The sequence below is a fragment of the Rutidosis leptorrhynchoides genome, chromosome 6 (genome assembly GCF_046630445.1).
Source record: "Rutidosis leptorrhynchoides isolate AG116_Rl617_1_P2 chromosome 6, CSIRO_AGI_Rlap_v1, whole genome shotgun sequence".
In the NCBI taxonomy this organism is placed as follows: Eukaryota; Viridiplantae; Streptophyta; class Magnoliopsida; order Asterales; family Asteraceae; genus Rutidosis; species Rutidosis leptorrhynchoides.
This window is the reverse complement of record NC_092338.1, coordinates 289,296,310-289,368,398: the sequence shown is the minus strand read 5'-3', so window position 1 is coordinate 289,368,398 and position 72,089 is coordinate 289,296,310.

Below are 72,089 nucleotides of genomic sequence, written 5' to 3'. Positions count from 1 at the left end.
TTACCTCGTTGCATTAGAACACACCCGAGCCCATTCAAAGAAGCATCACAATAAACCGTCATATCATATACACCTTCCGGTAACACTAAGACCGGAGCTTGACACAATTTCTCTTTCAACAATTGAAAAGCGATTTCTTGCTCGTTCTCCCAATTGAACCTCGTATTCTTCCTTGTCAACTTAGTTAATGGAGAAGTAATATTAGAAAATTCTTGGATAAACTGACGATAATAACCGCCAATCTGAGAAAGCTTCGAATTTCCGTAGGCGTAGTCGGTTGTCCCCAACTCTTCACCGTCTCTATCTTCCCCGGAGCTACTTAAATACCACTCTCGTTCACAATATGGCCAAGCAATTGAACCTCCCTTAGCCAAAATTTACATTTCGAGAACTTAGCATACAACTTCTCCTTCCGCAACATCTTCAACCCACTACGTAAATGATGTTCATGTTCCTTCATACTCCTCGAATAGATAAGTATGTCGTCGATGAACACAATTACCGACTTGTACAGCATAGGTTGGCACACTCAGTTCATAAGGTCCATGAATTCCGTCGGTGCATTCGTAAGACCAAAAGGCATAACTACAAACTCAAAATGCCCGTAACATGTTCGAAAAGCCGTTTTCTCAATATCTTCCTCACGGACCCGCATTTGGTGATAGCCGGACCGTAGGTCAATTTTAGAGAAATACGTCGCACCTTGGAGTTGATCAAACAAATCGTCAATCCTAGGCAATGGATAACAATTCTTAATCGTCACTTTATTCAACTCCCGATAATCAATGCACATACGCATACTACCATCTTTCTTTTTCACGAACAAGACCGGAGCACCCCATGGAGAAGCACTCGGTCGAATAAAACCCTTCTCAAGTAACTCTTGGGTTTGATTTAACAATTCTTGCATTTTCGTCGGTGCTAAATGATAAGGAGTTTTAGCAATGGGAGTAGCCCCCGGAACCAACTCAATGCGAAATTCAACTTGTCTTTCCGCCGGAACACCCGGTAACTCATCCGGAAAAACGTCTTCAAATTCACTTATCACCGGAATCTCACGAATGGGTGGTGGCTCATCACGAGTATCAACAACATGGGCAAGAAAAGCCATGCCACCACTATCAAGGAAACGACGTGCCCGTGCAAAAGTGCATATCGGCACAAGTCTTCTACGCTTATCACCATGAATAATTAACTCTCCCCCACTTGGAGTCTTCACACGAATAGATTTTTCATGGCATGCAATATCGGCTCTATTATCATCGAGCCAATCCATACCAACCACGATGTCAAAATAACCCAAAGTCATCGGGATGAAATCAATTTTAAAGTTTTCGGCACCAAACACAACATTACAATTTTTACACACATCAACCACTAGCACCGTCTTGCCATCCGCTATTTCGACTTCTACCGGACGACTCAACTTAGCTAACGGTTTATTAAGTTTAGGCACAAATTTTGGAGACACAAACGACAAATTTGCATCGCTATCAAATAGAATCCTCGCTGGATTAGAGTTAACCATGAAAGTACCTGAGACGACTTCATTAGATTACTTAGCTTCATCATTGGTCATCAAATAATTACGCCCCCTTGCCGACCCCGTCGCCTTCTCTATCCTCTTAACTTGATCATTTCGGAGGTTGGGGCACTCCGACTTTCGGTGCCCTTCTTTTTGACAATTATAACATGTGATCACATTATCACGCGGTTTTGGGCATTCACGAGAGTAATGACCTCTTTGTCCACAATTGAAACATGTGATCTAGTGACCACTAGAAGCACCTTTCTTCACACTACCAACACTTTCGGATGCCCCCTTACTCTTCTTGTTCGAAAAACTAGAAGCTTCAAACTTTCTTTTACTTGGCGCATAGCTAACCGGACTTGGAGCTTGCGCTTCGAACCCTTTTGCCACCGCCAAAAGCTTAGCAAAAGTCTCAACATGACCAATACTAATTTTACCCTTCAAATCATCTCTAAGGGTCGCATGAAAGTCTTCCATTAACAATTGATCATTCCCCACATACTCGGGGCAAAAACGCGCCTTGGCAAGAAAGTTGGTTTTGAGAGTGTTTAGGTCCAAAGACCCTTGACGCATGTTCCTTAACTCATTGCGCAATTTGGAAAGATCCGCTTACATACGATATTTGAGGAAAAACTCCTTCTTGAACTCCGCCCAAGACAACCCCACAAAAGCCGCATCACCCACCATATCAATTTTACCATCGAGCCAATCTTTAGCATGGCCCCTCAACAAACTAGTAGCATGTAGTGACCCGAACTTTTCCATGTTTATATATATTAATTGAGATTGATATTTACATGATTAAATGTTTCCAACATGTTAAGCAATCAAACTTGTTAAGACTTGATTAATTGAAATAGGTTTCATATAGACAATTGACCACCCAAGTTGACCGGTGATTCACGAACGTTAAAACTTGTAAAAACTATACGATGACATATATATGGTTATATATATAGTTAACATGATTTTATTATAAGTATGTATCTCATTAGGTATTTTAACAATGATTTATATACATAAAAATGAGACTATTAATTTAAGAAACTCAAAAACGATATATATAACAATTATCGTTATAACAACGTCTTACTAGGTACATATGAATCATATTAAGATATTGATACACTTGGTTAATTATGTTAAATGATAAGTAAATATATTATTAAGTGTATTAACAATGAAATACATATGTAAAAATAAGACTACTAACTTAATGATTTCGAAACGAGACATATATGTAACGATTATCGTTGTAACGACATTTAACTGTATATATATCATACTAAGATATATTATATATCATAATATCATGATAATATAACAATTTAACATCTCATTTGTTATAATAAACAATGGGTTAACAACATTCAACAAGATCGTTAACCTAAAGGTTTCAAAACAACATTTACATGTAACGACTAACGATGACTTAACGACTCAGTTAAAATGTATATACATGTAGTGTTTTAATATGTATTCATACACTTTTGAAAGACTTCAAGACACTTATAAAAATACTTCTACTTAACAAAAATGCTTACAATTACATCCTCGTTCAGTTTCATCAACAATTCTACTCGTATGCACCCGTATTCGTACTCGTACAATACACAGCTTTTAGATGTATGTACTATTGGTATATACACTCCAATGATCAGCTCTTAGCAGCCCATGTGAGTCACCTAACACATGTGGGAACCATCATTTGGCAACTAGAATGAAATATCTCATAAAATTACAAAAATATGAGTAATCATTCATCACTTATTTACATGAAAACAAAATTACATATCCTTTATATCTAATCCATACACCAACGACCAAAAACACCTACAAACACTTTAATTCTTCAATTTTCTTCATCTAATTGATCTCTCTCAAGTTCTTTCTTCAAGTTCTAAGTGTTCTTCATATATTCTACAAGTTCTAGTTACATAAAATCAAGAATACTTTCAAGTTTGCTAGCTCACTTCCAATCTTGTAAGGTGATCATCCAAACTCAAGAAATATTTGTTTCTTACAGTAGGTTATCATTCTAATACAAGGTAATCATCATATTCAAACTTTGGTTCAATTTCTATAACTATAACAATCTTATTTCAAGTGATGATCTTACTTGAACTTGTTTTCGTGTCATGATTCTGCTTCAAGAACTTCGAGCCATCCAAGGATCCGTTGAAGCTAGATCCATTTTTCTATTTTCCAGTAGGTTTATCCAAGGAACTTAAGGTAGTAATGATGTTCATAACATCATTCGATTCATACATATAAAGCTATCTTATTCGAAGGTTTAAACTTGTAATCACTAGAACATAGTTTAGTTAATTCTAAACTTGTTCGCACACAAAAGTTAATCCTTCTAACTTGACTTTTAAAATCAACTAAACACATGTTCTATATCTATATGATATGATAACTTAATGATTTAAAACCTGAAAACACGAAAAACACCGTAAAACCGGATTTACGCCGTCGTAGTAACACCGCGGGCTGTTTTGGGTTAGTTAATTAAAAACTATGATAAACTTTGATTTAAAAGTTTTTATTCTGAGAAAATGATTTTTATTATGAACATGAAACTATATCCAAAAATTATGGTTAAACTCAAAGTGGAAGTATGTTTTCTAAAACGGTCATCTAGACGTCGTTCTTTCGACTGAAATGACTACCATTACAAAAACGACTTGTAACTTATTTTTCCGACTATAAACCTATAATTTTTCTATTTAGATTCATAAAATAGAGTTCAATATGAAATCATAGCAATTTGATTCACTCAAAACGGATTTAAAATGAAGAAGTTATGGGTAAAACAAGATTGGATATTTTTTCTCATTTTAGCTACGTGAAAATTGGTAACAAATCTATTCCAACCATAACTTAATCAACTTGTATTGTATATTATGTAATCTTGAAATACCATAGACACGTATACAATGTTTTGACCTATCATGTCGACACATCTATATATATTTCGGAACAACCATAGACACTCTATATGTGAATGTTGGAGTTAGCTATACAGGGTTGAGGTTGATTCCAAAATATATATAGTTTGAGTTGTGATCAATACTGAGATACGTATACACTGGGTCGTGGATTGATTCAAGATAATATTTATCGATTTATTTCTGTACATCTAACTGTGGACAACTAGTTGTAGGTTACTAACGAGGACAGCTGACTTAATAAACTTAAAACATCAAAATATATTAAAAGTGTTGTAAATATATTTTGAACATACTTTGATATATATGTATATATTGTTATAGGTTCGTGAATCAACCAGTGGCCAAGTCTTACTTCCCGACGAAGTAAAAATCTGTGAAAGTGAGTTATAGTCCCACTTTTAAAATCTAATATTTTTGGGATGAGAATACATGCAAGTTTTATAAATGATTTACAAAATAGACACAAGTACGTGAAACTACATTCTATGGTTGAATTATCGAAATCGAATATGCCCCTTTTTATTAAGTCTGGTAATCTAAGAATTAGGGAACAGACACCTTAATTGACGCGAATCCTAAAGATAGATCTATCGGGCCTAACAAACCCCATCCAAAGTACCGGATGCTTTAGTACTTCGAAATTTATATCATATCCGAAGGGTGTCCCGGAATGATGGGGATATTCTTATATATGTATCTTGTTAATGTCGGTTACCAGGTGTTCACCATATGAATGATTTTTATCTCTATGTATGGGATGTGTATTGAAATATGAAATCTTGTGGTCTATTGTTACGATTTGATATATATAGGTTAAACCTATAACTCACCAACATTTTTGTTGACGTTTAAAGCATGTTTATTCTCAGGTGAATACTAAGAGCTTCCGCTGTTGCATACTAAAATAAGGACAAGATTTGGAGTCCATGTTTGTATGATATTGTGTAAAAACTGCATTCAAGAAACTGATTTCGATGTAACATATTTGTATTGTAAACCATTATGTAATGGTCGTGTGTAAACAGGATATTTTAGATTATCATTATTTGATAATCTACGTAAAGCTTTTTAAACCTTTATTTATGAAATAAAGGTTATGGTTTGTTTTAAAAATGAATGCAGTCTTTGAAAAACGTCTCATATAGAGGTCAAAACCTCGCAACGAAATCAATTAATATGGAACGTTTTTAATCAATAAGAACGGGACATTTCAGTTGGTATCCGAGCGTTGGTCTTAGAGAACCAGAATTTTGCATTAGTGTGTCTTATCAAGTTTGTTAGGATGCATTAGTGAGTCTGGACTTCGACCGTGTTTACTTGAAAAATGATTGCTTAACAAATTTTGTTGGAAACTATATATTTTTAACATGTGAATATTATGTGATATATTAATCTCTTAACGCGTTTGATATTATGTGATAGATGTCTACCACTAGAACAAGTCCCATTGACTCACCTAATAATAATGAAGAGTCAAATGTAAATTGGAATGATTCGTGGACTGATTCACAAGTTCCCGAAGAGGAACCGGAAGAAGAGTCGGAACCGGAAGAAGAATCGGAACCGGAAGGAAGCAAAATATTGGGAGGATTACCAATTCTTCGATGAATCGGATTCCGACGAGAATTCCGATGATGTTATAGAAATTACCCCAACTGAATTTAAAAAGGCAAAAGAAAATAATAAGGGAAAGGGCATAAAAATAGAGAAATCTAATTCCAACCCCGATGAACTTTATATGTATCGTCAACCCCTGAAGTCCTTAAGTTGTAACAATGACCCGGGAACCTCTAAACCACCAGGTTTTTCTAAACCAATGTGGAAAACAACGGCTCGTATTAGGGGAACATCATATATCCCTAGAAACTTGGCAAAACGAACCAAAACCGAAAAAGAAGAAACAAGCGAGTCGGAATAAGATAGTTGTATTCGTATGGTGTAATATATGTAATATAGTGTGCTTATGCTTTATGATATATGTAAAAATTTCTTGTATTAATAAGTATTTTTTTTATGAATCTAACTCTTGTCTATTTTACAGTATAAAAACACAAAATGGATAGACAACCCAATATTTTAGAAGACTTACCCGGAGACATGATTGACGAAATCTTGTCTAGAGTCGGTCAGAATTCTTCGGCACAACTATTTAAGGCGAGATCAGTTTGTAAGACATTCGAAGAACGTTCCAAGAATGCCTTGGTTTATAAAAGGCTTTCGTTCGAAAGATGGGGGATATCACATTGGGAAATCCATAAGTTACGATGTGTTTACTTTGACGCATATATTGCGGGGAACCCAAATGCTATTTTACGCAATGGGTTAAGAAATTATTTTGACTCAATATATCCGAATATTGGACTTCGTGATTTAGAAAAAGTGGCTAACATGCAACATAAAGAAGCATGTTATGCTTACGGATTAGTAATGTTCGCTTCTCACCAAAGTGAGAACAAGAACATCGGGCTACAACTATTAAACAAAACGTTCCCACAAGTGACGGAGTCGGTAATTGGGGTAAGAAATGAGGTTTTTAGATTGTTACGGGACTGTTGGACATTACGTAACCCTCGTCCCTTTGACGATGTTACAACACGCTGTCTTATCAACGGCCATAACGGTTATGTTCCACAAGACCAAGGATGGGAAGTAATCCTAGTAAAACCAGAATGCATGACTTGTTTCTGGACGTATGAATTACGTGTCTTTATTGCCTTTGCTGAACGACTTGTGTACTAGCTAGAATTATCTTCACAACCATCTTGTATCAAATTTATTGTGTGCTATATTTCATGCTATATGTAAAATAAGCGGTATTGTAAGTTTGTAAAATATTGTGTAAAAGTTTGAACGCGAAATATTATTATAATCAGTTTTTCATATAGAATTGTAGTAGTTGAATTGTATATTAGCTACTAAGTATGAACTTAACGGGTAGGTACTACCCGAATTTAAACTTATAAAACGCTAATATGAAGAAAAAGCTTTTATAAATGAGTTCATATTATGCTACGAAATACTATTAACTACTCTTAATATTCTGTATGATTAACTTGTTCCATTTGACTATTTTGAAGGAAATGGCACCGACTACTCGACACACCGTGAATATGAATGAAGAGGAATTCCGTACTTTTCTAGCTTCAAACATAGCCGCAGTACAGGCTGCGCTACATACCAACAATAACCTTGGATCTAGCAGTACAGGAAATCGTGTAGGATGCACCTACAAAGAATTCACTACCTGCAAACCTTTGGAATTTGATGGAACCGAAGGACCGATAGGATTGAAACGGTGGACCGAGAAGGTCGAATCGGTGTTTGCCATAAGTAAGTGTACTGAAGAGGACAAAGTGAAGTACGCTACGCATACCTTCACAGGTTCTGCGTTAACATGGTGCAATACCTATCTAGAGCAAGTGGGACAAGACGATGCGTACGCACTACCGTGGTCAGCATTCAAGCACTTGATGAACGAGAAGTACCGTCCCAGAACCGAGGTCAATAAGCTCAAGACAGAACTTAGAGGGTTACGAACCCAAGGATTTGATATTACCACATACGAAAGACGATTCACAGAATTGTTCCTATTGTGTCCGGGAGCATTCGAAGATGAGGAAGAGAAGATCGACGCGTTTGTGAAAGGATTACCGGAAAGAATCCAAGAAGATATAAGTTCACACGAGCCCACCTCCATACAACAGGCATGTAGAATGGCTAACAAACTAGTGAACCAGATTGAAGAAAGAATTAAAGAACAAACTGCTGAAGAGGATAATGTGAAGCAAGTCAAAAGAAAGTGGGAGGAAAACGGTGATAAGAATCACCAATACAACAACAACAGCAATTACAACAATAATCGCAACAATTATCCCAACAATCGCAACATCAATCGCAACTACAACAAACGGCCCAACAACAACAACAACAACAACAACAACAACTACTACTACAATAATCATCCCAACAACAATAATAACCGCAACAACAACAACAATCAGAAGCAGCTATGCCAAAGGTGTGAAAAGTATCACTCGGGGTTCTGCACCAAATTTTGCAACAAGTGTAAAAGAAATGGTCATAGCGAGGTGAAGTGTGAGGTCTACGGACCAGGGGTTAACAGAACGAAAGGAACAAATGGTGTCGGAACGAGTAATGGCGGAGCAAGTAGTGTCGGAGCAAGTTATGCCAATGTAGTTTGTTATAAATGTGGAAAACTGGGCCACATTATTAGAAATTGCCCGAACCAGGAGAACACGAATGGACAAGGCCGCAGAAGAGTTTTCAATGTTAATGCGGCAGAGGCACAGGAAGACCCGGAGCTTGTTACGGGTACGTTTTTTATTGACAATAAATCTGCTTACGTTTTATTTGATTCGGGTGCGGATAGAAGCTATATGAGTAGAGATTTTTGTGCTAAATTAAGTTGTCCATTGACGCCTTTGGATAGTAAATTTTTACTCGAATTAGCAAATGGTAAATTAATTTCAGCAGATAATATATGTCAAAATCGAGAAATTAAACTGGTTAGTGAAACATTTAAGATTGATTTGATACCAGTAGAGTTAGGGAGTTTTGATATGATAATCGGTATGGACTGATTGAAAGAAGTGAAAGCAGAGATCGTTTGTTACAAAAATGCAATTCACATTATACGAGAAAAAGGAAAACCCTTAATGGTGTACGGAGAAAAGGGCAACACGAAGCTACATCTTATTAGTAATTTGAAGGCACAAAAACTAATAAGAAAAGGTTGCTATGCTGTTCTAGCACACGTCGAGAAAGTACAAACTGAAGAAAAGAGCATCAACGATGTTCCCATTGCAAAAGAATTTCCCGATGTATTTCTGAAAGAATTACCGGGATTACCCCCACATCGATCCGTTGAATTTCAAATAGATCTTGTACCAGGAGCTGCACCAATAGCTCGTGCTCCTTACAGACTCGCACCCAGCGAGATGAAAGAACTGCAAAGCCAACTGCAAGAACTATTAGAACATGGTTTCATTCGACCAAGCACATCACCATGGGGAGCTCCTGTTTTGTTTGTCAAGAAGAAGGATGGTACATTTGGGTTGTGTATTGACTACAGAGAGTTGAACAAACTTACCATCAAAAACCGTTATCCACTGTCGAGAATTGACGACTTATTTGATCAACTACAAGGCTCGTCAGTTTATTCGAAGATTGATTTACGTTCTGGATATCATCAAATGCGAGTAAAGGAGAATGATATTCCAAAAACTGCTTTTACGACGCGTTATGGTCATTACGAGTTTATGGTTATGCCGTTTGGATTGACTAACGCACTAGCTGTGTTCATGGACCTTATGAACCGAGTGTGTGGGCCATATCTTGACAAGTTTGTCATTGTTTTCATAGATGACATACTTATTTACTCAAAGAATGATCAAGAGCACGAAGAACATTTGAGAAAAGTGCTAGAAGTATTGAGGAAAGAAAAACTGTACGCTAAGTTTTCAAAGTGTGCATTTTAGTTGGAAGAAGTTCAATTCCTCGGTCACATAGTGAACAAAGAAGGTATCCAGGTGGACCCGGCAAAGATCGAAACCGTTGAAAAGTGGGAAACCCCAAAAACTCCGAAGCATATACGTCAATTTTTAGGATTGGCTGGTTACTACAGAAGATTCATCCAAGATTTCTCTAAAATAGCAAAACCCTCGACTGCATTAACGCATAAAGGGAAGAAATTTGAATGGAAGGATGAACAAGAGAAGGCGTTTCAATTATTGAAGAAAAAGCTAACTACGGCACCTATATTGTCATTGCCTGAAGGGAATGATGATTTTGTGATTTATTGTGACGCATCAAAGCAAGGTCTCGGTTGTGTATTAATGCAACGAACAAAGGTGATTGCTTATGCGTCTAGACAATTGAAGATTCACGAGCAAAATTATACGACGCATGATTTGGAATTAGGCGCGGTTGTTTTTGCATTAAAGACTTGGAGGCACTACTTATATGGGGTCAAAAGTATTATATATACCGACCACAAAAGTCTTCAACACATATTTAATCAGAAACAACTGAATATGAGGCAGCGTAGGTGGATTGAATTGTTGAATGATTACGACTTTGAGATTCGTTACCACCCGGGGAAGGCAAATGTGGTAGCCGACGTGTTGAGCAGAAAGGACAGAGAACCTATTCGAGTAAAATCTATGAATATAATGATTCACACTAACCTTACTACTCAAATAAAGGAGGCGCAACAAGGAGTTTTAAAAGAGGGAAATTTAAAGGATGAAATACCCAAAGGATCGGAGAAGCATCTTAATATTTGGGAAGACGGAACCCGGTATAGGGCTGAAAGAATTTGGGTACCAAAATTTGGAGATATGAGAGAAATGGTACTTAGAAAAGCTCATAAAACCAGATACTCAATACATCCTGGAACGGGGAAGATGTACAAGGATCTTAAGAAACATTTTTGGTGGCCAGGTATGAAAGCCGATATTGCTAAATATGTAGGAGAATGTTTGACGTGTTCTAAGGTCAAAGCTGAACATCAGAAACCATCAGGTCTACTACAACAACCTGAAATCCCGGAATGGAAATGGGAAAACATTACCATGGATTTCATTACTAAATTGCCAAGGACTGCAAGTGGTTATGATACTATTTGGGTAATAGTTGATCGTCTCACCAAATCAGCACACTTCCTGCCAATAAGAGAAGATGACAAGATGGAGAAGTTAGCACGACTGTATTTGAAGGAAGTCGTCTCCAGACATGGAATACCAATCTCTATTATCTCTGATAGGGATAGCAGATTTATTTCAAGATTCTGGCAGACATTACAGCAAGCATTAGGAACTCGTCTAGACATGAGTACTACCTATCATCCACAAACTGATGGGATTTCAGAAACAGTTGTGATCGACATCTACCGTTAGCAGAATTTTCCTACAACAACAGCTACCATTCAAGCATTGAGATGGCGCCATTTGAACCACTTTATCATAGAAAGTGCAGGTCTTCGATTTGTTGGAGTGAAGTGGGGGATAGACAGATTACGGGTCCGGAGATTATACAAGAAACTACCGAGAAGATCATCCAAATTCAACAACGGTTGAAAACCGCCCAAAGTCGACAAAAGAGCTACGCTGACATTAAAAGAAAAGATATAGAATTTGAAATTAGAGAGATGGTCATGCTTAAAGTTGCACCTTGGAAAGGCGTTGTTCGATTTGGTAAACGAGGGAAATTAAATCCAAGGTATATTGGACCATTCAAGATTATTGATCGTGTCGGACCAGTAGCTTACCGACTTGAGTTACCTCAACAACTCGCGGCTGTACATAACACTTTCCACGTCTCGAATTTGAAGAAATGTTTTGCTAAAGAATATCTCACTATTCCGTTAGATGAAATCCAAATCAACAAAAAACTTCAATTCATCGAAGAACCCGTCGAAATAATGGATCGTGAGGTTAAAAGACTTAAGCAAAACAAGATACCAATTGTTAAGGTTCGATGGAATGCTCGTAGAGGACCCAAGTTCACCTGGGAGCGTGAAGATCAGATGAAGAAGAAATACCCGCATCTATTTTCAGAAGATTCGTCAACACCTTCAACAGCTTAAAATTTCGGGACAAAATTTATTTAACGGGTAGGTACTGTAGTGACCCGAACTTTTCCATGTTTATATATATTAATTGAGATTGATATTTACATGATTAAATGTTTCCAACATGTTAAGCAATCAAACTTGTTAAGACTTGATTAATTGAAATAGGTTTCATATAGACAATTGACCACCCAAGTTGACCGGTGATTCACGAACGTTAAAACTTGTAAAAACTATACGATGACATATATATGGTTATATATATAGTTAACATGATTTTATTATAAGTATGTATATCATTAGGTATTTTAACAATGAGTTATATACATAAAAATGAGACTGTTAATTTAAGAAACTCGAAAACGATATATATAACAATTATCGTTATAACAACGTCTTACTAGGTACATATGAATCATATTAAGATATTGATACACTTGGTTAATTATGTTAAATGATAAGTAAATATATTATTAAGTGTATTAACAATGAAATACATATGTAAAAATAAGACTACTAACTTAATGATTTCGAAACGAGACATATATGTAACGATTATCGTTGTAACGACATTTAACTGTATATATATCATACTAAGATATATTATATATCATAATATCATGATAATATAACAATTTAACATCTCATTTGTTATAATAAACAATGGGTTAACAACATTCAACAAGATCGTTAACCTAAAGGTTTCAAAACAACATTTACATGTAACGACTAACGATGACTTAACGACTCAGTTAAAATGTATATACATGTAGTGTTTTAATATGTATTCATACACTTTTGAAAGACTTCAAGACACTTATCAAAATACTTCTACTTAACAAAAATGCTTACAATTACATCCTCGTTCAGTTTCATCAACAATTCTACTCGTATGCACCCGTATTCGTACTCGTACAATACACAGCTTTTAGATGTATGTACTATTGGTATATACACTCCAATGATCAGCTCTTAGCAGCCCATGTGAGTCACCTAACACATGTGGGAACCATCATTTGGCAACTAGAATGAAATATCTCATAAAATTACAAAAATATGAGTAATCATTCATCACTTATCACTTATTTACATGAAAACAAAATTACATATCCTTTATATCTAATCCATACACCAACGACCAAAAACACCTACAAACACTTTAATTCTTCAATTTTCTTCATCTAATTGATCTCTCTCAAGTTCTTTCTTCAAGTTCTAAGTGTTCTTCATATATTCTACAAGTTCTAGTTACATAAAATCAAGAATACTTTCAAGTTTGCTAGCTCACTTCCAATCTTGTAAGGTGATCATCCAAACTCAAGAAATATTTGTTTCTTACAGTAGGTTATCATTCTAATACAAGGTAATCATCATATTCAAACTTTGGTTCAATTTCTATAACTATAACAATCTTATTTCAAGTGATGATCTTACTTGAACTTGTTTTCGTGTCATGATTCTGCTTCAAGAACTTCGAGCCATCCAAGGATCCGTTGAAGCTAGATCCATTTTTCTATTTTCCAGTAGGTTTATCCAAGGAACTTAAGGTAGTAATGATGTTCATAACATCATTCGATTCATACATATAAAGCTATCTTATTCGAAGGTTTAAACTTGTAATCACTAGAACATAGTTTAGTTAATTCTAAACTTGTTCGCACACAAAAGTTAATCCTTCTAACTTGACTTTTAAAATCAACTAAACACATGTTCTATATCTATATGATATGATAACTTAATTATTTAAAACCTGAAAACACGAAAAACACCGTAAAACCGGATTTACGCCGTCGTAGTAACACCGCGGGCTGTTTTGGGTTAGTTAATTAAAAACTATGATAAACTTTGATTTAAAAGTTTTTATTCTGAGAAAATGATTTTTATTATGAACATGAAACTATATCCAAAAATTATGGTTAAACTCAAAGTGGAAGTATGTTTTCTAAAACGGTCATCTAGACGTCGTTCTTTCGACTGAAATGACTACCATTACAAAAACGACTTGTAACTTATTTTTCTGGCTATAAACATATAATTTTTCTATTTAGATTCATAAAATAGAGTTCAATATGAAACCATAGCAATTTGATTCACTCAAAACGGATTTAAAATGAAGAAGTTATGGGTAAAACAAGATTGGATAATTTTTCTCATTTTAGCTACGTGAAAATTGGTAACAAATCTATTCCAACCATAACTTAATCAACTTGTATTGTATATTATGTAATCTTGAGATACCACAGACACGTATACAATGTTTTGACCTATCATGTCGACACATCTATATATATTTCGGAACAACCATAGACACTCTATATGTGAATGTTGGAGTTAGCTATACAGGGTTGAGGTTGATTCCAAAATAAATATAGTTTGAGTTGTGATCAATACTGAGATACGTATACACTGGGTCGTGGATTGATTCAAGATAATATTTATCGATTTATTTCTGTACATCTAACTGTGGACAACTAGTTGTAGGTTATAACGAGGACAGCTGACTTAATAAACTTAAAACATCAAAATATATTAAAAGTGTTGTAAATATATTTTGAACATACTTTGATATATATGTATATATTGTTATAGGTTCGTGAATCAACCAGTGGCCAAGTCTTACTTCCCAACGAAGTAAAAATCTGTGAAAGTGAGTTATAGTCCCACTTTTAAAATCTAATATTTTTGGGATGAGAATACATGCAAGTTTTATAAATGATTTACAAAATAGACACAAGTACGTGAAACTACATTCTATGGTTGAATTATCAAAATCGAATATGCCCCTTTTTATTAAGTCTGGTAATCTAAGAATTAGGGAACAGACACCCTAATTGACGCAAATCCTAAAGATAGATCTATCGGGCCTAACAAACCCCATCCAAAGTACCGGATGCTTTAGTACTTCGAAATTTATATCATATCCGAAGGGTGTCCCAGAATGATGGGGATATTCTTATATATGCATCTTGTTAATGTCGGTTACCAGGTGTTCACCATATGAATGATTTTTATCTCTATGTATGGGATGTGTATTGAAATATGAAATCTTGTGGTCTATTGTTACGATTTGATATATATAGGTTAAACCTATAACTCACCAACATTTTTGTTGACGTTTAAAGCATGTTTATTCTCAGGTGAATACTAAGAGCTTCCGCTGTTGCATACTAAAATAAGGACAAGATTTGGAGTCCATGTTTGTATGATATTGTGTAAAAACTGCATTCAAGAAACTGATTTTGATGTAACATATTTGTATTGTAAACCATTATGTAATGGTCGTGTGTAAACAGGATATTTTAGATTATCATTATTTGATAATCTACGTAAAGCTTTTTAAACCTTTATTTATGAAATAAAGGTTATGGTTTGTTTTAAAAATGAATGCAGTCTTTGAAAAACGTCTCATATAGAGGTCAAAACCTCGCAACAAAATCAATTAATATGGAACGTTTTTAATCAATAAGAACGGGACATTTCATAGCAAGCCTTGTCTTCTTCTCGGGTGGGCACTCAGTCGTGCGAAAACAACCCTCAACATTGGAGATCCAAGCCGCACTTTTCATGGGGTCGGGATCCCCGTGAAAGTGAGGAGGCTTAGTTGCCAAAAAGTTCTTATAGCTAAACTCCAACTCGCCCCCATTTTGAGGTCTAGGAAACCACCTTTCAACTTCTTCTTTGACGGCATTGGTCATAAATTCTTGAATCATATCGACAAATTGTTCCGAAACTGACTCTTCGAATATTTGTTTAACCCTTCGTGAGAAAACCGAAACATAGTTTTCTAAAGCGGTCTCAATCTTGGTAGTCATCTCATCTTAATCCACATGAGAGGGACCACCATTGCCATTTGTATCCGTTCCGTTTCTTGTCTTCATTCTAAAGATTAAAAATGGATTAGACATCACCAACAATTTAATACACATATATACCTATGCATATGACCGCACACACACCACACCTAGCTCGATACTTGTCGTACATCCTTGCTTGACCTGACTTGCAACCGTAATAGTGGTCGCGACTCACTATTACGCTCACATGCCGTGCCATGCTCAAACGTATCACAACCATCTTGCTCGATGTTCAAAACAATAACACATGATTAGTATGTCATAACATAGGCATAGTTAGTCCACCTATGCACCAAAGAACTAATCAAAACCCGTACTGACCCGTAGTCCTACAAGTCCCGCACATAATTCAACGACACAAAAGTCTAACTCAAGGTGCCTATCTCAAGTCACCTAAATCCCTTAGACCATGCTCTGATACCACTTGTAACGACCCAACCCTCGTTATTCCAAAAAACACGACCCAAAAAAAAAAATTTGAACCTGCACATCTGGACGGCGTCCAGATTCCTGGACGGCGTCCAGTATTGAAGCCTTGGACGGCGTCCAACATTTTAGGACGGCGTCCAATTTAACTAACGAGGACTGATCAGTTTTCTTTTACACGTGCACGAAAAAACCCGCTCCCGACCCATTCCAACGAAGTAAATTATCCCAACATATCGATATAAGTAAAACTAAAAGATTTCCACAATAAAAACTAGTTTTACATCATGGGGCCCACATATGCCCAAAATACCATTAAGTACGAAATACGAGTTTCGACCACAAAAAGTTTAATTGCCAAACGTCACTAGAGCATGGTGTTTGGGGTTAAACTACCCAAATCTTGGTCGAACTTCCAAAAAGCCATAACCCCCGAGAGCCACTAATCCAAGCGAATACCTTTGCCCTTATCCAAGCCGGATCCTAAAAAGGTAAACAACGAGAGGGTAAGCTAACGCTTAGTGAATGTAATAATTATACACGTACATATATAACCTACTTACTTGCAATCACATACACAATTACCTCATACATGCTAGCAATTTAAATGACATACCAACGCAAGGTATAACACTAAATCTTCAAGACCACAAGCTAGCACAAACAATAGCATATATAACCCGAACAATATATTACGCCACATAACAACACATACCCATGGTTAACCAATAGTAGGGGGAATGGTACTTTGAATTTCCCATCGGTGTTCCCAACAACCGTTAGTGTACAACGGAGCATGACACTAACCCCTTAGTAGTATCGGACACGCGAACTTTAACTCACCCGTCACGTGAAATGTGGTATCGAACACGCGAACCTTAAACCCACACACATGATTATATGGTATCGAACATGCGAACTTTAACCCATACATCATGCCCACACACACACACACACATATGGTATGGCATCGAACTCGCGAACTTTAATCCATACCACATGCTAATACGATGCGGTATCGAACACGCGAACTTTAAACCCACATCGTACCCTGCACAAGTAAGTACATTATATACACACATGTATAATCATTCCACTCACCTTGTCAACTTGGCGAGATTCCCCACAATAACTGGTAGCCTTCAAAGCGAGTCACCTAACACAATTTATTTCCAATTAATTCACATAATAAGTTGGACTACCCACCAACTAACCTCACTAGTGCATTTATGACCCATTTGCACTAGAATCGCACATTAAAGGTCGAGACCCACAACTAATCACTAAAAGCTAGTGACTAAGGTTCTAAGACTTCCATCAAAACATAACTAGGGTGTTTTCATACTCAATTTATCTCGCTAGGTCAAACCCACCCATTTGACCCATTTCAAGTCAACCATAAACCCTAGAACCAATTTTACTAGCAACACAAGTGAGCTAGTGAATAACTAACCATTTTAGACTCAATAATACCAATTATTACTTTGAAACCCTAGGTTAGTCATTCTTGAGTCCTCTTGACTCAATCTTACCCAAAACCCCCAAAATCACCAACAAAAGGTTTTATGTTCATCACTAACCCAAGTTCTAACCCTTAAACGAATTAAATTAAGGAAATGAAGATTAGGACTTACCACTACTATCACCACGTAGCAGGCGACTAGATAAACAACTTTATCACTCGAGGTAAGACCCGAAACTAGCTTCTTCTTCCTTTGCTTGAGCTTTCTTACACTAGAAAATCTCTCTCTCTAAACATGAAGTGGTAGGGTTGAGGTTGTTGAAAGTGGAGTAATGGCACACCCCAAAACTGATCTAGAGGCCATAAACACGTTCCAATGTGAAAATACCAAAATACCCCTTCTAAAATATCTAAAAACCCACAGCTGGCCCGCCAGTTATTCTGGACGGCGTCCCACAATCTGGACGGCGTCCAGCCCTTCAAAGTTGGACGGCATCCCAAGCTTTTGGACGGCGTCCCAACTTGCTGGAAAAACAGGATGTTACATACAGATTCAGAAATAATTAGGTGACTACCTTCAAACGCTACAGATCGTTCATGACTTCTGAATCTCAGATGATCGTTATTCTTATTATGATTGTCTAATGCCAAGAATTCATAAGTCACATCTATCAGTACATCACACAACAGATAAACATAAACATTCAAATCAGTTCTTACTAAACAAATATATCAATTCTCAGTACAGTAATTTCTTCATTTCCTTCATATTATTCAAAACAAGCTCATTTTCGTATTTTTCAACTTTTTAGGGTTTTCTGATAAGGCATTTTACACTTTTTAGGTATTTTCTGTTGATAACAAATACTCCTCCTAAAATACTAAAACATAAAATCTTTTTGTCTTTTAGCATTTTAACAAAAGAAACAGAAAATAACTACAGACTAGCGTGCAAACATGAAAGAAATCATGCAAGGAAATGCAGACAGGAAGCAAAAATATGCAATACAGATAATAAGAAACTAAAATCTATATGTCATGCATCCTACATGCAAAGTCTAAAAGTTTGATTAACCCTCAAACATATCATCCGAAATCACTGTGTTTCGATCAACAATGTCATTCATCTCTAATAGTTGCAAGAACCTAGGTTTATCAAAAGCCTCAGTGAAATGATCAGCCCTCTGGTCCTTAGTACCTATTCTCTTAACCTCAATAATCTTTTTCTCATGGCAATCCCTAAGAAAATGATATTTAACACCTATGTGTTTGGTCTTTGAATGTTGCACAGGATTCTTAGGAACTGCAATAGCAGCAGTATTATCAATATAAAGAGGAGAGAAAGAGATTCTTAGTCCGTAATCGCGAAGTTGTTGTTGTATCCAGACAACTTGTGAATAGCAACTTGCATCAGCGATATATTCTGCTTCACACGTGGAAAGTGCAACTGCAGTCTGTTTCTTGCACTGCCAGGTCACCAGCCTTTCACCTAAAAATTGACATCCTCCTGATGTAGATTTTTTATTGATTTTTCAACCTGCATAGTCTAAATCACTGTAAGTTACAAGATCAAACTTGTCTTCGTTCGAATACCAGATGCAGAGATTTGGAGAATGTAAAGATAACGTAGAATTCTTTTGGCAGCTGTAAGATGAACTGTATTCGGATTAACTTGATAACGAGCACACACACATATTGTGAACATAATATCTGGCCTAGATGCAGTAAGGTACATAAGCGATCCGATGATTGCTCGATAGTATGTAGGATCAACAGGCTCCCCTTCACAGTCTAACGATATACCATGATTCACAGCTAGCGGGGTTGACACAGGACGCTCTTGAGTCATGCAAAAATGCTCGAGTATATCATTTACATACTTTGCTTGATGAAGAAAAATACCATTACTAGTCTGTTCGACTTGTAAACCAAGAAAGTAATGTAAGAGACCCAATTTGCTCATTTCGAATTCGTCCTTCATCACCTGTTCGAACTCATCGATGAGTTCCTGCTTAGTAGCACCGAAAATAATGTCGTCTACATAGATCTGGACCAAAATAATATCATCATCTTTAACCTTCGTGAACAGAGTACAATCTACCGTGCCCATTTGATAACCTTTTTCGAGCAGATAGCTTGACACACGTCCATACCAAGCTCTTGGAGATTGATGTAAACCATATAGGGCTCTTCGTAATCGGTAAACTTTGTCAGGATGAAGATGATCTTCAAAACCCAGAGGTTAACTGACATAAACTCGTTCATTTAGCTTTCCATAAAGAAATACACTTTTAACATCCATCTAAAACACTTTGAACTTCATAAATGAAGCAAAAGTCAGAAAAATGCGAATGGCCTCCAATCTGGAAACAGGAGAAAAAACTTCATCATAATCGAATTCAGGATCTTGATGATAACCTTTAGCAACTAATCTTGCTTTGTTATGGATAACATTGCCGTCTTCGTCAAACTTGCACTTCCAAACCCATTTGAGATCAATTACCTTAGCTCCATGCAGTTTGGTAACTAGCTTCCAAATATTTAAACGATGGAATTGCTGAATCTCTTCTTGCATAGCCATCACCCAATCAACATGCTTCAACGCTTCTTTAGTCGTCTTTGGCTCAATTCTAGAAATATGACATGAGTACTCAAAGTATGCAGCAGCAGCTGTCATATGAGTATCAACTTGACCATCAAACTGAACTTGCCTTCTTATTCTAACACATGCATTTGGATCTCCAATAATATTCTCTCTAGGATGAGCTGGTTGTGCGGGAACAGGTATCTCATGGTGTAGATTCGTGGTATCTCCAATATCTTCTTGATTTTCAGAATTCTCACTTGAAATATCAGATCCGCAGGTATCGTACACTGGATCAATGTCTTAATCTGAATCTTGAACTGGTTCAATGACAGTGGGTAATGGAGTTGGAGTTGGTGTGGGTGTAAAAACTTCTAGTTCATTCTGTAGATCGAACAGCATTTGTAACTCAACTTCATTCTCTGTCTGATTTGGATCAAGATTGAATGAATTAGTCAGCTCATCATAGTTGTAAATCCAAGTATGACTCTTAGAAGCACTCTTCGTATGATTCCTCTGGACCTCAACTTCAGACCATTCTTCAACACATCTTGTCTCATTATTGAAAACTTGCTTGTTAGGAGAACTATACCCAAGAAACACTCCAGTAACCACTTTTGAATCAAACTTACTTCCTGGTCTTCTTTTCAAGATGGTATACGGTGCACCAAATGGTTCTAGATGCTTTAAAGATGGTTTTCTCCCATGCAATAGCTCATAGCAAGTTTTACCCAGTCGTTTAACAGTCATAACTCGATTCATAGTGTAACATGCATTTGCAACAGCTTCACTCCAAAATGAACAGGTAATGATGAATCTACTAGCATTGTTCTAGCTGTCTCAGTCAATACCCTATTCTTTCTTTTAGGGTATTGATACCTTTTTCAATACAGAAACCTGCAAGATACTGATTCTTGAATTCTGTACCATTATCGCAAAGAATCTTTCTTACCTTTAAATTGAAACCTGTCTCTAATCGATTGATTAGCACTTTCAAATTTTCAAACGTATCGGACTTCTCTTTCAAAAACATTACCCAAGAAAATCTTGAATAATCATCAGTTACAACCAGACAATACTTACTTCCATCAATGCTTTCAAAACGAATTGGACTGAAAAGATCCATATGTAACAACTCAAGTAGAGCAGAGATTGGATTATACTTTACCAACTTATGAGCTTTCTTGCTCTACTTACACTTCTTACATGGAACACATGTTCCTGGAATCTGAAAAGATCGAAGATCAACACCTTCTACAAGATTGTTGTGAACCAGATGGTTCATCTTCCGAAAACTTAAATGACACATGCATTTGTGCCACGTAATAGAATCTTGTTCAGTCGCTTTAGAAACAAAAGCTTGATGATGTTCAGCAGTTGAAGTAGCAACATTCATATCTAGCATATATAAATCAGCTTGTCTAGGAGCCTTCATCAAAATCATTTCAGGAGGAATCACAAATTCTGGCTTCAAAATGTAGCTGAATTCATCATCAAATGCTACCTTGAAAGATTTTTCACAGATTTGTGAAACCGACAACAAATTGTTTTCAAGCTCTTGACAAAAGTTCACTTTGTCGAAACTAACTTTTTCATTCTTCAACAAACCCTGAGCTGAAATGTGACCTCCTTTATCTCCGGCAAAAGCTACATAACCTCCCTTAATTAGGTGTACATCCGAAAGAAGAGATAGCTATCCAGTCATATGTTTCGAAGCGCCGCTATCCACTATCCAGGTGTTGTTTGCAGGTACCCTGGTTCCCTGCATATCACATTAAGAGAATTAATTGATAATGGGAACCCACGCCCGGACAGCAGTAGGTTGTCCATTAACACCCATAGCTTGAACTTCCATCCATTTTCCGTTTGAGTCCGGTGAAATATCATCATTAGAAACCGTAAACTTAGACAGTTTAGAAGTAGCAATATTGCTCTTCTGGTTTTTCACATTTTGCTCGTTTTCAGAGCGATTTTCTCGTGGTCTGGTACGAGAAAAGTATTTTCGATGACTAGCTTTTTGCGAAGGCGATCGTGCCTTTGTTTCAAAAGATCTACTATGATCACTTGATTTGGCAACTCTTGCCTCAGTATCCTGTTTAGGAACCTTAATCTTCATAGGAGAAATTGACCTATTGAAGTTCTTTCTCTTATATTCTCCATAGACAACCTTTGTCGTATGATTTTTAACACGAACTTTATCATTAACAGGTGAACCTGTTTTATGAGCATAAGATGATTTGCGATCATCATATGTGAGGTCAATCTTCTGTCTTGGTGATCTATATCTTTTAGGATAAGTAGCAGCAATGTGCCCAAAAATAGCACAACTAAAACATTGACGAAACTCCCTATGTCCTCAAAATTCATACAAGTTATTAGAATTTGAAGATGACGGATCTTGTGTTCTTACAAATACAGGAGAATCATTTGTTTTATTTCTTGGAACAGGTGTAGGTGTAGCAGGAGGAACTGGTCTATTAGCAAATCTAGGATTTCTTAAAATTTTGACAGGACCTTTCGGTGTTCTAACACTACTTGTCTTAGAGTTATCTCCTAACTCAGTTTTCCTATCTTCCTCATGATCTAGAGCACCTTCAGCAGTATCATCAGAAGTTGTATTCTTAGTTGAACTACATTTTTTATTCTTTTCAACATAATCTTCATAGCTAGGAGGGATACAATCTTCTGGTTGACCGTCAACTACGTTTGCATTAACAAATGTGTTCTGAAAAGGAGGAGATGCAGAATTATATCCTATACCCTTGCCCTTGGTTTCATTAAGTTCCACCATTAATGCATTCCACTGTGACGCACTTGCCCAACATTTCATTTTGATTGAAATTGCATCTAAATCAGCTTTAACGCATTCATTTTCTTTCTTTAATTCATTAATCGTGTCAACACATTTAATTAAAGCTTGATTTATATCAAAGTTATAACATTTAAGATCGTGAAGTTGTTTTTTTATAAACTTTGATCTGCTCTTTCAATTCATTTTCAACCTTAGTGGTCACATGGTCAGCATACCATTTTTCTTTCATCTCCGCATATGCCTTTGTTAAATTATCTATTGTTACCTTAGATTCAACACATTTAACACATTCAATAACAGTAGATGGATCAGAAGATACCTGTTGAGCGTTATTTGATGAGGAAGTCTCAGTCATAAATGCAAAGAAATCTATCTTCTTCCCATCATCGAGCTCATCTTCTGATTCTGACGAGTCTGTAAGAAACTCTGATGTATCAGTATCTTTACCCAAATGAATCTGCTCAAGTCTATCCCAGATATCCTTAGCTCTTGTCAAACCGGAAACCTTTTCAATATCACTTTCTGATAGGCACATCTTCAGTATATATACTGCTTGCTTGTTCAATGCTTCAAAATCAGATTGATCTACTCCAGTATGATCAGCATTATCTTCAACCTCTGATTCTGACTTCTCGTCCGAATCATCAACATCTGAACTTACACTCTCAAGATCTGAACCTTCACGCATAAGAACTAACAATTCCAATTCAGCAGTAAATATTTTACCCCATTTGTCTAGTTCCTTGTTAGCATCAATCAATGTCTCTTTGTAATGCCCCGTACTAAATCAACATGTACGGACCATCATCAACAGGATCATTACAGGGTCAAACACTATATGCGTTTTCAAAACAAGTTTGCATTCATGATAAAAGGTGACATCATAACTAACGTCAAATGTTTTACATCAAAAGTATGTTTCAATGAACAGAGCAATAGGTAATAGTACGTGACCCTAAGGTCGTTACAAATCATAGTTCAAAAGTAGTAATGTTTGAATGCAAGTAAACGTTCATGCAGTGACATCTCTAAAGCAGCGGGTGTCTACAGCAAGACTAGTACACAGCGGAAGCAAGCAAACCTTAAGCACCTGAGAAAAATATGCTTAAAAACGTCAACACGAATGTTGGTGAGCTATAGTTTAAGTATAACAGTAATGTAAGGTAGGCCACGAAATTTCAGTGCTACAAAGAGCGTTTCAAAATAGTAATCCAAATCAGTATGTTTAAGTATATGCTCAACCGTGGGCACTCGGTAACTAACTTAACGTTTAATAATATATCACCCCCTGAAAGTAGACTTGGAAAGTGCGTATGTTTACGAAGTATTAAACACTCGTTAAATGAGTACCCTAACAGGTTGATCTCTTATTTCCATGATCTGAAATGTTACCATAACACACTATGAAAAAAATCATGTGTGGAAATCTCGATAAACATTTGTATTTTATATATTGTATTTTTGATTTTTGATTACTGGATTATAGTACTTAAGATCTTAGTATTGTTTCTAGGTTAGCTTGTTATTATATCTAAAAAACCATAAATGATACTGTAGTTGAAAACTCGGGCCGAAAAGGAACCAAATCAAAAGTTCATTATCGAAGTTTTTATGCGTAATCCCGCGAATTAAGTTGCGGGTTATAAACTAGTCTATTGTAAAAGAAGTCTCCCAATTACACCACCTGCTTTGTTTTGAATACGTGCCCTTCAACCACTCATATTTATCTTAGTTCTACTTACACTTTCTTTACAAAACACATATCATAATAAAAATTAAATCATTTCTTTTTCATCTTTTACAGGCCAGTATCCATCTCCTTTTGTGTGTTCCCATCTTCTTCGAATTCCAGGATGGGTTTCAAGGTATGGTTACTTGTTCCTCTTATCTACTACTCCCTCCGTCTCATTTGAAGCATCCACATTTCCATTTTAGGATGTTTCATTACAAGTGTCCACTTTATATTTCAACCAATGAGAAGAGGTTATTATTGTAACGCCCCGTCCTAATCCATCCGGACGAAGTCCATATCGATTATAAACGATTCATAACAGTTGGTTACATCGCGAGGTACTTGACCTCTATATGATACATCTTACAAACATTGCATTCGATTTTAAAAGACAATCTTTCTTTACAACGAAAGTTGACGACATGCATACCATTTCATAATATATCCAACTATAATTGACTTAATAGTAATCTTGATGAACTCGACGACTCGAATGCAACGTCTTTTGAAATATGCCATGAATGACTCCAAGTAATGTCCTTAAAATGAGCAAATGCACAGCGGAAGATTTATTGCATACCTGAGAATAAACATGCTTTCAAGTGTCAACCAAAAGGTTGGTGAGTTCATTAGTTCAATATAAATAATCATTTCATAATTTTAATAGACCACAAGATTTCATATTTCCATTTATCATAAACATACGTCCCATGCATAGAGACAAAAATATCATTCATATGGATTGAACACCTGGTAACCGACATTCACAATATACATATAAGAATATTCCCATCATTCCGGGATCCTCCTTCGGACAAGATATAAATTTCGAATTACTAAAGCATCCGGTACTTTGGATGGGGCTTGTTGGGCCCGATAGATCTATCTTTAGAGTTCACGTCAATTAGGGTGTATGTTCCCTAATTCTTAGATTACCAGACTATAAAGGGCATATTCGATTTCGATCATTCAACCATATAATGTAGTTTCGATTACTTGTGTCTATTTCGTAAAACAATTATAAAAATTGCGCATGTATTCTCAGCTCAAAGATATATATAAAAAGGGAATAATGAAACTCACGCATATAAATATTGTAAAACAGTTAATAAAGCATTTGCATGTATTCTCAACCCAAAAATGTAAAGAGTAAAAGGGGCAAATGAAACTCACGCATATAAATATTGTAAAACAGTTAATAAAGCATTTGAATGTATTCTCAGCCCAAAAATGTAAAGAGTAAAAGGGGCAAATGAAACTCACCTAATGTATTTTGTAGTAAAAATACATAGAACGACATTGAACAAGTATAGGGTTGGCCTCGGATTCACGAACCTATATCATTTGTGTATATATATTAATACACATAATCGTAATCGAATAAATATATATAACTTTCTTAGTTATATCGTTTTTATGTTAATAATTTATATCTTCAAAGCTAGGAGGGAAACAATCTTCTGGTCGACCGTCAACTACGTTTGCATTAACAAATGTGTTCTGAAAAGGAGGAGATGCAGAATTATATCCTATACCCTTGCCCTTGGTGTCATTAAGTTCCACCATTAATGCATTCCACTGTGACGCACTTGCCCAACATTTCATTTTGATTGAAATTGCCTCTAAATCAGCTTTAACGCATTCATTTTCTTTCTTTAATTCATTAATCGTGTCAACACATTTAATTAAAGCTTGATTTATATCAAAGTTATAACATTTAAGATCGTGAAGTTGTTTTTTATAAACTTTGATCTGCTCTTTCAATTCATTTTCAACCTTAGTGGTCACATGGTCAGCATGCCATTTTTCTTTCATCTCCGCATATGCCTTTGTTAAATTATCTATTGTTACCTTAGATTCAACACATTTAACACATTCAATAACAGTAGATGGATCAGAAGATACCTGTTGAGCGTTATTTGATGAGGAAGTCTCAGCCATAAATGCAAAGAAATCTATCTTCTTCCCATCATCGAGCTCATCTTCTAATTCTGACGAGTCTGTAAGAAACTCTGATGTATCAGCATCTTTACCCAAATGAATCTGCTCAAGTCTGTCCCAGATATCCTTAGCTCTTGTCAAACCGGAAACCTTTTCAATATCACTTTCTGATAGGCACATCTTCAGTATATATACTGCTTGCTTGTTCAATGCTTCAAAATCAGATTGATCTACTCCAGTATGATCAGCTTTATCTTCAACCTCTGATTCTGACTTCTCGTTCGAATCATCAACATCTGAAATTACACTCTCAAGATCTGAACCTTCACGCATAAGAACTAACAATTCCAATTCAGCAGTAAATATTTTACCCCATTTGTCTAGTTCCTTGTTAGCATCAACCAATGTCTCTTTGTGATGCCCCGTACTAAATCAACATGTACGGACCATCATCAACAGGATCATTACAGGGTCAAACACTATATGCGTTTTCAAAACAAGTTTGCATTCATGATAAAAGGTGACATCATAACTAATGTCAAATGTTTTACATCAAAAGTATGCTTCAATGAACAGAGCAATAGGTAATAGTACGTGACCCTAAGGTCGTTACAAATCATAGTTCAAAAGTAGTAATGTTTGAATGCAAGTAAACGTTCATGCAGTGACATCTCTAAAGCAGTGGGTGTCTACAGCAAGACTAGTACACAGCGGAAGCAAGCAAACCTTAAGCACCTGAGAAAAATATGCTTAAAAACGTCAACACGAATGTTGGTGAGCTATAGTTTAAGTATAACAGTAATGTAAGGTAGGCCACGAGATTTCAGTGCTACAAAGAGCGTTTCAAAATAGTAATCCAAATCAGTATGTTTAAGTATATGCTCAACCGTGGGCACTCGGTAACTAACTTAACGTTTAATAATATATCAAACCCTGAAAGTAGACTTGGAAAGTGCGTATGTTTACGAAGTATTAAACACTCGTTAAATGCTAGCGCGACTAGCCCGAGTGGGGATGTCAAACCCTATGGATCCATATTTAAGATTCGCATTCACCGGTTTAAAAACCAATGATTAAACGTTACCGAGCTAAAGGGAATGTTTATGCCGTTGTATAACCCACAAATATATAAGTTTAAGTACTCGTGCCTAGTATGTAAAACATAAAACGCGCATGTATTCTCAGTTCCCAAAATAGTTAAAGTAAAAAGGGAATGCTATAACTCACAATGATAAGTAGCGGTAAAGTATGACTCGGGAAATAAGCAAGTATGTAGGTTGTCCAAACGGGTCCTCAACCTAAGTCAAATATCACTAAGTTAGTAAATTGTCCCCATAGGTTTATAAGTATGTAAATAATGTGACGTCCCGTACTAAATCATCATGTACGGACCATCAATAACAGGATCATTACAAGGTTAAGTACTATATGCGATTTCAAAAAGAGTTTGCATTCATTAATAAAAGGTGACGTCATAACTAACGTCAAATGTTTTACATCTCAAAACTAAGTAGAAGCAAATCATAAGTGTACATGACCCCAAAGGTCGTTACATTACATAGTTTAAAAGTATAAATGTTTGAATGCAAAGATAAGTCGTTCATGCGTTGACAACTCTAAGCAGCGGGTGTCTACAGCACAACTAGTATGATAGCGGAAGCGACCTCAAGAACCTGAGAAATACATGCTTAAAAATGTCAACACAAAGGTTGGTGAGCTATAGTTTAAGTATAACAGTAATGTAAGTTGGCCACGAGATTTCAGTGCTACAACGAGCGTTTCAAAATAGTAATCCAAATCAGTATGTTTAAGTATATGCTCAACCGTGGGCACTCGGTAACTAACTTAACGTTTAATAATATATCACCCCCTGAAAGTACACTTGGCAAGTGCGTATGTTTACGAAGTATTAAACACTCGTTAAATGCTAGCGCTACTAGCCCGAGTGGGGATGTCAAACCCTATGGATCCATATCTAAGATTCGCGTTCACGGTTCAAAAACCAATGATTAAACGTTACCGAGCTAAAGGGAATGTTTATGCCGTTGTATAACCCACACATATATAAAGTTTAAGTACTCGTGCCTAGTATGTAAAACATAAATTCCGCATGTATTCTCAGTTCCCAAAATAAGTTAAAGTAAAAAGGGAATGCTATAACTCACAATGATATGTAGTAGCGGTTAAGTTGAGTCGGGAAAGGTGTGCAAGTAAACGGTCCGAAATCCTCAACCTAAGTTAAATAGTACTAAGTCAGTAAGTTGTCTAAAAAGGTTCATATGTATGTAATTAAGGTCATAAGGTTCATCATCAATCATCATCAAACAAAAGGTAACAAGTAAGGTTCGTTCATGAACGAAGTTTAAAATAAAGGCTGACTTGGATCAGTCGCCACGGCCTCTACACAAACCGAACAGAGGTGAGACCAGTGGCCATGGCTCCGTATATGAGTCATTTAAGTGTGGTAAAAATTTCAGAATCTAACTCGTCTTCATTTGACCGTGGCAACGGTATAAGTGCGAGTAGGTCTGAAATTTCTGCACAACGTTAAAAGGACCTAGTGACGATCGGAGAGCCATAAATCCTAAACCGTAACTCGGATGAAGATGAGTCTTATATGAAAAATTATCTACTCGAAAAGTTCTATCTAAAAATCAAGGTTTGAACAGACCAGGTCTACTGGTATGTTACAGAAACATCAGATCAGTAGCTTTTGGACAGAAACAGTAAGTTTAAAAGGGTTCCGGTGGTCTTGGTGCTTGATGTTCATCATGGTTCTCATCCTTGATGCGTATAGCTTCAAGTGTACAACTCATGGATGTGTTTACATCATCTTAACCAAGTCTTGACCATAATAACACTAGTTCAAGTATAAGACATGAAGCACAACTCACTTAAGAGTTGCATGTAGTTTGATGAACCAAAGTTACATCAAAGTCTTAGGTTTGACAATTACATGAACTATAAAAGTAACATTGAACTATAAACTTGAAAATAAACTAACTAATCAAGATCATAAGTAGTAGAACATAGTTCTTAGTTTGATCTTGAAGATCCAAGACTCAAAAGTCTTGATCTAAAGTTGCTAAGTTAAATCATAAGTACTAACACATGAGTCTTTACTTTAATGAAACCAAAAGTTACAAAACTTAGATTATCATCAAGTATAGTGTATGTAGGCTTTAAAGCTCTTGTTTATGACAAATTAAGTAGACCATAAGCTATAGAACTTAGATCCATTACAAGTATGTGAAGTTATAACTAGTAAGTTAAACTTCTATGTTCTTAAAAACTTATAAAGTTAACTTTAAGTTTCGAGAAGTATAAGATCAAAGTTAACTAGTAACATTTGACCAACAAACCAACAACATGAATATTAAGTGCATAATATGAAGTAGTAACTAAATAAACAAGAAAAATGTTCATGGTTGTTCATACTTTAAAGATTCAAACCAAGGTTTGATCTTTAGAAAGTAAACTTTAAAGTTTACTTCATGAACTTCAAGTATGAGTTAAATCAACACATGAACTTGCAATCTTTTAAGAGAGTATATGTAGAACATAACTAGTAAGTTTATGTTCTTGTTGAGTTCTTGAAATTACAAGATAAAAGAAGAAAGAAACTAGTAAGTTTAATTCTTGAAAGCATGTAAGTAAACAACAACAACAAAGTAAGTAAGTAATAATAACAAACAAGTATTCAAGTAAAAAAAGATGATGATGATTAATGGGAGTCTATGTTTCGGTTTTGATTAAAGAAAAGAAGGAAGAAAAGTTGTTCAAGCACTTACAAGAAGAGAGAAATGTGAGAGAAAATGAAATGCAAGTTTGAGAGTGTTTGAAGTTGTGAGAGAATGAGAGAAATCAAGTGATGAAAAATGAAACACAAACACCCCTAAAGGGTCCTCTAAACCCACGGTTTGCAGCCCAAAATAGAGGAGTGAAATGTTTGTTGGTCCATGCATGGTAAATCTCATAAAAGGTGGTTAAAAGAGGTGGTTACATGGGGATAACAAGTTAACTAGATTCTAATTCTTTCAACTAACTAGTTAACTCCGTAAATGATACTTACACTTTGAAGGACATGGGCTAAGTAGTTCATTAATAATGTAGGGTGGGCTTGTAAGCCCAAAGTCAAGTGTCCATTAACTTAAAACAAGCCCAAGTTCCAATAATAACACGTAAACCTAATTAAAGCCCAAGTAATTAACTAATAACCTTAGTTAATTAAAATGATTAATAAATCTTAATCATGAATGCAAATAATATCTAGAAATATTATTCGTGAAGTTTCATGTGTCACAAAGACATTTCGGGCACTTAAAAGTCAAGTACGGGCAATCAAGGCAACATGTAAACGTAATAACATGCATTCGTTTAATCACACGCATTAATAATAATAATTATTAATAAATACACGTTGGAAAATCCAGGGTCGTTACATTACCCACCTGTTAAAGAAAATTTCGTCCCGAAATTTTAAGGAGTGACCAACAATGGTACCGTATTCGAATAAGAAGGAGCGTATCATAGTTCTGTGAGACCCGTGGGCTCAGAAGTAAATTATCTACCTTGAAAGGTACTTCGGCGTATGAAAGTGAGAATAGGTATATGCCGTTACTTAAGCCTCTTGTCCTAAGAGGTCAACAAATTGATTTTATTTCTGATTAATAGGAGTATGTCATCTGAATGTATATCCACAAGAAGGAAAGATGGTGTGTTTAGCCTTACATGCATCTTCAGTAAGATGGATGCGTGAAATGCATCATGAATGTTCCTAAGCTCATCTAAAACATTGAGCGTGTATGTCGTAATATAAGCTGACAGGTAGAATGGAAAACATAGTGATTACAACCATGCGATTTGATGTATGGATAACGTTAGCTACGGATTTTACTAACCCCTGGGTTTCGAAAGGAGGCCATAGGCATAGGAACTCAATATTTAAAAACGTTTCATTTGAGTAAGTGAATCGAAATTTTAGCTGAATGTGACCAACCGAACTTGCAGGCCATAATTATTCATAGTGTCTTCACGACGGTCTGAACGAACAAGGAGGGACACTACCTAGTTTACCATACTACAGGTGAACCTATCCTTGGATGAAATGAAAACACGGTTCCGCAATGTAACTTCATCCTTTCAGTTACATGTTGAAGTTAGGATTAACGTTAACCTGAGTAACATACAGTTGCAACCAATAAAGGAAGAAATACATAGAGTATCCACATGAGTGTCGTAAATGTTTTAAGCAGTCCCCTCCCATGGGGTAACAAGATTCATAGGCTCTCAAAGTTTCTTATGTTACATTACCAAAAGAAAGTCGCACGAAAGGCGTGGTCTTAAACGAGAGTGAACTCTTCGAGTGGTTTATTTTGAATTTATCCGAGTACTTAAGGGGATGCGCGAATGAGGAGATACGTGAACCCTTGGTCCTAACGAATGGCTTACTCCGAGTGAAAAGAATCTCCAAAAATGATTCTTGTGTCTCAACATACTAATTCATAGAGATGAAGTTTACGAGGGTGTTGTGATTAGCCGTGAAGTATTGAGAACGGTAATCCACCTAGTACCTTTCCTACGATAGGGTGACCAATGAGTGTACCTCAGAAAACTGATTTATCGGCTCGCGTTTTTATCATGTCTAACTTTAAAAGAACATTTTTGTGGGTGCAAAGATTTTCTAACAAATTTTATAAAACCGCCATCCAAAGTGACTCGAGAAAATTTTTTTTTTTTTTAACAAAGGTCTTAATAGTAGGTTTCATTCCTAACGGAGGGCGAGAGAAAGTGTGATCCTTACATGGTGTAGTCTAATACGAAAGCCTTTAACAAAGTCCACCGAGGGAGTTTTGAAAAGCAAAACCTTTAAACATTTGTTGTGACCACATAAACGGACGAAGTTCCTAGTAAATTTAGAAGTAGGTACAACGTGTACCATTTTGCTCAAAACTATTTGACTTAAGTTGAATAGCTGAGTAAAGGAGCGGTTTTTAAATAATTTGAAGATATAACTTAGTATCAAAATAGGTAAGTATAAATTTATACATATATGATTTTATAAATCATTTAAGTGACCGAAAAGTTTTTTTTTTTTTAGTACCTTCATTGTCTGTAAATCTTGTGAGGACTGTACAAATAAACAACGTGTAAATTTTTTTGATAAGCATAGTTTTTCGTATTTCAAAGGTTACGAATTGAAAAGATTTGATTGAAAAGCTTGGAATCCTTGGGTGACCAGTTACTAGGTAATGAAAACTAATGATATAAATGCAGTTTTGGTAATTATCAGGATACAAGTCTTTGGGCCAAAAATATTTACGTGCGAAGCCGTTGCTAAAAAGTGAGGTACGAAGGATAGAGCACGAGGATGAGAAGTTAATCGCTTCTTGAATTTGCAAAATGCCAAACATGTCGTGACTAATAATGAAGTCAGAGTACCGATGGTCTTAATGTTACTAAATGAGAGTTTCTTGGAATGAGTTAGGACTTAGAGTTATGTAAGGAAGAGCATTGTTCTAACTGGTGTGGTGAAATAAATCCATGGGGTGACACAATATTTTTGAATGGTTTATGTGGATGTCCGAAGGCCTTGCATGACGTGGTAGTCAGTGAATTTGTCACATATACATGAATCTCTCGATTTCGACGGTTATAAAGGCTTTATGATGACTTAGATACGAATAACACGAAAAGTTTTATAAAATAAGCAACGAAAATTTTATAGAAATTCTTTATGGTGACAAGGTAAGAGAAGAAACGAAGTTCTTAGTAAATTAGGGTTATGTACAACACGTACCATTCAAAGTATGATATCTTTTGAATAAAGGATTTGATTTGTAACAGTGAAAGTGAAGTTTCGTATGTACTTGTTAAAAATAGGTAATCATTTACTTTATTTTTTTTTATATATAATGGGTATGATTTTGAAAATTTGTATGAATGACAAACAAAATAAGTTTATTTTTCTTATAAAGCTTTGAGAGGATAGCACAGTAAAATAATGTGTGTAAAATTTGGTAAACAAAATTTTCATATTTCGGGGGATACAAGTTGGAAAAGATTGATGAGAACCGAGTGAAAGACTTTTGAAAATTTGGAGTGATATTTGAGGTAATAAAAACCATTGAATTTATGTATGATTGACGACTATTAGTAGGGCATAAGTCCTTTGACTAAAAATGATTAAGTGTGAAGTTGTTGCTTATAAGTGAGATACAAATGGGAGAGTATGAGGATGAGAGTTAACCACTCATTGATTTTAGGAAAATTTCGAACGGGTATGACGGATATCGAGGTAAGAAGGATGATGTTGTGGTTATCACCGAATAAAGATTTCTCGTAATAAGCTAGGACTTAGAGTTGCGTAAGAATGAGTATCAAAATGAGATTCTTGGGAGGTCTTCAATATAGGCTTTGAATTGCTGAAGTGACGGAATACAATCTTCCTTAAGTATTGTTGTGCAAGCTTGTCCATTGTATCGGTTTCTTTCATGGCTAGAAAGTAAGCAGTTTTGGTGAGACGGTCAATAATAACCCAGATGATGTCCTAACCATCTTACCGTCTTTGGTATTTTAGCGATGAATTCCTTCCCATTTACATTGTGGGATTTCGAGTTGTTGTCATGTAACTAATAAGGTTCAGTTCTCGGGCTGCATCTCTTCCCATAATAGTTTCACCATTCTTGCGAGGTATACGGATAAATTTTCCCTCATTATAAACAAATTCCACTTTCATCCTTGAAAGTCAGTTCGTGCTAACTATTTCCTCAAAGCTTCCTAGCTCGATGAGTATTAGGTTAATCTTAAAGTTCATCCCAAATCAAATCTTACTGTACTACTGTGAAAAACAAATTCTATCAATCTTCTCAAATAACATATGCCTGTACGTAGGTAACTATTCCTTTTCAACTATTACATTAAAACTCCCAAGTTTGGTTAATATGAGGTCATCTCCAAATGATCCACCTGTTAATCTTAAAGTACTACCTTAAATTATTCCCCTATCTTCCTCAGTTTACCATTTGCTTGCCCTATAGAATACTTAGCTCTCATGGTTGTTAATGGCTTATTAGTCGTAACACTAAGGTTCTTAGATACAAGGTTTCTATCGCTCCAATATTAAACAGCCTTGAGACAATAAATCGTTGTGATGAAACGTACCCTAACCAAAATCAGGATCCATGCGAGTTTCTATAACTGAGATAACGATTGCTCTACCACAAGTTAGTACAAAGTTTTTCCTATTTGGGAACTTTTTCCTTAAATGACCAGGGTGTCGATCTCTAATACAAATTTTTCGGGTTATCAATTCTGAAATCAAGGCCCCTCTTCTACAGTATCTGAGTTACGTGGTTATTCCTTCCCTACCTTTAACAGGCTACAATGTGTACGCCCAAGTAATTCCTAACAAAATTTTCCCTGGATCACCCCATATTCCTCATGTAGTAACATTGGAACTTCTGCATGATTTACTTCAATATAATCACGCTGGCCTGACGTCATTACATTATAATAAATCGTACGTTCATTCCAATATCAATCCATATGGTCAATGTAACGTGATCTCTTCCAATTATACACAAATTTCATCTAACAGTGCTTTATCTGTGCCAACAAAATAGAATTGACATAACTAATCTCGCAGTTTCTCGATGTCGGTGCGTAGGTTCCGTAGACCATGTATTAATGCTTAAGTGTCCCGAAGTTTCTTCAAAGGTTCGGATTCAGGTAACGTTGTTAGGTTCCTTCTAAATATTCAATCCGGGTTTCGCGTCGGGTTGTACGTGTAGCAAGTAGTAATACGATGTGTTTGAGCATCAGTAGAAGGTACTATGACCTTGTGAAAGGAGATGTCCTCCCGACTTATCCAATGTCTAGGGGTGGTAGGGACTTAAGTGCAGAAGTGTCGTTAGATCGTTGAGCAGTCGTGAAGAATGAAAGAGTTAAGTGACGGTCATGAGAGCGTACAGTGTATGTGTCAACTGAACAATCTTCTAGATTGCGTGAAGTAATGTTTCGATCTCTGGAACGGTGGAACAGTAGTAACAGGTGGATTGCACTACTAGTTCTTAGGGTTAGACGAGTGGGAAAGTAGTTCAGGAAAACATCTGAACCGGGAAGGATAAGTTCTCCAAGTCGGTATAACGGATAGTAGATAGGTAGCAAGAGCGTAATCAGGCATAACAACTACAGCGGCCTAGATCGTTTACAGCGGCACGTGGCATGGCAATAGTAACAGTATTATACCGAGGTAACATGCTAAAGGCAGATAGTAGCATGTAGTAATATAACATAGTAGCATGCAATCGAAAGCGAATAATAGCATGCAGTAGTGAAATCACATAGTAGCATACAGCATATAGCAGTAAAAGTAAGCAGCAGCATGCAGTAAGTTCAGCAGAAACAAGAAAACTAGCAAGTTGTAGATTAGTCCCATTAGTAAATCCTACTCGGGTCGGTCTTAGACTCACTAATGCAACCTAATTCCCTACAACCAATGCTCTGATACCAAATGTGACGCCCCGTACTAAATCATCATGTACGGACCATCAACAACAGGATCATTACAAGGTTAAGTACTATATGCGATTTCAAAAAGAGTTTGCATTCATTAATAAAAGGTGACGTCATAACTAACGTCAAATGTTTTACATCTCAAAAGCATGCTTCGCTAAGTAGAAGCAAATCATAAGTGTACGTGACTCCAAAGGTCGTTACGTTACATAGTTCAAAAGTATAAATGTTTGAATGCAAAGATAAGTAGTTCATGCGTTGACAACTCTAAGCAGCGGGTGTCTACAGCACAACTAGTATGATAGCGGAAGCGACCTCAAGCACCTGAGAAATACATGCTTAAAAATATCAACACAAAGGTTGGTGAGCTATAGTTTAAGTATAACAGTAATGTAAGTAGGCCACGAGATTTCAGTGCTACAACGAGCGTTTCAAAACAGTAATCCAAATCAGTATGTTTAAGTATATGCTCAACCGTGGGCACTCGGTAACTAACTTAACATTTAATAATATATCACCCCCTGAAAGTACACTTGGCAAGTGCGTATGTTTACGAAATATTAAACACTCGTTAAATGCTAGCGCTACTAGCCCGAGTGGGGATGTCAAACCCTATGGATCCATATCTAAGATTCGTGTTCACGGTTCAAAAACCAATGATTAAACGTTACCGAGCTAAAGGGAATGTTTATGCCGTTGTATAACCCACACATATATAAAGTTTAAGTACTCGTGCCTAGTATGTAAAACATAAATTCCGCATGTATTCTCAGTTCCCAAAATAAGTTAAAGTAAAAAGGGAATGCTATAACTCACAATGATATGTAGTAGCGGTTAAGTTGAGTCGGGAAAGGTGTGCAAGTAAACGGTCCGAAATCCTCAACCTAAGTCAAATAGTTCTAAGTCAGTAAGTTGTCTAAAAAGGTTCATATGTATGAAATTAAGGTCATAAGGGTCATCATCAATCATCATCAAACAAAAGGTAACAAGTAAGGTTCGTTCATGAACGAAGTTTAAAACAAAGGCTGACTTGGATCAGTCGCCACAGCCTCTACACAAACCGAACAGAGGTGAGACCAGTGGCCATGGCTCCATATATGAGTAATTTAAGTGTGGTAAAAATTTCAGAAGCTAACTCGTCTTTGTTTGACCGTGGCAACGGTATAAGTGTGAGTAGGTCTGAAATTTCTGCACAACGTTAAAAGGACCTAGTGACGATCGGAGGGCCATAAATCCTAAACCGTAACTTGGATGAATACGAGTATTATATGAAAAATTATCTACTCGAAAAGTTCTATCTAAAAATCAAGGTTAGAACAGCTTAGGTCTACTGGTCTGTTACAGAAACATCAGATCAGTAGCTTTTGGACAGAAACAGTAAGTTTAAAAGGGTTCCGGTGGTCTTGGTGCTTGATGTTCATCATGGTTCTCATCCTTGATGCGTATAGCTTCAAGTGTACAACTCATGGATGTGTTTACATCATCTTAACCAAGTCTTGACCATCATAACACTAGTGCAAGTCTAAGACATGAAGCACAACTCACTTAAGAGTTGCATGTAGTTTGATGAACCAAAGTTACATCAAAGTCTTAGGTTTGACACTTACATGAACTATAAAAGTAACATTGAACTATAAACTTGAAAATAAACTAACTAATCAAGATCATAAGTAGTAGAACATAGTTCTTAGTTTGATCTTGAAGATCCAAGACTCAAAAGTCTTGATCTAAAGTTGTTAAGTTAAATCATAAGTACTAACACATGAGTCTTTACTTTAATGAAACCAAAAGTTACAAAACTTAGATTATCATCAAGTATAGTGTATGTAGGCTTTAAAGCTCTTGTTTATGACAAATTAAGTAGACCATAAGCTATAGAACCTAGATCCATTACAAGTATGTGAATTTATAACTAGTAAGTTAAACTTCTATGTTCTTGAAAACTTATAAAGTTAACTTTAAGTTTCGAGAAGTATAAGATCAAAGTTAACTAGTAACATTTGACCAACAAACCAAAAACATGAATATTAAGTGCATAATATGAAGTAGTAACTAAATAAACAAGAAAAATGTTCATGGTTGTTCATACTTTAAAGATTCAAACCAAGGTTTGATATTTAGAAAGTAAACTTTAAAGTTTACTTCATGAACTTCAAGTATGAGTTAAATCAACACATGAACTTGCAATCTTTTAAGAGAGTATATGTAGAACATAACTAGTAAGTTTATGTTCTTGTTGTGTTCTTGAAATTACAAGATAAAAGAAGAAAGAAACTAGTAAGTTTAATTCTTGAAAGCATGTAAGTAAACAACAACAACAAAGTAAGTAAGTAATAATAACAAACAAGTATTCAAGTAACAAAAGATGATGATGATTAATGGGAGTCTATGTTTCGGTTTTGATTAAAGAAAAGAAGGAAGAAAAGTTGTTCAAGCACTTACAAGAAGAGAGAAATGTGAGAGAAAATGAAATGCAAGTTTGAGAGTGTTTGAAGTTGTGAGAGAATGAGAGAAATCAAGTGATGAAAAATGAAACACAAACACCCCTAAAGGGTCCTCTAAACCCATGGTTTGCAGCCCAAAATAGGGGAGTGAAATGTTTGTTGGTCCATGCATGGTAAAGCTCATAAAAGGTGGTTAAAAGAGGTGGTTACATGGGGATAACAAGTTAACTAGATTCTAATTCTTTCAACTAACTAGTTAACTCCCTAAATGATACTTACACTTTGAAGGACATGGGCTAAGTAGTTCATTAATAATGTAGGGTGGGCTTGTAAGCCCAAAGTCAAGTGTCCATTAACTTAAAACAAGCCCAAGTTCCAATAATAACAAGTAAACCCAATTAAAGCCCAAGTAATTAACTAATAACCTTAGTTAGTTAAAATAATTAATAAATCTTAATCATGAATGCAAATAATATCTAGAAATATTATTCGTGAAGTTTCATGTGTCACAAAGACGTTTCGGGCACTTAAAAGTGAAGTACCGGCAATCAAGGCAACATGTAAACGTAATAACATGCATTCGTTTAATCACACGTATTAATAATAATAATTATTAATAAATACACGTTGGAAAATCCAGGGTCGTTACAAATAAGGTCTTAAAGTTCATCATCATTCATCATCAAACGAAAGGTATAAAGTAAGTTTTGTTTAAGGAAAAAGTTTAAAACAAGGGCTGACTTCGGTCAGTCACCACGGCCTAAATACCTACTGAAATAAGGTGAGACCAGTTTCCATGGCTCCATTTATGATTCCTTTAAGTGTGGTAAAATTTACAGAAGCAAACTCGTCTTCGTTTGACCGTGGTGACGGTCTAAGTGCGAGTAGGTCAGAATTTTCAGCACAACGTTAAATGGACATAGTGACGATCGGAGGGCCATAAATCCTAAACCGTAACTCGGATTAAGACGAGTCCTATATGAAAAGTTATCTACTCGAACAGAGCTATCTGAAAATCGTAGTTACAGCAGCCCAGGTCTTACTGATCAGACCCAGAAACAGCAAAACAGTAGGTTCCAGTGGGTTTTGGTGCTTGATGTTCATCACGGTTCTCATTCTTGATGCATATAGCTTCAAGTGTACAACTCGTTGATGGGTTTACATCATCTTTACCACGTTTTGACCATCATAACCCAAGTTCAAGTCTAAGACATGTAGCACAACATAATCAAGTGTTGCAAGTGTTTTGATGAACCAAAGTAACATCAAAGTCTTAGAGTTTAACACATACATGAAATATAAAAGAAATGTAGAACTATAAACTTGAAAGTAACTAACTAATCAAGATCTTAATTTGTAGAACATAGTTCTTAGTTTGATCTTGAAGATCCATGACTCAAAAGTCTTGATCTAAAGTTATTAAGTTAAATCTAACACAAGTGTATGAAGTTATAACTAAAAGTTATACTTCCATGTTCTTGAACTTTTAAAGTTAACTTTAAGTTTCAAGAAGTATGAGATCAAGATTAACTTGTAATACTTGACCATGAAACCAACAAACATGAAATTTAAGTGCATAATATAAAGAGATAAACTAAGTAAACAAGTAACTAGTTCATGGGTTGTTCATACTTTAAAGATTCAAACCAAAGTTTGATCTTTAGAAAGTAAACTTTAAGTTTACTTCATGAGCTTCAAGTATGATTTTAATCAACACATAAACTTTCAATCTTTCAAGAAATTAAATGTAGAACATAACTAGTAAGTTAGGTTCTTGTGTGTTCTTGTTATGAACAAGATAAAATGAAGAATTAAACTAACAAGTTTGATTCTTGAAAGCTAGTTAGTAAGTAACAAACAACAACTAACATACACAAGTAATTAAACAACATTAAAGAACAAAAGATGATGATGATTGTGTAGCCAAGGGCAACGGTTTTGGAGAAAGGAAAAAGGAAGAACACAAGTTGTTACTTACAACTTTGAGAGAGAAATGAGAGAAAGAAAGTTGCAAGTTTGAAGTGTGTGTGTAAATGTGAGAGAATGCAAGTAGAAGTAACACAAAAAAAAAATGAAATAAAACTCCCTTGTAGAAGAGCTAGGCCGACGGTTTGATGGGGGAAAAGAGGAAGAGATTTGCCCACTAGTTCATGCATGGTAAAGCCTTAAAAGGTGGTTATTAGATGGTTATTCATGGGGAAGATGTCTAACTAGATTCCAAGTGTCTTAAACTAGCTAGTTATGTTTGAAAGTATTACTTACAAGTGTAATGGGCTAAATTAATTCACTAATGATGTAGGGTGGGCTCTTTAAGTTCATTAACACTAATAAAGCCTAAGTTCCATTAATTAACAAATAAATCCAACAAGAGCCCAAGTAATTAACTAATGACCTTAGTTAATTAAAATGATTAATAAAACTTAATCATGAATGTAAATAATACTTGAAAATATTATTCGTGCAAGTTTCGTGTGTCACAAAGACAATTCGGGCAATTAAAGTCAAGTACGGGCAATCATGGCAACATGTAAATGTAATAACATACATTCGTTTAATCACACGTATTAATAATAATAATTATTAATAAATAAAAGTTGGAATTTCCAGGGTCGTTACATTACCCACCTGTTAATGAAAATTTCGTCCCGAAATTTTAAGGAGTGACCAACAATGGTACCGTATTCGAATAAGAAGGAGCGTATCATAGTTCCGTGAGACCCGTGGGCTCAGAAGTAAGTTATTTACCCTGAAAGGTATTTCGGTGTATGAAAGTAAGAATGGGTACGTGCCATTAATTAAGTCTCGTGTCTTAAAAGATCAGCAAATCGATTTCATTTCTGCTTAACATGAGTATGTCATCTGAATGTATATCCACAAAAGGAAAGATGGTGTGTCTAGCTTTACAGGCATCTTCAGTAAGATGGATGCATGAAATGCATCAAGAATGTTTCTAAACTCAACTAAAACATTGAGCGTGTATGTCGTAATATAAGCTGACAGGTAGAACGGAAAACATAGTGATTACAACCATGCGATTTGATGTCTGTATAGCATTAGCCACAGATTTTACCAACCCCTTGATTGCAGAAGAAGGCTAGAGGCTTAAAGAACTCGATATTTAAGAACGTTTCCTTTGAATAAATGAATTTGTATTTTAGCTGAAAGTGACCAACCGGACTTGCAAGCCATAATTATTCACAGTCTCTTCAGGACGGTCTGAATGAATAATGAGGGATATCACCTAGTTTACCATATTGCAGGTGAACCTATCCTTGGATGAAATGAAAAGCACAGTTCCGTAATGTAACTTCATCCTTTCAGTTACATGTTGAAGTTAGGGTTAACGTTAACTAGAGCAACATACAGTTGCAACCAATGAAGGAAGAAGTATATAGAGTATCCACATCAGTGTCGTAAATGTTTTAAGCAGTCCCCTCCCAAAGGGATAACAAGATTCATAGGTTCTCAGAGTATCTTATATTACATTTCCGAAAGAAAGTCGCACGAAAGGTGTGGTCTTTGAACAAGAGTGAACTCTTCGAACGGTTCGTTCTGAATTTATCCGTGTACTTAGGGGATGTGCGGATGAGAAGATACGTGAACCCTTAGTCCTAAAGAATGGTTTACTCCGAGTGAAAAGAATCTCCAAAAATGATTCTTGGGTCTCAACATACAGATTCCTAGAGATGAGGTTTACGAGGGTGTTGTGATTTGCCGTGAAGTATTGAGAACAGAAACCCTCCTAGTGCCTTTCCTACAATAGGATGACCATTGGGTGTACCTCAGAAAACTGGTTTATCGGCCCGCGTTTTTGTCATGTCTAACTTTAAAAAGAACATTTTATAGGTGCAAAGATTTTCTAACAAATTTTATAAACTGCCATCCAAAGTGGCTCAAGAGTTTTTCACAAAAGATCTTAATAGTAAGTTTCATCTCTTAACAGAGGGTGAGAAAAAGTGTGTTCCATACATGGTGTAGTCTAATACGAAAACCTTTAATGAAATCAGCTAAGGGTGTTTTGAAATATAAAACCTTTAAACGTTTGTTGTGACTACGTAAACGGAATGAAGTTCCCAGTAAATTTAGAAGTAGGTACAACTTGTATCATTTTGCACAAAACTATTTGACTTAAGTTGAATAACTCGGTAAAGAAGCGGTCTTTTAAATAATTTGAAGATATAACTTGGTATCAAAATAAGTAAGTATAAATTTATACATATATGATTTTATAAATCGTATAAGTGACAGAAAAGTTTTTAGTACTTTCATTGCCTTTAAATCTTATGAGGACCGCACAAATAACTAACGTGTAAAAATTTTGGTAAACATAGTTTTTCATATTTCTAAGGTTACGAGTTGGAAAAGATTGAGCGAAAAAGCTTGAATCATCGGGTGACCAGTTTCTAGGTAATGAAAATTAATGACATGAATGTAGTTTTGGTAATTATCAGGACACAAGTCTTTGGGTCAAAATATTTACGTGCAAAGCCGTTGCTAAAAGTGAGGTACGAACGATAGAGCACGAGGATGAGAAGTTAATTGCTTCTTGAATTTGCAAAATGCCAAACAGGTCATGACTAATAATGAGGTCAGAATACCGATGGTGTTAATGTTACTAAATGAGAGTTTCTTGGAATGAGTTAGGACCTAGAGTTATGTAAGAAAGAGCATTGTTCCAACAGGTGTGGTGAAATAAATCCATGGGGTAAAACAATAGTTTGAATGGTGTAAGTGTTAGTGGACGCCTGAAAGCCTTGCATGACGTGGTAGTCAGTGCCCTTCTCACATACCTATGAATCTCTTGATTTAGACGGTTATAAAGTCTCCATGATGACTTGGATACGGATAAGCAACGAAAAGTTTTATGTAATACGCAACGAAAGTTTCATAGAAATTGTTTATGGTGACGACGTAAGAGAAGGAACGAAGTTCTTAGTAAATTAGGGTTATGTACAACACGTACCGTTCAAAGTATAATATCTTTTGAATAAAAGATTTGATTTATGAAAGTGAAAGTAAAGTTTCATATGTATTTGTCAAAAATAAGTAATTATTTACTTTATTTTATATAACGGATACGATTTCAAACATTAGCATGAATGGTAGATAAAATAATTTACTTTTATAAAACTTTGAGAGGATCGTTCCGTAAAATAGTGGGTGAAAAATTTTTGGCAACCAAATTTTTCATATATCGATGGTTACAAATTGGAAAATGATGGATGAGGATTGATTAAAAGATTTTTTTTTTTTTTAAGTTTCAGGTGATATTTGAACAAAAATGTTACGAGGTAATGAAAACTGTTAGATTTAAATGTGGTTGATGACTATCAGTAGGGCATAAGTCCTTTGACCAAAAATGCATAAGTGTGAAGTTGTTGCTTATAAGTGAGATACGAATGGGAGGGCATGAGGATGAGAGTTAACCACTCATTGATTTTTGGAAAATTTAGAACTGGTATGACTAATATCGAAGTAAGAAGGATGATGTTGTGGTTATCATCGAATAAGAAGTTCCTCGTAATAAGTTAGGATTTAGAGTTGCGTAAGAATGAGTGTCAAATGAGATTCTTGGGTAATCTTTAATATAGAATTTGAATTACCGAATTGAGGAATATTCATTTGAGTCCATAAATTAAGTTGAGATTCAAGGGACCAATGAGAGCGCGACACGTGTCGCGAAAATCACATGTGATTGGAAAAAAAATTCAAAAATTTTTTTTTGAAAAAATTTAAATTTTTTTTTGAAAAAAAATTTTTTAAATTTTTTTTCGAAATTTAAAAAAAAAAAAAAAAATTTAAATTTTTTTTTTGTACAATCAAATGTGATTTACCTGCACAATCACATGTGATTGAATTGTACAATCACATGTGATTGGATTTGCCATGCATAATCACATGTGATTGGGTTTACAATCACATGTGATTGACATGCATAATCACATATGATTTCTTAAAAAAAAAATTTCGAAAAAAAAAATTTGAAAAAAAAAATTTTCGAAAAAATATTTTAAAAAAAAATATTTCGAATTTTTTTTTTCCAATCACATGTGATTTTCGCGCCACATGTCGCGTTCTCATTGGTCCCTTTGTTTTCAAGCAAATTTATGGATGCAAGTGATTACAACTCTTACCGAATTAACGGAATAAAATTTCCTTTAAGTATTGTTGTGCAAGTTTGCCCATTGTATCGGTTTATCTCATGGCTAGAAAGTGAGCAGTTTTGGTGAGAGGGTCAATAATAACCCAGATGATGTCCTAACCGCCTTACCGTCTCTGGTAGTTTAGTGATGAATTTCTTCCCATTTCCATTGTGGGATTTCGGGTTGTCATGTAACTAATAAAGTTCAGTTTTCGGGCTACATCTCTTCCCATAATAGTTTCATCATTCTTGCGAGGTATACGAATAAATTTTCCTCATTATAAATAAATTCCATTTTCATCCTTGAAAGTCAGTTCGTTCCAACTATTTAATCAAGTTTCCTAACTTGATGAGTATTAAGTTAATCTTAAAGTTCATCCCCACTATTGCATCCAATTTCCCAAATTGATGGGTGTTAGGGTAATCTTAAGGTTCATTCCAACCAATCTTATTATACTGTTGTGAAAATTTTATCAATCTTCTCAAATAACATATGCCTGTACGTAGGTAACTAATCCTTTTCAACTACTACATTAAAACTCCCAAGTTTGGTTAATATGAGGTCATCTCCAAATGACCCACCTGTTAATATTAAAGTACTACTTTAAATTATTCCTCTATCTCTGCCAGCTTACCATTTGCTGGTCCTATAGAATACTTAACTCTCATGGTTGTTAATGGCTTACTAGTCGTAACACTAAGGTTCTTAGATATAAGGTTTCTATCGCTCCAATATTAAACAACCTTGAGTCAATAAAACGTTGTGATGAAATGTGTGACAACCCGAAAATTTTCAACCAAATTTAAACTTTAATCATTATATGTTTCAGACACGATAAGCAATATTTGTTAAGTTAAATTTCAAGAATTTTAAACTATGTTCATACATTCATTCAACCTCGACCAAGTTCCAACGATTCACGAACCATTAAACTAATATGATTATATATGTATATGGGTATATATATTATAACTTGAAACGTAAATAAAATATTAGATTAAATACTTTACATGATTGTATCTGTTTCAAAATATTTATTAATGGAATTAGAAGATAAGATCAAATGATTGAATTATCAGATATATTGAATTATGATTACAAGTCTCTGTTGAAAGGCCCACATTGATTTGAGAAATCTTTCCATTTTAACAATATTCGGAAAATGGTAAAGTGATTTATAAATAAGAACAAATTGTCAATCATTGAGAACTAGACAAAGGATAGTGGAAGATTGAATCTCATAAAGACTCGATTGATCTATTTAGTTTCAAACGTACAAAAACGTTTTCAGTTTAAAAAGAACTTTATTATTAAAACGTATAAAACTTTTATAAATATCTAGAACCACTTTTGACAACTCATTACTTAACTAGAATGATAAAGATAACGATATTTATATTTTATTTTATTAAATATATATAACGATTTAAATTAATATTATATATATTTATACGCTTATTATACGTACATAGTTTTATACTTTTACTATACTTAAACTTTACCTTTACTTTATTTTTACTTTACTTTAACTTTAATAATTCACTTTAATAATTCATACTTTAATAATTCACTTTAATAATTCATACTTTAATAATTCACTTTAATAATTCATACTTTAATAATTCACTTTAATAATTCATACTTTAATAATTCACTTAAATAATTCACTTTAATAATTCAAAAATCTATTATAAATAGAATTCAATATGTTTCATTATTTCATAGAAACTTGAAAATATTTTTCTCTAAACTCTCTCAATCGATTTACATATATATATTTACTCCGTATTATTTCAAGATATTATTAGTATACATAAAATATTACGACGGAGTGCTGTCCGAGTGATTTCGAAATTGTTTTTCGAGTAGGATAGGATTAAGGAAATTATGGGTTATAGCTATGGAGGTGATTGAGTATGGTTCATGGGTATGCTTGTGAGGTCAATATAGTGTTTATCATTTCCGTTGCGTCTACGTACCTTTCCTGCAATATTGAATCTCAATATTGATACGTGAGTACTCATAATTTAACTTTTACATACTAATAGTGTATCCCTGACTAGTGCTCGAGTATTTAGGATTATGCATGCTTGTACTTTTGATATTGCCCTTAGACAGGTTAGGTTGAATATTGAATTAGTTACACTTGCGGTTGAGATAAGGTATAAGATATGCATGTCCTTGGAAAGCTAGTGAAAAATTAAGGACTTTTCCTTTAGATATCGAATGGTTTCGATGAACGGATTAGAAGTTATAATCAATTGAATTTTTGATATTTTTATTAAAAATGATTATTATTATATCGTTTTTATCGTCGTTCTAGTTTTATCTTATTATTATCATTATTATTATCTTTATCAATAAAAGGGATTTATCATTAAAAATTGTTATTTTTTTTATTATTACTATCGTTATTATCGTTAAAGTTATAATTAGTATTATTATTATTATTATTATCCAATTATTATTATTATTATTATTATTATTATTATTATTATTATTATTATTATTATTATTATTAGTATTATTATTATTATTATTATTATTATTATTATTATTATCATTATTAATATATATATATCATTATTTAAAAATGGATATTGTCATTGTTATTATTATTATTACTATATTATCATTAAGATAATTATTAGTATTATCGTTAAAAATGTGATAGTAACTATCATTATTAATATTAGTGTAATTAAAACAAATATTTGTAACACCTAATTATTTTGATTACTATTATTATCATTATTATGAACACGATATAAAAGGCGATTAAAAGCTATTAAACGAAACGATTAGGAAATAATGAGTAAGAGTATCATGATGAAATTAAAATATTATAAGATATTGATTTAGATAAAATTATCGTTCTTATTATTTTTATCATTACTATTATTATTAAAAATATCGTTAGTATTAAAACTATCATTTTAACAAAAATTATCATTTTAATAGAAATGTCATTGTTACTATAAAATATCATTATTATTATTATTTTAAATAGAATTATTATTTTAAAGATAATATTAAAAATTATCGTAAATATTAAAGTTATCATAATTAGAATTATCGTTTTATCATAATGTCATCTTAGTAATTATAAATATTGATATTTTTTTAATAATAATTATTATTACAAAATAATACAACTTTTACTTACTATCATTATAGATATTATTTTATCAAATAAATATGTGATACAAACATATTTACTACGTGTAATAACTTACTTTAATAATACCTATCATATTATCTTTATGATATTAAATGAACCCTATAAATTTTATTACTTAATATATATAAAAGTATATTTTATTATATAAATTTAATATAAAATTTTATTTATTAATAAATAAATTATATTATTTACTCTAATAAATCTTTTAAAAATATTTAAAAATATAAAATGATGATATTTAAACTATATATTAATCATGTATAGATTTTTGGAAATTATTTTGAGTCAAATTTACTTTTGTTGACTTTTGCATATTAGTCTCGAGCATTAGGATTGTGGTACACTATGACTTGACCTAATTTGTTAGACAAATATTGACCAACACATAAATATATATAATTAATTTAGGTTCGTGAATCCGAGGCCAACCTTGCACTTGTTCAATGACGTTATATGTATTTTTACTACGAAATACAGTATGGTGAGTTTCATTTACCTTTTTACCCTTTATATTTTAGGGCTGAGAATACATGCGTAATTTTTTATAAATGTTATACGAAATAGACACAAGTAATCGAAACTACATTATATGGTTGAATTATCGAAATCGAATATGCCCCTTTTTATTAAGTCTGGTAATCTAAGAATTAGGGAACAGACACCCTAATTGACGCGAATCCTAAAGATAGATCTATTGGGCCTAACAAACCCCATCCAAAGTACCGGATGCTTTACTACTTCGAAATTTATATCATGTCCGAAGGAATATCCCGGAATGATAGGGGATATTCTTATATGTATCTAGTTAATGTCGGTTACCAGGTGTTCACCATATGAATTATTATTTTTGTCTCTATGCATGGGACGTATATTTATGAGAACTGGAAATGAAATTCTTGTGGTCTATTAAAATGATGGAAATAAATGATTATGATAAACTAATGAACTCACCAACCTTTTGGTTGACACTTTAAAGCATGTTTATTCTAAGGTGTTAAAGAAATCTTCCGCTGTGCATTTGCTCATTTTAAAGATATTACTTGGAGTCTTTCATAGCATATTTCAAAGAACGTTGCATTCGAGTCATTGAGTTCATCAAAGATTATTATTAAATCAATTTATAGTTGGATAGTAGATATTATGAAATGGTATGCATGCCTGTCAATTTTTGATGTAAAGAAAGATTGTCTTTTAAAAACGAATGCAATGTTTGTAAAATGTATCATATAGAGGTCAAATACCTCGCAATGTAATCAACTATTGTGAATCGTTTATAATGTATATGAACGGGTCCTTTCAGTTGGTATCAGAGCGGTAGTCTTAGCGAACCAGGTCTGTATTAGTGTGTCTAACTGATAAGTCGATAGGATGCATTAGTGAGTCTGGACTTCGACCGTGTCTGCATGTCAAAAGTTTTGCTTATCATTTTGTTTCGAAAATTAACTACTTATCATCCTCAGGAAATTACCTGCTTATCATTTTTAGTCTAAGACACGTCTTGCTGCATTGATTGCATGAATAGTGTATAGACAAAAATTCATATCTTAGCATATCTGCTAAATCATATCTTATCATATCTGTTACTTTAAACTTTGCCTGACATATCCCGCAAATTCCTCCGTAATCTATGAAATCTTTTGATCTCTATATATAGATATCCTATGTAAATAGAATACCACCCGATAGCCGAAAAACATTTTATATCGAAAATCCTTTATCCAATCGTACGAAATGGAATTTGTCATCAGTTCAAGTCACTCGGATTCCGAAATGGAATCTCACTCAAGCTCCGAAAGCAGTGTGACCGGAATGGATCAACCAATCAGTCATCACCTATTCTGGATGAATTGGGGATGGGTTCGTAGCCTCCTCAATCATTGGAAACAAGAAGAAGGCGATCCTTTCCATCCACCACATTGCCCTCTTGGCGAAGAACCTGAAGCACTTACCAGAGAACCTGTTCGAGACACCATTTTCCCTCTCATTTCCAGGGTATCTCGTCACGATTATATACTACATCAAATTTTAGATTTTATTTATCCGCTCGTCCGAACCGACAATCAACCCGGTGTAATAGAAGAAGTCAACGAGCTTCGCGCTCGGGTAGTGGCTTTGGAGAATATGGTGCAGAGATTACAAACACCAGCAGCAGCATCAGCAGCATAACCAGTACCACCATCATCAACGCCAACAGTACCATTACCACCTTCAACCACAACTGCGTCGTAAACCTCAACTTCACAATCTGTCCCACGAGCATCAACGTCATACGCACCATAGATACCAAGGAGTACCAACAACAATAACTGACGAAGTATTAATTCATAATTTCATTGGAGAAACATTTCCGCGGCGATTATATAATCTCTAAAGTCTTAGAGATTATCTAATCTAGCCCTAACCATAAATCAGTTAAGCGAAGCAAAATGATAGAAGGAAGAGTAGAAACCCTGACAAAAATGGTGTGTGATTAACAAGTTAAACTTGTTTTACCAACAGCATCAACAGTACCATCAACGTCACCAGCATCGTCAGTAGAGTCAACATCAGAATCAACAACACCTATAACATCACAAACTTCGTCAGTTCAAGAATCACTGTGGACATCATTACGAATCAATAACGTGTATATTGTATCAACAAGTTATGAAGAATTAACTCATTCCCTCTGAAGAAATTATATATATATTTTATATATATATATTTTGAAATAAAAAATAAATCTTTCCGTGCTAAGTTATTGTGTGTGAATCTTAACTACTCAGTTAATTCATATTACAAATATGCAATAATGTACATCCCTCGCCCGCGACTTAACCATCGTTAACTACAATCTCTGTCTCAATTCAACAAATTCCAATTCCTAATAAATCAAGTATATATTTGATTTTACACTTCATCATTGATGTAACCGAAACTTTTTAGATAACATCATTCGTACTTTGTGAAGTTCACAAGAATTTAACGAAAACCAACATCACATCTCAACAAATAACGAAGTATTGATTCATAATTTCAATATTATTAAAGAAATACTTATGTAACCTCTAAAGCCTTCAAGGAATTATTCAATTCTAGTTCCAACCATAAATTGAATGAGTTTAATTTAGTATTAACTCATTAAAATCTATGTTACATCTGAGGAGAATATATACATATATATTTTCATAAAGACTGTAATAAAATTCTTATGTACAAAATATTAATTGTGAAAATTTTTTAACGGGTAGGTAATACCCGAGAGATATATATAAATTCACAATTAATATGTTGCATTCTTCGAATTAGATTAAACAAATTATCAATTATACTTCCTACTTTCACAATAATATACATTCTTTCATAGAAATCAAAACAACCATACTCATTTAAACCCAATTACATATTCTGCTTTTAAAATCTCAGAATTCTATTTGAGATATAACCGGTACCATCACTTTTAGATTCCTGCATCTTTCAAAGCTATACTTTGACTTCAAAAGTGTGTTAGAACATCAAATGTATACAAACGATTACAGTCTGTGTTCAAACCCTTCAAAAATCTCTGAAGACACTTCAAATAATGAGCAATCAAGATGATGATCCAACCACATATTACCTACAGTTATGTACTTAAAAAGCGCTCGAAACCAAAGTCATAATTCAACACATATCTGTGTCAGATCTTTTGGCATTTATTAGCAAAAATAACCTTGCAATTCCTTTGTAAAGTAGCAAATTATATCACAGCTCCAGCAAGACAACTTCGATTTTTTCATTCGGATTAGCCTTATCATAATTTTGATATATGTGATTACCCTTTTGTTACCGGAGAACCTTTCATATTCCACCACATTAGCAATAAACTTACCAACAACTTCACTGATCTTGGGCATTCCGAAGAATCTTTATATTTATCGAAACCTTATCATTTACTCATCTGCCTCTTGTAACGAGAATTGTCATACGAATCATTGGAAATTAGCAATCAGTATTTTGAAATCTCACAGCATGTTGATGCCAACAGTTATACATAACGTCTATTTCCAAGGCTTACATACTTCGAATGTGAAGTTTCTGAAAAACACTCTGAACCGCGAACTAGTTCTCGAAATGCTGATGAAGCAACAAAAACTGTAAATGACCTTAGCAGTAAAAAGTTTGATGATAAAGATTAGTGTATTAACAAAGCTCAGAAATAGAGAAGTTTTGGAACTGGAAAACGGATTGAGCAAAGTATGAAGGAGGATGTGAACAAATCACAAAGACTGAACCTGCCTTCAAAGAATCCAAATGATTCAGTGTCTGCTGAAGTCATTAACGAATACCTTGCTCCTGACACTAAACCCTTACAGACAATATTCTTCATCATCCTCTGATATTAGAAATTCTAAGATATCATCGTATATTTCATTATAAATATCCTCCATATTTCTGAAGATATTTCCATAACTATTCTTATCTGGAATCATTTATCTCTTCGCGCTATTTGTATTACATCATAAAAGAAACTATTTTAGTTTCAAAATTCTGAAACATTCAAGTTTAAAATATGAATATTTTGAAATAATGTTGGGAACTGAAGCATGAATTAGTATAATATAATGACACTTGATCAATGTGATTATATTACAGTAAGTCATGCTGAGTTTCTAAATGGAACGTGATGATTCACAGATCATAACATCATCATGTGCCATGTTATACAACTCTTGTATTCTATTTAACCTCTAAAATATCAAGAAAATATTTCTTGATGATTCGGCCTTTTCCAAGGTATTCTAGTAATTTGACAAGTCAAGATCGTGCCATCACAATTTCCTTCCTAGAACATTAACAATGTTCATTCCGAAATTCATATCTGTGAATTCTGGACCATTACAAGCGGTGCTTAATGGCAAGAAGAAGAAACGAAAGGACAAAACTCTGAAATAGAAATTGGGGTATAAATTGCAGCAAATAAAAGAGAGCATTAACTGTGAATGATAATGATTATAGAAGACAGAAGCAGATACTTTGAAATATAAGGGAACATATAAATCCCAACGACAAACCAGAAATTATAAACCATATATATCGATGCATATAGCAATATAAAGACACGGGAGAACTAGAAACACTATAAACCCAAGAGTATAGTAGAAGTAAATAGATTCTTCCTGCGGTAGATGAAAAAGAAGAATGACCGATATGAAAGTTAGAAGTATATCGAGAATCAGAACTGGATGGAGCATATTGATGAATACTTTAAAATATGAGTTGAGGGGGAAAGAATAGAAGGTGATGAAACATGACTAGGAACTTAGAAATCAACAGATTTAACTCACACAATGGCGGAATAAGTGAATCAAACCCTCTAGTGAATAGGTTAAGTTTTTTTTTAATTAATTTAGTCAAACCACAACTAAATCAAGTGTGATTAGATCAACACCTAGAGCTATTATTCATCACCTGGGTGATTTGGACTGAGAGAGAATCGGAGGAGCTCACTAGATCTGAGTGTGTGTAACAAATGAGAGGCTTAACCTAAAATGAAGAACATAAGACTTTATATACCCCTGATGTTGACTCACCCATATGATTCATTCATCACACGTACGAGTTGGCTTCATCAGCCGTACGGGTGATCATTCACTCGTGTCTTCTCATTTAGGTTGTAATTGTGACTTAGCTCAACATCAACCGTGCGTATGAGCCTGTCAGCCATACTAGTGAGGCTTCACTCGTACGTCTGACTAAGTCTAACATAGTTAAACATCTAAATCTCGTTCCTGCAGTTCCTGTAACAACATAAAAACACGGATAGGATAATAACGAGCAATCATGGTGGCCTGTAAACTGTTGTACCTGCAATGGACGCGGGTAGATGTCTAGGAACTTGCATAAAATGCATCAACAGAAGGTGTGAGTTGTAAGGAAACGAAGGAAGTGAATTTATAAAAAAATCTCCGATAGAACAATTAAAATGGACGATCGCATTTAAAGCGGATCCTAATTCCCTTGATTACCGGAGAGTCAAATCTTATTAAGAAGATTTTCTTCAAATCCCTTGAAATCTGGGAATCAATCATATCTACGTCAAATGATAAGATGAATCTACACTTACTCATTTCACTCTTCTATGTTAGCTTCATTCGTACTCTTCATATAAATGGATTGTTTATCCAAATTATTCGCTGATGATAAAACTCTAATTTTCAGCCCGTATGCATCATAAAAACATACTTATTATCATTCACGACCTTTCCACTCAAATTTCGGGACGAAATTTCTTTAACGGGTAGGTACTGTGACAACCTGAAAATTTCCAACCAAATTTAAACTTTAATCATTATATGTTTCCGACACGATAAGCAATATTTGTTAAGTTAAATTTCAAGAATTTTAAACTATGTTCATACATTCATTCAACCTCGACCAAGTTCCAACGATTCACGAACCATTAAACGAATATGATTATATATGTATATGTGTATATATATTATAACTTGAAACGTAAAAAAAATATTAGATTAAATACTTTACATGATTGTATCTGTTTCAAAATATTTATCAATGGAATTAGAAGATAAGATCAAATGATTGAATTTGAAATGTCCCGTTCTTATTGATTAAAAACGTTCCATATTAATTGATTTCGTTGCGAGGTTTTGACCTCTATATGAGACGTTTTTCAAAGACTGCATTCATTTTAAAACAAACCATAACCTTTATTTCATCAATAAAGGTTTAAAAAGCTTTACGTAGATTATTAAATAATGATAATCTAAAATATCATGTTTACACACGACCATTACATAATAGTTTACAATACAAATATGTTACAACAAAATAAGTTTCTTGAATACAGTTTTTACACAATATCATACAAGCATGGACTCCAAATCTCGTCCTTATTTAAGTATGCGACAGCGGAAGCTCTTAATAATCACCTGAGAATAAACATGCTTAAAACGTCAACAAAAATGTTGGTGAGTTATAGGTTTAACCTATATATATCAAATCATAATAATAGACTACAAGATTTCATATTTCAATACACATCCCATACATAGAGATAAAAATCATTCATATGGTGAACACCTGGTAACCGACATTAACAAGATGCATATATAAGAATATCCCCATCATTCCGGGACACCCTTCGGATATGATATAAATTTCGAAGTACTAAAGCATCCGGTACTTTGGATGGGGTTTGTTAGGCCCAATATATCATATCTTTAGGATTCGCGTCAATTAGGGTGTCTGTTCCCTAATTCTTAGATTACTAGACTTAATAAAAAGGGGCATATTCGATTTCGATAATTCAGCCATAGAATGTAGTTTCACGTACTTGTGTCTATTTTGTAAATCATTTATAAAACCTGCATGTATTCCCATCCCAAAAATATTAGATTTTAAAAGTGGGACTATAACTCACTTTCACAGATTTTTACTTCGTCGGGAAGTAAGACTTGGCCACTGGTTGATTCACGAACCTATAACAATATATACATATATATCAAAGTATGTTCAAAATATATTTACAACACTTTTAATATATTTTGATGTTTTAAGTCTATTAAGTCAGCTGTCCTCGTTAGTAACCTACAACTAGTTGTCCACAGTTAGATGTACAGAAATAAATCGATAAATATTATCTTGAATCAATCCACGACCCAGTGTATACGTATCTCAGTATTGATCACAACTCAAACTATATATATTTTGGAATCAACCTCAACCCTGTATAGCTAACTCCAACATTCACATATAGAGTGTCTATGGTTGTTCCGAAATATATATAGATGTGTCGACATGATAGGTCGAAACATTGTATACGTGTCTATGGTATCTCAAGATTACATAATATACAATACAAGTTGATTAAGTTATGGTTGGAATAGATTTGTTACAAATTTTCACGTAGCTAAAATGAGAAAAATTATCCAATCTTGTTTTACCCATAACTTCTTCATTTTAAATCCGTTTTGAGTGAATCAAATTGCTATGGTTTCATATTGAACTCTATTTTATGAATATAAACAGAAAAAGTATAGGTTTATTGTCGGAAAAATAAGTTACAAGCCGTTTTTGTAAAGGTAGTCATTTCAGTCGAAAGAACGACGTCTAGATGACCATTTTAGAAAACATACTTTCACATTGAGTTTAACCATAATTTTTGGATATAGTTTCATGTTCATAATAAAAATAATTTTCTCAGAATAACAACTTTTAAATCAAAGTTTATCATAGTTTTTAATTAACTAACCCAAAACAGCCCGCGGTGTTACTACGACGGCATAAATTCGGTTTTACGATGTTTTTCGTGTTTCCAGGTTTTAAATCATTAAGTTAGCATATCATATAGATATAGAACATGTGTTTAGTTGATTTTAAAAGTCAAGTTAGAAGGATTAACTTTTATTTGCGAACAAGTTTAGAATTAACTAAACTATGTTCTAGTGATTACAAGTTTAAACCTTCGAATAAGATAGCTTTATATGTATGAATCGAATGATGTTATGAACATCATTACTACCTTAAGTTCCTTGAATAAACCTACTGGAAATAAGAAAAATAGATCTAGCTTCAAAGGATCCTTGGATGGCTTGAAAGTTCTTGAAGCAGAATCATGACACGAAAACAATTTCAAGTAAGATTTCCACTCAAAATAAGATTGTTATAGTTATAGAAATTGAATTAAAGTTTGAATATGATTATTACCTTGTATTATAAAGATAACCTACTGTAAGTAACAAAGGTTTCTTGATCTTGGATGATTACTTGGAATGGATTTAGAAAACTTGGAAGTAAACTTGCAATCTTGGAAGTATTCTTGATTTTATGAAACTAGAACTTTTGGAAATTATGAAGAACACTTAGAACTTGAAGATAGAACTTGAGAGAGATCAATTAGACGAAGAAAATTGAAGAATGAAAGTGTTTGTAGGTGTTTTTGGTCGTTGGTGTATGGATTAGATATAAAGGATATGTAATTTTGTTTTCATGTAAATAAGTCATGAATGATTACTCATATTTTTGTAATTTTATGAGATATTTCATGCTAGTTGCCAAATGATGGTTCCCACATGTGTTAGGTGACTCACATGGGCTGCTAAGAGCTGATCATTGGAGTGTATATACCAATAGTACATACATCTAAAAGCTGTGTATTGTACGAGTACGAATACGGGTGCATACGAGTAGAATTGTTGATGAAACTGAACGAGGATGTAATTCTAAGCATTTTTGTTAAGTAGAAGTATTTTGATAAGTGTATTGAAGTCTTTCAAAAGTGTATAAATACATATTAAAACACTACATGTATATACATTTTAACTGAGTCGTTAAGTCATCGTTAATCGTTACATGTAAGTGTTGTTTTGAAACCTTTAAGTTAACGATCTTGTTAAATGTTGTTAACCCAATGTTTATAATATCAAATGATATTTTAAATTAATATATTATCATGATATTATCATGTATGAATATCTCTTAATATGATATATATACATTAAATGTCTTTACAACGATAATCGTTACATATATGTCTCGTTTAAAAATCATTAAGTTAGTAGTCTTGTTTTTACATATGTAGTTCATTGTTAATATACTTAATGATATGTTTACTTATCATAGTATCATGTTAACTATATATATATATATATATATATATATATATATATATATATATATATATATCCATATATATGTCATCATATAGTTTTTACAAGTTTTAACGTTCGTGAATCACCGGTCAACTTGGGTGGTCAATTGTCTATATGAAACCTATTTCAATTAATCAAGTCTTAACAAGTTTGATTTCTTAACATGTTGGAAACACTTAATCATGTAAATAACAATTTCATTTAATATATATATAAACATGGAAAAGTTCGGGTCACTACAGTACCTACCCGTTAAATAAATTTTGTCCCGAAATTTTAAGCAGTTGGAGGTGTTGATGTATCTTCTGGAAATAAATGCGGGTATTTCTTCTTCATCTGATCTTCACGCTCCCAGGTGAACTCGGGTCCTCTACGAGCATTCCATCGAACCTTAATAATCGGTATCTTGTTTTGTTTAAGTCTCTTAACCTCACGATCCATTATTTCGACGGGTTCTTCAATGAATTGAAGTTTTTCATTGATTTGGATTTCGTCCAACAGAATAGTGAGATCTTCTTTAGCAAAACATTTCTTCAAATTTGAGACGTGGAAAGTGTTATGTACAGCCGCGAGTTGTTGAGGTAGCTCCAGTTGGTAAGCTACTGGTCCGACACGATCTATAATCTTGAATGGTCCAATGTACCTTGGATTTAGTTTCCCCCGTTTACCAAATCGAGCAACGCCTTTCCAAGGTGAAACCTTAAGCATGACCATTTCTCCAATTTCAAACTCTATATCTTTTCTTTTACTGTCCGCGTAGCTCTTTTGTCGACTCTGGGCGGTTTTCAATCTTTGTTGAATTTGGATGATTTTCTCGGTAGTTTCTTGTATTATCTCCGGACCCGTAATCTGTCTATCCCCCACTTCACTCCAACAAATCGGAGACCTGCACTTTCTACCATAAAGTGCTTCAAACGGCGCCATCTCAATGCTTGAATGGTAGCTGTTGTTGTAGGAAAATTCTGCTAATGGTAGATGTCGATCCCAACTGTTTCCGAAATCAATAACACAAGCTCGTAGCATATCTTCAAGCGTTTGAATCGTCCTTTCGCTCTGCCCATCAGTTTGTGGATGATAGGCAGTACTCATGTCCAGACGAGTTCCCAATGCTTGTTGTAATGTCTGCCAGAATCTTGAAATAAATCTGCCATCCCTATCAGAGATAATAGAGATTGGTATTCCATGTCTGGAGATGACTTCCTTCAAATACAGTCGTGCTAACTTCTCCATCTTGTCATCTTCTCTTATTGGCAGGAAGTGTGCTGACTTGGTGAGACGATCAACTATTACCCAAATAGTATCATAACCACTTGCAGTCCTTGGCAATTTAGTAATGAAATCCATGGTAATGTTTTCCCATTTCCATTCCGGGATTTCAGGTTGTTGTAGTATACCTGATGGTTTCTGATGTTCAGCTTTGACCTTAGAATACGTCAAACATTCTCCTACATATTTAGCAATATCGGCTTTCATACCTGGCCACCAAAAATGTTTCTTAAGATCCTTGTACATCTTCCCCGTTCCAGGATGTATTGAGTATCTGGTTTTATGAGCTTCTCTAAGTACCATTTCTCTCATATCTCCAAATTTTGGTACCCAAATTCTTTCAGCCCTATACCGGGTTCCGTCTTCCCGAATATTAAGATGCTTCTCCGATCCTTTGGGTATTTCATCCTTTAAATTTCCCTCTTTTAAAACTCCTTGTTGCGCCTCCTTATTTGAGAAGTAAGGTTAGTGTGAATCATTATATTCATAGATTTTACTCGAATGGGTTCTCTGTCCTTTCTGCTCAAGGCGTCGGCTACCACATTTGCCTTCCCCGGGTGGTAACGAATCTCAAAGTCGTAATCATTCAACAATTCAATCCACCTACGCTGCCTCATATTCAGTTGTTTCTGATTAAATATGTGTTGAAGACTTTTGTGGTCGGTATATATAATACTTTTGACCCCATATAAGTAGTGCCTCCAAGTCTTTAATGCAAAAACAACCGCGCCTAATTCTAAATCATGCGTCGTATAATTTTGCTCGTGAATCTTCAATTGTCTAGACGCATAAGCAATCACCTTCGTCCGTTGCATTAATACACAACCGAGACCTTGCTTTGATACGTCACAATAAATCACAAAATCATCATTCCCTTCAGCCAATGACAATATAGGTGCCGTAGTTAGCTTTTTCTTCAATAATTGAAACTCCTTCTCTTGTTCATCCTTCCATTCAAATTTCTTCCATTTATGCGTTAATGCAGTCAAGGGTTTTGCTATTTTGGAGAAATCTTAGATGAATCTTCTGTAGTAACCAGCCAATCCTAAAAATTGACGCATATGCTTCGGAGTTTTTGGGGTTTTCCACTTTTCAACGGTTTCGATCTTTGCCGGGTCCACCTGGATACCTTCTTTGTTCACTATGTCACCGAGGAATTGAACTTCTTCCAACCAAAATGCACACTTTGAAAACTTAGCGTACAGTTTTTCTTTCCTCAATACTTCTAGCACTTTTCTCAAATGTTCTTCGTGCTCTTAATCATTCTTTGAGTAAATAAGTATGTCATCAATGAAAACAATGACAAACTTGTCAAGGTATGGTCCACACACTCGGTTCATAAGGTCCATGAACACAGCTGGTGCATTAGTTAAACCAAACGGCATGACCATAAACTCATAATCACCGTAACATGTTCTGAAAGCAGTCTTTGGAATATCATCTTCTTTCACCCGCATTTGATGATACCCGGAACGTAAGTCAATCTTTGAATAAACAGACGAGCCTTGTAGTTGATCAAATAAGTCGTTGATTCTCGGTAGTGGGTAGCGGTTCTTGATGGTAAGTTTGTTCAACTCTCGGTAGTCGATACACAACCTGAATGTACCATCTTTCTTCTTGACAAACAAAACAGGAGCTCCCCACGGTGATGTGCTTGGTCGAATGAAACCACGCTCTAAAAGTTCTTGTAATTGGCTTTGCAGTTCTTTCATCTCGCTGGGTGCGAGTCTGTAAGGAGCATGAGCTATTGGTGCAGCTCCTGGTACAAGATCTATTTGAAATTCAACGGATCGATGTGGGGGTAATCCCGGTAATTCTTTCAGAAATACATCAGGAAATTCTTTTGCAATGGGAACATCATTGATGCTCTTTTCTTCAGTTTGTACTTTCTCGACGTGTGCTAGAACAGCATAGCAACCTTTTCTTATTAGTTTTTGTGCCTTCAAATTACTAATAAGATGTAGCTTCGTGTTGCCCTTTTCTCCGTACACCATTAAGGGTTTTCCTTTTTCTCGTATAATGCGAATTGCATTTTTGTAACAAACGATCTCTGCTTTCACTTCTTTCAACCAGTCCATACCGATTATCACATCAAAACTCCCTATCTCTACTGGTACAAATCTATCTTAAATGTTTCGCTAACCAGTTTAATTTCTCGATTCCGACATATATTATCTGCTGAAATTAATTTACCATTTGCTAATTCGAGTAAAAATTTACTATCCAAAGGCGTCAATGGATAACTTAATTTAGCACAAAAATCTCTACTCATATAGCTTCTATCCGCACCCGAATCAAATAAAATATAAGCAGATTTATTGTCAATAAGAAACGTACCCGTAACAAGCTCCGGGTCTTCCTGTGCCTCTGCCGCAATAATATTGAAAACTCTTCCGCGGCCTCGTCCATTCGTGTTCTCCTGGTTCGGGCAATTTCTAATAATGTGGCCCGGTTTTCCACATTTATAACAAACTACATTGGCATAACTTGCTCCGATACTACTTGCTCCGCCATTACTCGTTCCGACACCATTTTTCCTTTCATTCTATTAACCCCTGGTCCGTAGACCTCACACTTCGCCGCGCTATGACCATTTCTTTTACACTTGTTGCAAAATTTGGTGCAGAACCCCGAGTGATACTTTTCACACCTTTGGCATAGCTGCTTCTGATTGTTGTTGTTGTTGCGGTTATTATTGTTGTTGAGATGATTGTTGTAGTAGTTGTTGTTGTTGTTGTTGGTGTTGTTGTTGTTGGGCCGTTTGTTGTAGTTGCGATTGATGTTGCGATTGTTGGGATAATTGTTGCGATTATTGTTGTAATTGCTGTTGTTGTTGTATTGGTGATTCTTATCACTGTTTTTCTCCCACTTTCTTTTGACTTGCTTCACATTGGCCTCTTCAGCAGTCTGTTCTTTAATTCTTTCTTCAATCTGGTTCACTAGTTTGTGAGCCATTCTACATGCCTGTTGTATGGAGGTGGGCTCGTGTGAACTTATATCTTCTTGGATTCTTTCCGGTAATCCTTTCACAAACGCGTCGATCTTCTCTTCCTCATCTTCGAATGCTCACGGACACAATAGGCACAATTCTGTGAATCGTCTTTCGTACGTGGTAATATCAAATCCTTGGGTTCGTAACCCTCTAAGTTCTGTCTTGAGCCTATTGACCTCGGTTCTGGGACGGTACTTCTCGTTCATCAAGTGCTTGAATGCTGACCACGGTAGTGCGTACGCATCGTCTTGTCCCACTTGCTCTAGATAGGTATTCCACCATGTTAACGCAGAACCTGTGAAGGTATGCGTAGCGTACTTCACTTTGTCCTCTTCAGCACACTTACTTATGGCAAACACCGATTCGACCTTCTCGGTCCACCGTTTCAATCCGATCGGTCCTTCGTTTCCATCAAATTACAAAGGTTTGCAGGCAGTGAATTCTTTGTAGGTGCATCCTACACGATTTCCTGTACTGCTAGATCCAAGGTTATTGTTGGTATGTAGCGCAGCCTGTATTGCAGCTATGTTTGAAGCAAGAAAGGCACGAAATTCCTCTTCTCTCATATTCAAGGTGTGTCGAGTAGTCGGTGCCATTTCCTTCAGAATAGTCAAATGAAATGAGTTAATCATATAGAATATCAAGAGTAGTCAATAGTATTTCGTAGCGTAATATGAACTTATTTATAAAAGCTCTTTCTTCATATTAGCGTTTTATACTCTTTAATTAGGGTAGTACCTACCCGTTAAGTTCATACTTAGTAGCTAACATACCATTTCAACTACTACAATTCTATATGAAAAACTAATCACAAAAAAAAAATATCATATTCAAACCTTTATACAATAACTTGCAAACTTACAATACCGCTTTTTTTTTTACATATAGCATGAAATATAGCACACAATAACTTTGATACAAGATAGTTGTGAAGATAATTCTAGCTAGTACACAAGTCGTTCAACAAAGGCAATAAAGACACGTAATTCATACGTCCAGAAACAAGTCATGCATTCTGGTTTTACTAGGACTACTTCCCATCCTTAGTCTTGTGGAACATAACCGTTATGGCCATTGATAAGACAACGTGTTGTAACGTCGTCAAAGGGACGAGGGTTTCGTAATGTCCAACAGTCCCGTAACAATCTAAAAACCTCATTTCTTACCCCAATTACCGACTCCGTCACTTGTGGGAATGTTTTGTTTAATAGTTGTAGCCCGATGTTCTTGTTCTCACTTTGGTGAGAAGCGAACATTACTAATCCGTAAGCATAACATGCTTCTTTATGTTGCATGTTAGCCGCTTTTTCTAAATCACGAAGTCCAATATTCGGATATATTGAGTCAAAATAATTTCTTAACCCATTGCGTAAAATAGCATTTGGGTTCCCCGCAATATATGCGTCAAAGTAAACACATCGTAACTTATGGATTTCCCAATGTGATATCCCCCATCTTTCGAACGAAAGCCTTTTATAAACCAAGGCATTCTTGGAACGTTCTTCGAATGTCTTACAAACTGATCTCGCCTTAAATAGTTGTGCCGAAGAATTCTGACCGACTCTAGACAAGATTTCATCAATCATGTCTCCGGGTAGGTCTCTTAAAATATTGGGTTGTCTATCCATTTTGTGTTTTTATACTGTAAAATAGACAAGAGTTAGATTCATAAAAAAAATACTTATTAATACAAGCAATTTTTACATATATCATAAAGCATAAGCACACTATATTACATATATTACACCACACGAATACAACTATCTTATTCCGACTCGCTTGTTTCTTCTTCTTTGGTTTTGGTTCATTTTGCCAAGTTTCTAGGGATATATGATGTTCCCCTAATATGAGCCGTCGTTTTCCACATTGGTTTAGAAAAACCTGGTGGTTTAGAGGTTCCCGGGTCATTGTTACAACTTAAGGACTTCGGGGGTTGACGATACATATAAAGTTCATCGGGGTTGGAATTAGATTTCTCTATTTTTATGCCCTTTCCCTTATTATTTTCTTTTGCCTTTTTAAATTCAGTTGGGGTAATTTCTATAACATCATCGGAATTCTCGTCGGAATCCGATTCATCGGAGAATTGGTAATCCTCCCAATATTTTGCTTCCTTGGCAGAAACACCATTGACCATAATTAACCTTGGTCGGTTGGTTGAGGATTTTCTTTTACTTAACCGTTTTATTATTTCCCCCACCGGTTCTATTTCCTCCTCCGGTTCCTCCTCTTCCGGTTCTGATTCTTCTTCCGGTTCTGATTCTTCTTCCGGTTCTTCTTCGGGAACTTGTGAATCAGTCCAATATATATTCGACTCTTCGTTATTATTAGGTGAGTCAATGGGATTTGTGCTAGAGGTAGACATCTATCACACAATATCAAACATGTTAAGAGATTAATATATCACATAATATATACATGTTAATAATATATAGTTTCCAACAAAAATGTTAAGCAATCATTTTTAAAGAAAACACGGTCGAAGTCCAGACTCACTAATGCATCCTAACAAACTCGATAAGACACACTAATGCAAATTTTCTGGTTCTCTAAGACCAACGCTCGGATACCAACTGAAATGTCCCGTTCTTATTGATTAAAAACGTTCCATATTAATTGATTTCGTTGCGAGGTTTTGACCTCTATATGAGACGTTTTTCAAAGACTGCATTCATTTTAAAACAAACCATAACCTTTATTTCATCAATAAAGGCTTAAAAAGCTTTACGTAGATTATCAAATAATGATAATCTAAAATATCCTGTTTACACACGACCATTACATAATGATTTACAATACAAATATGTTACAACAAAATAAGTTTCTTGAATGCAGTTTTTACACAATATCATACAAGCATGGACTCCAAATCTCGTCCTTATTTAAGTATGCAATAGCGGAAGCTCTTAATAATCACCTGAGAATAAACATGCTTAAAACGTCAACAAAAATGTTGGTGAGTTATAGGTTTAACCTATATATATCAAATCATAATAATAGACCACAAGATTTCATATTTCAATACACATCCCATACATAGAGATAAAAATCATTCATATGGTGAACACCTGGTAACCGACATTAACAAGATGCATATATAAGAATATCCCCATCATTCCGGGACACCCTTCGGATATGATATAAATTTCGAAGTACTAAAGCATCCGGTACTTTGGATGGGGTTTGTTAGGCCCAATAGATCTTATCTTTAGGATTCGCGTCAATTAGGGTGTCTGTTCCCTAATTCTTAGATTACCAGACTTAATAAAAAGGGGCATATTCGATTTCGATAATTCAACCATAGAATGTAGTTTCACGTACTTGTGTCTATTTTGTAAATCATTTATAAAACCTGCATGTATTCCCATCCCAAAAATATTAGATTTTAAAAGTGGGACTATAACTCACTTTCACAGATTTTTACTTCATCGGGAAGTAAGACTTGGCCACTGGTTGATTCACGAACCTATAACAATATATACATATATATCAAAGTATGTTCAAAATATATTTACAACACTTTTAATATATTTTGATGTTTTAAGTCTATTAAGTCAGCTGTCCTCGTTAGTAACCTACAACTAGTTGTCCACAGTTAGATGTACAGAAATAAATCGATAAATATTATCTTGAATCAATCCACGACCCAGTGTATACGTATCTCAGTATTGATCACAACTCAAACTATATATATTTTGGAATCAACCTCAACCCTGAATAGCTAACTCCAACATTCACATATAGAGTGTCTATGGTTGTTCCGAAATATATATAGATGTGTCGACATGATAGGTCAAAACATTGTATACGTGTCTATGGTATCTCAAGATTACATAATATATAATACAAGTTGATTAAGTTATGGTTGGAATAGATTTGTTACCAATTTTCACGTAGCTAAAATGAGAAAAATTATCCAATCTTGTTTTACCCATAACTTCTTCATTTTAAATCCGTTTTGAGTGAATCAAATTGCTATGGTTTCATATTGAACTCTATTTTATGAATATAAACAGAAAAAAGTATAGGTTTATAGTCAGAAAAATAAGTTACAAGCCGTTTTTGTAAAGGTAGTCATTTCAGTCGAAAGAACGACGTCTAGATGACCATTTTAGAAAACATACTTCCACTTTGAGTTTAACCATAATTTTTGGATATAGTTTCATGTTCATAATAAAAATCATTTTCTCAGAATAACAACTTTTAAATCAAAGTTTATCATAGTTTTTAATTAACTAACCCAAAACAGCTCGCGGTGTTACTACGACGGCGTAACTCCGGTTTTACGATGTTTTTCGTGTTTCCAGGTTTTAAATCATTAAGTTAGCATATCATATAGATATAGAACATGTGTTTAGTTGATTTTAAAAGTCAAGTTAGAAGGATTAACTTTTATTTGCGAACAAGTTTAGAATTAACTAAACTATGTTCTAGTGATTACAAGTTTAAACCTTCGAATAAGATAGCTTTATATGTATGAATCGAATGATGTTATGAACATCATTACTACCTTAAGTTCCTTGGGTAAACTTACTGGAAATAAAAAAATAAATCTAGCTTCAAAGGATCCTTGGATGGCTTGAAAGTTCTTGAAGCAGAATCATGACACGAAAACAATTTCAAGTAAGATTTCCACTCGAAATAAGATTGTTATAGTTATAGAAATTGAATTAAAGTTTGAATATGATTATTACCTTGTATTAGAAAGATAACCTACTGTAAGTAACAAAGGTTTCTTGATCTTGGATGATTACTTGGAATGGATTTAGAAAACTTGGAAGTAAACTTGCAATCTTGGAAGTATTCTTGATTTTATGAAACTAGAACTTTTGGAAATTATGAAGAACACTTAGAACTTGAAGATAGAACTTGAGAGAGATCAATTAGATGAAGAAAATTGAAGAATGAAAGTGTTTGTAGGTGTTTTTGGTCATTGGTGTATGGATTAGATATAAAGGATATGTAATTTTGTTTTCATGTAAATAAGTCATGAATGATTACTCATATTTTTGTAATTTTATGAGATATTTCATGCTAGTTGCCAAATGATGGTTCCCACATGTGTTAGGTGACTCACATGGGCTACTAAGAGCTGATCATTGGAGTGTATATATCAATAGTACATACATCTAAAAGCTGTGTATTGTACGAGTACGAATACGGGTGCATACGAGTAGAATTGTTGATGAAACTGAACGAGGATGTAATTGTAAGCATTTTTGTTAAGTAGAAGTATTTTGATAAGTGTATTTAAGTCTTTCAAAAGTGTATAAATACATATTAAAACACTACATGTATATACATTTTAACTGAGTCGTTAAGTCATCGTTAGTCGTTACATGTAAGTGTTGTTTTGAAACCTTTAAGTTAACGATCTTGTTAAATGTTGTTAACCCAATATTTATAATATCAAATGAGATTTTAAATTATTATATTATCATGATATTATCATGTATGAATATCTCTTAATATGATATATATATACATTAAATGTCTTTACAACGATAATCGTTACATATATGTCTCGTTTAAAAATCATTAAGTTAGTAGTCTTGTTTTTTCATATGTAGTTCATTGTTAATATACTTAATGATATGTTTAATTATCATAGTATCATGTTAACTATATATATATCCATATATATGTCATCATATAGTTTTTACAAGTTTTAACGTTCGTGAATCACCGGTCAACTTGGGTGGTCAATTGTCTATATGAAATCTATTTCAATTAATCAAGTCTTAACAAGTTTGATTGCTTAACATGTTGGGAACACTTAATCATGTAAATAACAATTTCATTTAATATATATATATAAACATGGAAAAGGTCGGGTCACTACAGAATTATCAGATATATTGAATTATGATTACAAGTCTCTGTTGAAAGGCCCACGTTGATTTGAGAAATCTTTCCATTTTAACAATATTCGGAAAATGGTAAAGTGATTTATAAATAAGAACAAATTGTCAATCATTGAGAACTAGACAAAGGATAGTGGAAGATTGAATCTCATAAAGACTCGATTGATCTATTTAGTTTCAAACGTACAAAAACGTTTTCAGTTTAAAAAGAACCTTATTATTAAAACCTATAAAACTTTTATAAGTATCTAGAACCACTTTTGACAACTCATTACTTAACTAGAATGATAAAGATAACGATATTTATATTTTATTTTATTAAATATATATAACGATTTAAATTAGTATTATATATATTTATACGCGTATTATACGTACATAGTTTTATACTTTTACTATACTTAAACTTTACCTTTACTTTATTTTTACTTTAATTTAACTTTAATAATTCACTTTAATAATTCATACTTTAATAATTCACTTTAATAATTCATACTTTAATAATTCACTTTAATAATTCATACTTTAATAATTCACTTTAATAATTCACTTTAATAATTCAAAAATCTATTATAAATAGAATTCAATAGGTTTCATTATTTCATAGAAACTTGAAAATATTTTTCTCTAAACTCTCTCAATCAATTTACATATATATATTTACTCCGTATTATTTCAAGATATTATTAGTATACATAAAAAGAGTGCTGTCCGAGTGATTTCGAAATTGTTTTTCGAGTAGGATAGGATTAAGGAAATTATGGGTTATAGCTATGGAGGTGATTGAGTATGGTTCATGGGTATGCTCGTGAGGTTAATATAGTGTTTATCATTTCCGTTGCGTCTACGTACCTTTCCTGCAATATTGAATCTCAATATTGATACGTGAGTACTCATAATTTAACTTTTACATACTAATAGTGTATCCCTAACTAGTGCTCAAGTATTTAGGATTATGCATGCTTGTACTTTTGATATTGCCCTTAGACAGGTTAGGTTGAATATTGAATTAGTTACACTTGCGGTTGAGATAAGGTATAAGATATGCATGTCATTGGAAAGCTAGCAAAAATTTAAGGACTTTTCCTTTAGATATCGAATGGTTTCGATGAACGGATTAGAAGTTATAATCAATTGAATTTTCGATATTTTTATTAAAAATTATTATTATTATCATCGTTTTTATCGTCGTTCTAGTTTTATCTTATTATTATCATTATTATTATCTTTATCAATAAAAGGGATTTATCATTAAAAATTGTTATTTTTTTTATTATTATTATCGTTAAAGTTATAATTAGTATTATTATTATTATCCAATTATTATTATTATTATTATTAGTATTATTATTATTATTATCATTATTAATATATATATCATTATTTAAAAATGGATATTGTCATTGTTATTATTATTATTACTATATTATCATTAAGATAATTATTAGTATTATCGTTAAAAATGTTATAGTAACTATCATTATTAATATTAGTGTAATTAAAACAAATATTTGTAACACCTAATTATTTTGATTACTATTATTATCATTATTATGAACACGATATAAAAGGCGATTAAAAGCTATTAAACGAAACGATTAGGAAATAATGAGTAAGAGTATCATGATGAAATTAAAATATTATAAGATATTGATTTAGATAAAATTATAGTTCTTATTATTTTTATCATTACTATTATTATTAAAAATATCGTTAGTATTAAAACTATCATTTTAACAAAAATTATCATTTTAATAGAAATGTCATTGTTACTATAAAATATCATTATTATTATTATTTTAAATAGAATTATTATTTTAAAGATAATATTAAAAATTATCGTAAATATTAAAGTTATCATAATTAGAATTATCGTTTTATCATAATATCATCTTAGTAATTATAAATATTGATATTTTTATAATAATAATTATTATTACAAAATAATACAACTTTTACTTACTATCATTATAGATATTATTTTATCAAATAAATATGTGATACAAACATATTTTACTACGTGTAATAACTTACTTTAATAATACCTATCATATTATCTTTAAGATATTAAATGAACCCTATAAATTTTATTACTTAATATATATAAAAGTATATTTTATTATATAAATTAATATAAAATTTTATTTATTAATAAATAAATTATATTATTTACTCTAATAAATCTTTTAAAAATATTTAAAAATATAAAATGACGATATTTAAACTATATATTAATCATGTATAGATTTTTGGAAATTATTTTGAGTCAAATTTACTTTTGTTGATTTTTGCATATTAGTCTCGAGCATTAGGATTGTGGTACACTATGACTTGACCTAATTTTTTAGACAAATATTGACCAACACATAAATATATATAATTAATTTAGGTTCATGAATCCGAGGCCAACCTTGCACTTGTTCAATGATGTTATATGTATTTTTACTACGAAATACAGTATGGTGAGTTTCATTTACCTTTTTACGCTTTATATTTTTGGGCTGAGAATACATGCGTAATTTTTTATAAATGTTTTACGAAATAGACACAAGTAATCGAAACTACATTATATGGTTGAATTATCGAAATTGAATATGCCCCTTTTTATTAAGTCTGGTAATCTAAGAATTAGGGAACAGACACCCTAATTGACGCGAATCCTAAAGATAGATCTATTGGGCCTAACAAACCTCATCTAAAGTACCGGATGCTTTACTACTTCGAAATTTATATCATGTCTGAAGGAGGATCCCGGAATGATAAGGGATATTCTTATATGTATCTAGTTAATGTCGGTTACCAGGTGTTCACCATATGAATGATTATTTTTGTCTCTATGAATGGGACGTATATTTATGAGAACTGGAAATGAAATTCTTGTGGTCTATTAAAATGATGGAAATAAATGATTATGATAAACTAATGAACTCACCAACCTTTTGGTTGACACTTTAAAGCATGTTTATTCTCAGGTGTTAAAGAAATCTTCCGCTGTGCATTTGCTCATTTTAAAGATATTACTTGGAGTCTTTCATAGCATATTTCGAAGAACGTTGCATTCGAGTCATTGAGTTCATCAAAGATTATTATTAAATCAATTTATAGTTGGATAGTAGATATTATGAAATGGTATGCATTCCTGTCAATTTTTGATGTAAAGAAAGATTGTCTTTTAAAAACGAATGCAATGTTTGTAAAATGTATCATATAGAGGTCAAATACCTCGCAATGTAATCAACTATTGTGAATCGTTTATAATGTATATGAACGGGTCCTTTCAAAATGTACCCTAACTAAAATCAGGATCCATGCAAGTCTCCATAACGATTGTTTTATCGCATGTAATTTTAAAGTTTTTCCTATATGAGAACTTTTTCCTTAAATATCCAGGGTGTCGATATCTATAACAAATTTTCGGGTTTTCAATTCTGCAATCAAGGCCCTTCTTGTACAGTATATAGGCTACGTGGTTATTCTTTCCCTACCTTTAACAGGCTATAATGTGTATGCTCAAGTGATTCCTAACAAAATTTTCCCTGGATCACCCCATATTCCTCATGTAGTAACATTGCAACTTCTGCATGATTTACTTCAATAGAATCACGCTGGCCTGGCGTCATTATATTGTACTAAATCATGCGTTCATTCCAATACCATTCCATATGGTCAATTTAACGTGATCAGTTCCAATTATACATAATTTCATGTAACTGTGCTTTATCTATGCCATCTCAAAACAGAATCAGCATAACTAATCTCACAGTTTCTCGATGTGGGTGCGTAGGTGTCATAACCCGTCCTTATCCCCCTGGACGAAATCATCAACATTTGCTCCCATCGCGATGATCGACTCCAAGTAATGTCCTTAAAATGAGCTAATGCACAGCGGAAGACTTAATTCGTACCTGAGAATAAACATGCTTAAAAGTGTCAACCAAAAGGTTGGTGAGTTCATAGGTTTATCGTAACAACAGTTATCAAAAGTTTCAATAGACCACAAGATTTCATATTCATAAACATAATACACTCGCAAGTGTATGTAAAAGTATTCTATAAATTATGGGCACCCGGTAACTAGCCTTAACAAGAGTGTGTACCCCTGAGTTACAATAATATGTGTACCGAATCTAGTGCATTCCGTTAACCTCGAAGTACTAAACA